The 72,089-nt window shown below is 43.0% G+C and overlaps 3 protein-coding genes across 3 annotated transcripts; all 3 read right to left on the bottom strand.

Moving 5' to 3' along the window:
• Positions 1–9,231: 9,231 nt before the first annotated feature.
• LOC141121740 (gamma-crystallin-3-like) lies at positions 9,232–11,503 on the bottom strand. The gene is made up of 3 exons (XM_073611450.1): positions 11,480–11,503; positions 10,890–11,132; positions 9,232–9,508 (listed from the first exon to the last, which is right to left on the bottom strand). The coding sequence occupies exons 1-3, from the start codon at positions 11,486–11,488 to the stop codon at positions 9,233–9,235; spliced, it is 528 nt and encodes a 175-aa protein (XP_073467551.1). The 5' UTR covers positions 11,489–11,503; the 3' UTR covers position 9,232.
• A 4,378-nt stretch (positions 11,504–15,881) lies between these two features.
• LOC141126398 (gamma-crystallin-3-like) lies at positions 15,882–23,010 on the bottom strand. Its single transcript, XM_073612348.1, has 3 exons — positions 23,002–23,010; positions 20,026–20,268; positions 15,882–16,157 (listed from the first exon to the last, which is right to left on the bottom strand). Exons 1-3 carry the CDS (start codon positions 23,008–23,010, stop codon positions 15,882–15,884), a joined length of 528 nt encoding a protein of 175 aa, XP_073468449.1.
• Positions 23,011–37,300: 14,290 nt separating this feature from the next.
• LOC141128299 (gamma-crystallin-3-like) lies at positions 37,301–62,698 on the bottom strand. The gene is made up of 4 exons (XM_073615510.1): positions 62,690–62,698; positions 61,898–62,140; positions 39,454–39,738; positions 37,301–37,614 (listed from the first exon to the last, which is right to left on the bottom strand). The coding sequence occupies exons 1-4, from the start codon at positions 62,696–62,698 to the stop codon at positions 37,339–37,341; spliced, it is 813 nt and encodes a 270-aa protein (XP_073471611.1). The 3' UTR covers positions 37,301–37,338.
• Positions 62,699–72,089: the final 9,391 nt, after the last annotated feature.

The raw sequence follows: 72,089 nt of genomic DNA, 5'->3' as shown, positions 1-72,089 counted from the left end.
CCAGGCTGTGATTGGGAGGAGGTGTGAGCCAGAGACAGGCTGTGATTGGGGGGGGGGTTCCAGAGGTAGGCTGTGATTGGGAGGGGGTGTGTGCCAGAGGCAGCCTGTGAATGGGAGGGGCTGTGTGCTAGAGGCAAGCTGTGATTGGGAGAGGGTGTGTGCCAGAGGCAGGCTGTGATTGGGAGGGGGTGTGTGCCAAAGGCAGGTTGTGATTGAGAGGGGGTGTGTGCCAGAGGCAGGCTGTGATTGGGAGGGGGTGTGTGCCAGAGGCAGGTTGTGATTGGGAGGGGGTGTGTGCCAGAGGCAGGCTGTGATTGGGATGGGGGTGTGTGCCAGAGGCAGGCTGTGAATAGGAGGGGGTGTGTCCCAGAGGCAGGCTGTGATTGGGAGGGGGTGTGTTCCAGAGGCAGGCTGTAATTGGGAGGAGGTGTGAGCCAGAGGCAAGCTGTGATTGGGAGGGGGTGTGTGCCAGAGGCAGGCTGTGATTGTGAGGGGGGTGTTCCAGAGGCAGGCTGTGATTGGGAGGGGGTGTGTGGCAGAGGCAGGATGTGATTTGGAGGGGTGTGTTCCAGAGGCAGGCTGTGATTGGGAGGAGGTGTGAGCCAGAGGCAGGCTGTGATTGGGAGGGGGTGTGTGGCAGAGGCAGACTGTGATTGGGAGGGGGTGTGTGGCAGAGGCAGGCTGTGATTTGGAGGGGTGTGTTCCAGAGGCAGGCTGTGATTGGGAGGGGTGTGTGCCAGAGGCAGGCTGTGATTGGGAGGGGGGGTGTTCCAGAGGTAGGCTGTGATTGGGAGGGGGTGTGTGCCAGAGGCAGGCTGTGATTGGGAGGGGGTGTGTGCCAGAGGCAGGCTGTGATTGGGAGGGGGTGTGTGCCAGAGGCAGGCTGTGATTGCGAGGGGGGTGTTCCAGAGGCAGGCTGGGATTGGGAGGGGGTGTGTGCCAGAGGCAGGTTGTGATTGGGAGGGGGTGTGTGCCAGAGGCAGGCTGTGATTGGGATGGGGGTGTGTGCCAGAGGCAGGCTGTGAATGGGAGGGGGTGTGTCCCAGAGGCAGGCTGTGATTGGGAGGGGGTGTGTTCCAGAGGCAGGCTGTAATTGGGAGGAGGTGTGAGCCAGAGGCAAGCTGTGATTGGGAGGGGGTGTGTGCCAGAAGCAGGCTGTGATTGTGAGGGGGGTGTTCCAGAGGCAGGCTGTGATTGGGAGGGGGTGTGTGGCAGAGGCAGGATGTGATTTGGAGGGGTGTGTTCCAGAGGCAGGCTGTGATTGGGAGGAGGTGTGAGCCAGAGGCAGGCTGTGATTGGGAGGGGGTGTGCCAGAGGCAGGCTGTGTTTGGGAGGGGGTGTGTGCCAGAGGCAGGCTGTGATTGGGAGGGGGTGTGCCAGAGGCAGGCTGTGATTGGGAGGGGGTGTGTGCCAGAGGCAGGTTGTGATTGGGAGGGGGTGTGTGCCAGAGGCAGGCTGTGATTGGGAGGGGGTGTGTGCCAGAGGCAGGTTGTGATTGGGAGGGGGTGTGTGCCAGAGGCAGGCTGTGATTGGGATGGGGGTGTGTGCCAGAGGCAGGCTGTGAATGGGAGGGGGTGTGTCCCAGAGGCAGGCTGTGATTGGGAGGGGGTGTGTTCCAGAGGCAGGCTGTAATTGGGAGGAGGTGTGAGCCAGAGGCAAGCTGTGATTGGGAGGGGGTGTGTGCCAGAGGCAGGCTGTGATTGTGAGGGGGGTGTTCCAGAGGCAGGCTGTGATTGGGAGGGGGTGTGTGGCAGAGGCAGGATGTGATTTGGAGGGGTGTGTTCCAGAGGCAGGCTGTGATTGGGAGGAGGTGTGAGCCAGAGGCAGGCTGTGATTGGGAGGGGGTGTGTGGCAGAGGCAGGCTGTGATTGGGAGGGGGTGTGTGGCAGAGGCAGGCTGTGATTTGGAGGGGTGTGTTCCAGAGGCAGGCTGTGATTGGGAGGGGTGTGTGCCAGAGGCAGGCTGTGATTGGGAGGGGGGGGTGTTCCAGAGGTAGGCTGTGATTGGGAGGGGGTGTGTGCCAGAGGCAGGCTGTGATTGGGAGGGGGTGTGTGCCAGAGGCAGGCTGTGATTGGGAGGGGGTGTGTGCCAGAGGCAGGCTGTGATTGCGAGGGGGGTGTTCCAGAGGCAGGCTGGGATTGGGATGGGGGTGTGTGGCAGAGGCAGGCTGTGATTGGGAGGGGGTGTGTGGCAGAGGCAGGCTGTGATTGGGAGGGGTGTGTTCCAGAGGCAGGCTGTGATTGGGAGGGGGTGTGTGGCAGAGGCAGGCTGTGATTGGGAGGGGGTGTGTGGCAGAGGCAGGCTGTGATTTGGAGGGGTGTGTTCCAGAGGCAGGCTGTGATTGGGAGGGGTGTGTGCCAGAGGCAGGCTGTGATTGGGAGGGGGGGTGTTCCAGAGGTAGGCTGTGATTTTGAGGGGGTGTGTGCCAGAGGCAGGCTGTGATTGGGAGGGGGTGTGTGCCAGAGGCAGGCTGTGAATGGGAGGGGGTGTGTGCCAGAGGCAGGCTGTGATTGGGAGGGGGTGTTCCAGAGGCAAGCTGTGATTGGGAGGGGGTGTGTGCCAGAGGCAGGCTGTGATTGGGAGGGGGTGTGTGGCAGAGGCAGGCTGTGATTGGGAGGGGTGTGTTCCAGAGGCAGGCTGTGATTGGGAGGGGGTGTGTGGCAGAGGCAGGCTGTGATTGGGAGGGGGTGTGTGGCAGAGGCAGGCTATGATTTGGAGGGGTGTGTTCCAGAGGCAGGCTGTGATTGGGAGGGGTGTGTGCCAGAGGCAGGCTGTGATTGGGAGGGGGGGTGTTCCAGAGGTAGGCTGTGATTGGGAGGGGGTGTGTGCCAGAGGCAGGCTGTGATTGGGAGGGGGTGTGTGCCAGAGGCAGGCTGTGATTGGGAGGGGGTGTGTGCCAGAGGCAGGCTGTGATTGGGAGGGGGTGTGTGCCAGAGGCAGGCTGTGATTGGGAGGGGGGGTGTTCCAGAGGTAGGCTGTGATTGGGAGGAGGTGTGAGCCAGAGACAGGCTGTGGTTGGGAGGGGGGTGTTCCAGAGGTAGGCTGTGATTGGGAGGGGGTGTGTGCCAGAGGCAGTGTCAGGTCACCTGGGACCAGGTGACAGATGCACTCTGTGGGAGTCGGAAGTGCACCGCTAAGGTAGTGGACCCTAGGACTGACTGCTGCGGATTGAACCCTGGAAGGTTCAGGAAGCAGGTCTACAGGATAACTAACATGGATCCCAGAGTATAGATTCCCCAGGTTGTGGAGTCTAAGAGCCAGCGGGTGTTCACCAGAGCCTCTAGTGGTGAGAATGGACTGCGCTGCAGTCTGGCTCCAGGTCGCGGCCCTCAGGCTCTCACAGCTCACGCCCTCCGTAGACTACAGGAGAAGAGGAAGGAGGCAGCAGGCTGGAATGACAGGGAAGTAAGGGGTAAGCCAAAGGTCAGGGCGACTAGCAGACAAGGATAAACATAACACACCAAAGGTCAGGGTAACAAGCAGACAGGGAGAGTCAAGAACAGGCCAATGTCGGTAACAGGAATCAGATGTAGGAAACACAGCAAGTACACACAGAGGCTAACACACAATGGTTGATCAGCACTGCTGGCTTGCAGTGCACAGGTTAATATAGGGTTCCCTGATAAGGCCTGGGGTGGGTCCATGCTTAGAGGAGAGGTTATAAAACCAGTCAGGTGAGAGGCGGCTTGTCTTTAGAGATGAATACATGGAGACAGGTAAGTTGACAGAGAAACTCTATTGCATAACCATGACAGGCAGGCTGTGATTGGGAGGGGGTGTGTGCCAGAGGCAAGCTGTGATTGGGAGGGAGTGTGTGCCAAAGGCAGGTTGTGTTTGGCAGGGGGTGTGTGCCAGAGGCAGGTTGTGATTGGGAGGGGGTGTGTGCCAGAGGCAGGCTGTGATTGGGAGTGGGTGTATGCCAGAGGCATACCGTGATTGGTCAGGGGGTGTGGTGTCTTAAGAAGCTACCCAATACAGGCATGCTGTGTTTATGCACAATGTCATATACCCCTGAATGGATAGCTAAAGGATGAACACAGATCAGCTCCACACCAACACAGATCAGCTCCTGTGCCTTCTGTGGCCAGTTTGGAATAAGGAAGTAAGGTGAATGGCAGGATCAACCAGGTACTTAAAATGGAAAAAGTACATGATACTGATAAAGATTATGAAGTTCTTTTGTTTTATATGACAGATGAGCTGGAAAAATGAGTGTCTTAATAACAAGGGAACTCTGTTGCAGCTGCATGTTTAACATAACACTATTGCAAGTGTCATAGAAAGCTAATGCTTTAATTTTGCTTTTGTATAATTTAGCTTTTAAAATTGGAACTCTGCCTCATCCATTCAGGGAGGCCCTGATTGTCCTGATCCCGAAACCAAGTAAGGAATCCAGTTACTATGAGTCTTACAGGCCTACATCCCTAATTTGTGTGGCTGTGAATATTCTTGCAAAAATTTTGGATCTTCGTTTAAATAAGGTTATTGCTAATTTCATTAATAGAGATCTTACCGGAGTCATTCCAGGCAAACCCACTGCCATTAATATTGCCAGTAATTCACCAATATTCAGGTTCAATCATGTAGACACCAGAGTGAATGGCCCTATTGACTTCCTGATCCTTGAGAAGTTTGGTTTTGGTAACTTCTTTTTAAAGTGGGTTAAATTGCTTTATCGTCAACCATTATTAATAATAACAAAATTATCAAACCTTTTATTATATATATGGGCACAAGATAGGGAAGCCTTTGTCACCTTTGTTATTTACCATTGCTATTTAGCCATTGGCTGAAAGAGAAGAAGTATCTGTGGTTTCCACTTTCAAAATCTGGATAAATAGGAATCGCTCTATGCTAATTACGCTGGTCTACAAGGAGAAAGCCTTGGAAATGAAAGTAGCTAAATTTTAACAGAATTAGGTCACTAATAAAGGAAAATTAAGTCCTGAGTACTAATTGGCTCCAGTTTCCAAGATATGTAAACTGTTGGCGCTATATAAATCCTGTATAATAATAATAATAATAATACAGCTTCAAGTCAATATTGCATCAAAATAATTCAAAATTACGAGGGGGATGTGCGATTATGCTCCATAACTTTTGTGCAAAATGTGATATAGCAATGAGACTGGTGCCACACCAATCACTATAAATTTACCTTTTTATTGATACCAATTACATAACTTTTCAATAATTTAATGGTTTTTCACGTAACATGTTCATGCTCCCTTCACACCATTGGGACTGAAAAGGGCATGGACTTTTTCTTCTTGTTTAGCCAATGACGCAGATAAGTTGCACATGTAATGCAACAATAATGAGGGTCCCAACTCTTGTCCTGATCCCCTATTTTGCATTCAAATTATAGGTGGTATGCCTTTTTTTACCACGGCTCTCATACTGTACTTTTGAAATGCAAATGTAACCTTGCCCCAAATGTAGCAGAGGTTATCTGCATTGTTTACACAGTTTCGAGGCGTCTTGGCTTCTGAGGGAAAATATCACGCAACTGTTCCTTGAAAATGTTAGGCAATGACACTTTCAGAAGCCACCAAATTTAACTGTATGACGTGTAGATTTGACCAAGACAAATGTACCTTACAATAAAAGAACAATAAATTACAGTTAGGTAATAATCTTTAGTCTCAAAGTGAAGATACATTTATACACTTCCATGTGGTACCATTTTCATTGTTCTACCGTACTTTGTCAAGAAGTTACGAGGCATCATGATCATCAGACACCTCTCTCCCTTGTAGGCTGATATACTTGCCTGTGTATAAATCTTTATTATGAAATATCTTGAAAACTTTAGCCAGCCAGCACTTTAATCACCTGTTTTCTAATTCATCTAACCAAAATATGGCACATTTTATCTCGGAGATCGATCATTTCCCAAAATTTGTAGTCCAGTGGCCGATACTACAGTGTCGCTGGGAGAGCAGCAGGGCATTCTCATATTCTGGAATGTTTTTCATTTGGCTGGTTTGTTTTTCCATATATAATATGTGATGTAATTTTGCTTCCTGCAAACACCAGCTGGCGCTGCCTGCTACACCGGCCCTCCTGTCACTCTGTGTCCTCACACCGCCTGTCATCACTACCAGAGAAGTTGGACAAGAGGTGCACAAGAAGCCCCCTCTCCAGATCGATCTCCACCACGTATGTGAGAGATGTGTTCAGTGACTACTGAAGCAGTACTAAAGCATTGATTTCTTTATAGAAAAGACCCTTACCTGAGTTCAAGCTCATCTATACTAAAGATATCTTTGAAGATATTTTACATCTGTAGGGACAAACTTGCTGATTCCTCATTATCCAAGTCTCCTTCTAATTCTTTATGGAACAACACATCTCTTCCAGAATTATTTAAATTACCAGATGTTGGCATCTTCTAATACTAAATAAGCACATCAGCTCTTAAAACCATTCAATATACTATGTATAGGATAGAAAAAGACAACAATGGCAAAGGGATATTCAGTCCATAGATCCTTATGCTGTGTACACACGAGTGGACTTTTCATCGGACTGAACTCCGAAGGACTTTTCGACGGAGTTCCGATGGAGTTCCAACAAAATGGACTTGCCTACACACGATCACGCCAAAGTCTGACTGATTTGAACGCGATGACGTACGACCGGACTAGAATAAGGAAGTTCATAGCCAGTAGCCAATAGCTGCCCTAGCATCCTTTTTGGTCCGTCGGACTAGCATACAGACGACTGGATTTTTAGATCGGACTCAAGTCCATCGGAAAGATTTGAAACATGTTCTATTTCGAAAGTCTGTCAGATTTTTCGACAGAAAAGGTCCGATGAAGCCCACACATGATCAAATTGTCCGACGGATTCGTTCCGTCGGACCTTTGCTGTCGAAGAGTCGGTCGTGTGTACACGGCATGAGATTGCCTTTTACAACCTTTTTGCTACGGAGGAACTCTTGACATAATTTTTGGTTCTCAAGTAACCCCTGCTTCACCAATTTATTGGGGGTCATCAGTGAGGATATTAGAACAAATAGGAGCTAATCAAAACTATAACTGTTTTTTAATGCCAAAAAAACTCTGATTTCACATTGGAAAGAATCCGAACCACCTAAGAAACAACTTTTTATTGGCTTGATTGATAAATCCTTCCCTTTATAGAAAATTATATACATGGTCAGGGCTGGACTTTGACATAAATTTGGCCCTGGACTTCATCCAGACTGGCCCACTTTAATTTTGCAAACACGCACAAAAACAGTATATAAACTATACGCAATTGCGCAAAAAAAAAAATAAGTAAAAACATTCCACTGTAAGTAAAAAACACAGGTCACTGCACTATGGGTTAGCAGGGACTTGTGTATCTGTGGTGTCATTGAAAGAAAAAAAAGTCCCTGCATTGGTGGTAGAAAACTGGCAGTGGGGATAAAGATGACAAGGGGTGGGGTGGTAGGAAGCTGGCAATGGGGATGAAGATGACAAGGGGTGGGGTGGTAGGAAGCTGACAGTGGGGATGAAAATGACAGGGGTGGGGTGGTAGGAAGCTGACGGGGGGGTGAAGATGACAGGAGTGAGGTGGTAGGAAGCTGACGGGGGGAGAAGATGACAGGGGTGGAGTGGTAGGAAGCTGGCAGTGGTGGGGATGAAGATGACAGGGGTGGGGTGGTAGTAAGCTGGCAGTGTGGGGGGGTGAAGTTGACAGGGGTGGGGTGGTAGGAAGCTGACAGGGGGGGGTGAAGATGACAGGGGTGGGGTAGTAGGAAGCTGGCAGTGGGGGGAATGAAGATGACAGGGGTGGGGTGGTAGGAAGCTGGCAGTGGGGGGAATGAAGATGACAGGGGTGGGGTGGTAGGAAGCTGGCAGTGGGGGGATATGAAGATGACAGGGGTGGGGTGTTAGGAAGCTGACAGGGGGGATGGAGATGTCAGGTGTGATGGAGATGACAGGGGTGGGGTGGTAGGAGACTGACAGACAAAATCTGCGGAGAATAGCTATTAGGACATCTTTAAAGGTAGCCTGGTGGGATTGAAATATGGGATTTGCCATCCTGGCTTGCTTTTAGGAACTCTGTTGTAAGTCACCCATCCTATAATTTGGCCAGAACAGTTCCCTTCAAAAGTAAAGGTTGTGTGCTTACTTCTCCAGAGCTCTGTGCTTCCTTCTTTCTCTCCTTTTTAAACGCTGCAGCCTCTTTTGGACTCTTCAGCAATGAACACTGTTAAAGACTGGAAAGATATGTATTCCACACACCGTGTAGGACAGTCCAGACAGCCAGGGACTGCGCAGGCTCCTCTGCTCTGTCGTGGGTGGGACTGGAGCCTGGAATAGGGGATGACATCATGTTGAGGCAGGCGGAGCACCGCGCCTGCACTCAGCACTTCATTGGCTGGCACGGCACCTGTCCTGGGCACACAGTGCCAGCGAGGCCGCAGCGATTGGCGGGGTCTGGTGGTCGGCGGCAACTCACCACCAATCCAAATGGTGCACACAGACGGTGCTGCACAGACGGGCTGTGGGGCCTGAACACTGAACAGCAGCACATTATACATAGGCGCACACACAGTGAGTGACATTCCAGGCCGTCAAAGTCTATCAGCACTATTCCAGCGGAGCTGCGCCGGCCGCCCAGCCTGGCAAACTGATTTATCTGGGCCGGCCTGAACCCTCCCGGCTAGGCTAGGCAGCAGTGCGCCCTAGGTGACAGGCTGTCACTGAAACCGGCCCACTGAGCCATCGGCCCACCAGGAAACTCCCAGTAGTCCCGATGGCCAGTACATGCCTGTACATGGTTAGGAGTTGTCCCCAAAAAATTGACAACATGGGATCTGCATGGGTGTTCTTACCATCAACTGTCACAATAGGCTGCACATCATTGCCCTGAAATGGCTTCCTGATAGTGACAATGGTGGACCATGCCCGAGAAATCTGTGTCAACAAGGCTGCTTGTATTCTCCACCCTGCTGATTCGAACAGGGTAACAATGCAGAAATACAATTTCAAAACTTTCATTGCTGTATGGACAAGCAAGGAGCCAGGCCTTCCTTCAACGACCCCCCGAAGAAAGTGTTAAACTTATAGTGGTTACATTTATTTTAACATGTTAAACAGGATATGAGGTTTAAAGATTGGATTAAGATCTACTTTAAGTACGACTAATTATATAAAAAATATTAACTGCAATTTCTTTTTAAGAATTTTATTAATTATTTATTGTGAAAAAAAATATATTAAATTCTGTCAATTTAGTAAGAGTGGTGGAGACGTCTAAAGGACCCAATTCTGGGGCTTGTGGCTCCCCAGTCACTGTATCTCCTGTACTCTCCAGGTCTCAGGTAATACTGACGTCCCTTGTAGTTGGGCTCCTCATAGAACATCCAGTAACCATCTTGGACATGGACAGAGTAGATGTCATGGAAGCGGAATCTCTCAAAGACATGAGAACAATCCTCAGTGAACTCCATCATCTGACCTCTGAAGTCTTCTCTCTCGTAGATCCTGATTCTGAAGGAATCTTGGTGCTGTTAAAATAAGTTACACCATAATAACACAAAAAGGAGTATTACCAACAAATGACAAGTGGACATAAATTTAACACTAAGCCAATCATTTTAGCAGAGTTTTGGATTGTTTTGGATTTTGTAGGAAGGAATTCAATGTCTTCCCATGCCCATGGATGGAACACAAACATTTCTTTCCATTTCTGGTCCTACCATAAGAGCCGAAATTCTGCTGTGACTTGATCATATCTCATGCACTCTCTAAAGTACATTATCCATGTGTTCTAAAGTAAAGTTTAATTGGAGTCAATATTGTGGTGGCACCACCCTTCAAGAGTCTCCATTGGAACAAAACAAGAATGCAGTGAGATAGGATCCATAAAGTTCATCTCACAGGAGAGACTGCCTTTGTTAGAGATAGACTTTAGGTGATTGGGACAACTTTGAGCTCAAAGGCACATCAGATAAAAGCCAATACCCTCCCTCACACCACATTTGGACAGGTTTTCATTGCTGTCTTTGCCCCCATCAGGGAGATTTACTTTATTTATCATGGTGGCCACTGTTACCAAGATTAAACATGAGGGAAAATACAAAAAACTTTGAGTTGTCACCACTGCAGGAACAAATCTTTTAATGGGGACACTTGTTCTGGTGACAATTATTTGAAGACAGAACTTTCTTAAACAACTGTTGAGATAAAATCAGCCACATGGAGAGTACATTGTTTGTTTGCCAACAAATAGACGGGCATTGTAAGAAAGAGCAGTAAACTACAACCATTGCATAGCACACCAAACCAAAAAGCAGATAATGCATATGTAATAAGCAAATGTGGCTCACTGCATGTACATATAAAACTATACATCAAAATAAGGATTTTAAAATCTTAAGACCCAACTCTAAGGATTGGACCCCTCCCTTACTTCTGCCTGTTCTCTGGTAGTGGGTAGATCCTTAATGTTGCAGGGGGCTCCTCTGCTGAAGACCCAACTCTAAGGATTGGACCCCTCCCTTACTTCTGCCTGTTCTCTGGTAGTGGGTAGATCCTTAATGTTGCAGGGGGCTCAGCTGCTGTCTACAAAATTCCCCTTTGAACCCAGGAAAGGGCTGAGCCCTTGGCAGCCTGAGTTTACAGGAAATGGATTGAATAAACTTGAGTGTCATTCAACCTAAAAGAGGTATGGTGTTGGATTGGTGAACAAGTGAATCTGCAGGGGACAGCTCTAGGGATAGGGTGAGTGTAGCGTCTTTTTTTTTTATATTAAACAAATGATGGCAACCAATTTTTTTATTTTTTGTGGGTATTTTTTAACCCACATTGATAATATTCTTTGCAGCAAAATAAAAAAAAAGGAAAAAACAAAATGATTTAATAAAGAGTACAAAAGTGTTGTGTTACCTGGGGGCTCAGACGCACAGATTTAATGGAGTCATTGTAGCCCATCCACTGCTGGAAGTCAGGATAGTCTCCTCTATGCAGGAAGTACTGATGTCCCCTGTAGTTGGGGAGCTCATACAGGATCCAGTTCCCACTTTCCACGCGGATGGAGTTGCAGCGTCTGAAGTATGAGGACAGGTCGGGACATTCAGAGCTACACTCGTAGGAGCGACCCTGGAAGTTCTTGTCCTCGTAGAAGATGATCTGCAGAGAAAATGGTAAATTCACAGTGGAAATCATTAGCAACTTACAGAATGTTTTACCATTTTTACTTTTTAGAATACTTAGCATTTGGATTAGTTTTTTTCCATTCCTTCTTTAAAATACTTACCTGCAACTGTTTCTTAGTAGGAGACCACAACGTTTTTTTTTAATTTTTTTTTTGTTTTGTTTTTTTACTACCAGCCTTGACTGAAATAAAAAAGCGAACAGTGGGTCTCAAGCAAACAAGAATAATGGGTGGGAGGTCGAGTAAAACAAAATCGATTTTGTAAAGGAAAAAATATTAGCGGGTAATTATATTTCTTATAGCAGTGTTAGTAGGTTCTTACCTTTCCCATGTTGCTGGATGTGTACTCCACTGCTGTAATGAGGCTAGCATCAAGAGCACAGGCTTATATACATCCACAGCTGCTTACACCCTCACCTGCTGACACCATGCACAGTATGCACAATGAGTGGATTTTCCCATTACTATGTCTTTTTTGTGTATGTGATTCTTTACACCTATTGTGTGTTAGCTTTTGCTTGTGTTAGAGTTATCTGTCATGAGAATGGGCCTCTTTGTATGTGTGAGTACTATCACTATACCATTGAACCCATGTCTACTGCAGACTTCAAGGCTTACAATGATCAAATCAGGGGAATCTGTGATTTACACATTTTCTGACCCTCTTATCTGTAGAGGATGAAATTCAGGATTCAAATCAATATACTATATACACTGTATTACCAAAAGTATTAGGAAGCCTGCCTTTACAGGCACATGAACTTTAATGGCATCCCAGTCTTAATTCTTGGGTTCAATATTGAGTTGGCCCACCCTTTGCAGCTTTAACAGCTTCAACTCTTCTGGGAAGGCTGTCCACAAGGTTTAAGAGTGTGTCTATGGGAATGTTTGACCATTCTTCCAGAAGCGCATTTGTGAGGTCAGGCACTGATGTGGACAAGAAGGCCTGGCTTGCAGTCTCCACTTAGTCATTCCAAATGTGTTCTATCGGGTCGAGGTCAGGACTCTGCAGGCCAGTCAAGTTCCTCCACCCCAAACTCGCTAATCCATGTCTTTATGGACCTTGTTTGTGCACTGGTGCACAGTCATGTTGAAACAAGAAAGGGCCATCCCCAAACTGTTCCCACCAAGTTGAGAGCATGAAATTGTCCAAAATGTCTTGATATGCTGACACCTTAAGTGTTCCCTTCACTGAAACTAAAGGGCCAAGCCCAACCACTAAAAAGCAACCCCACACCATAATCCCCCCTCCACCAAATGATTTGGACCAGTGCACAAAGCAAGGTCCATAAAGACATGGACTAGCGAGTTTAAAGTGGAGGAACTTAATTGGCCTGCACAGAGTCCTGACCTCAACCTGATAGAACACCTTTGGGATGAATTAGAGTGAAGACTGCGAACCAGGCCTTCTCGTCCACATCAGTGCTTGACTTCACAAATGCGCCTCTGGAAGAATGGTCAAACATTCCTATAGACACACTCCTAAACCTTGTGGACAGCCTTCCCAGAAGAGTTGAAGCTGTTATAGCAGCAAAGGGTGGGCCAACTCAATATTGAACCCTACGGACTAAGACTGGGATGCCATTAAAGTTCATGTGTGTGTAAAGGCAGGGGGGACAATACTTTTGGTAATATTGTGTATCTAATGGAACGTCCAGCACCCAGCTTGGGTGCTTCCGTCAAGACTCAGCTTCCTCCAGTCTGGACCCAGGAACCAGGTATTATAGCTGAACACCCAAGGACTAGACGACACTAGTTAGATGCAAAAGGGAACTCATTTTATTGAAAATTCACACAGAATATATAGCACAGAAGATCAGGTGATGCCTGATCACATTACCCTAACAATACAAACTGTAAACAGGAATATAATTAACATAGCTAAGAAGCAGCCAACATAAATAAAAACATTAAGCTAATTAAACAGTAAGCTATTTAACAAATAGTCACTTAAGCAAGCCTAGGTGCCCAGACCATCCGGCAACAAGCCCACAAACCTTGATACACAAAGTATATCACACATTATAAAAAGCATAAACACATAAACATCCCACAATGGTTCGGTAACAAGGTAAAGTGGACACAATAATAATCACATCTACAAGAAATGAGCAGGGGGTGCTGCACACAGAAGGCTTTTTATCTGAATGCATAGAATGCATTCAGATAAAAAAACCTTCTGCCTTTACAACCACTTTAAGTGCAAAAGGACAAAGAGTAATATCAAATGATATCCAAAACGAACACAGCAAAAATACATATCAACAATACCGGTCCGATGATAGGATTTAGGCTGGGTTCACACTTAAGACGGATCCTTCTCACAGCAGGGGCCCGGTGCAAGCTGGTTCACCGTTTCAGGTCCGATTTCAGCCCGAATTTTGGGCTGAATTCGCACCTGAAACAGACCAAAAGATGCACAGGTCTCCTGCGCAAATTCGCACCGGAGCCACATCGGAGATATGTGAACTGGCTCCATAGAGAGCCGTCAAAATCTCCTGCTATTGCGAATTAGATGTGGGGATTCGCAATGGTGTGAACCCAGCCACAGGTAAATATTTTGACCCTGCAAAGCACAAAGAACGGAGGCAATATTGGGGCTTGTGATGATCAGTTGTTGGGACAATCACTAAATAGACAGTCTGCGAGCAACAAAGAGTAGCTGTGGAAAATAAAGAAAGGAAAGAAAGAAAGCATATGAAAAGAGAATAAGGCTTAAAGTGCTTTATAATCAATCAAGCGCCCAATTCAGGGTTGATAACCATACTACTGAACATTTAAATATTTACGTATACGGGCACACGATGGGGGTGCATTTTTTTACCTCTGTTATGTGCCATTGCAATTGAACCATTGGCTGAATTACTTAGCAGGGACACGAATAGAATACTCATAGTTTCCAGATTCTCAATCTGGAAGAAAAAGTCTCTCTGTGCTGATAACATGTTATTATATGTGGCTGACTCTGCAGGATCACTAGCCAAAGCCCTCTTGATCATAATTGGTTTTGGAAAGTTTTTTCCAAGATTCAAAGTTAACTGGAACAAATCCAGTCTATTTCCACTGGACTCTAATGCCCCGTAAACACGATCGGACTTTCCAAGAACAAAACCGTGGAATTTCGTTCGAAGGTTGTTGGCTCCAACTTCTCTTGCATACACACGGTCACACAAATGTTGGGCAACAATTACGAATGTAGTGACGTACAAGACATGCGGCGAGCCCGCTAGTTTTACAAGACCGAGCACTTCCGACTCGGACTTGATTCCGAGCATGCATGAACTTTTGTGCGATGGATTTGTGTACACACGATCGGAAAGTCTGACATCAGAAATATGTTGGCGGAAAATTTGAGAACCTGCTAGCCAACATTTGTTGGTGGAAATTCGGACAACAAATGTTCGATGGAACGTACACACGGTCGGACTTTCCGCCAACAAGCTCACATCCAACATTTGTTGTCGGAAAACCCGATCGTGTGTACGGGGCTTTAGTCCATACCCAATATTGACCCTTCATTTCCTCTTAAAATTGTCCATAAATTCTGATACTTGGGAATTATCCAATCTCCTAGGTATACCTATATTAACAATATGTCCCCTCTTGTAATATTACTTTGGGACCAGATTTAAACATGGTACAAATGGCAATAAAATGGGGATAATGAATTTATTTGAAATGCTATTTCTACCTCCTGCTGAATGCACTTATCTATTTTTCTAAAAATAAATTCTTGTTGATTAATTATATTTGTCCTTTTATTCGATGTCTTAGCCACCCTAGTTTTTCTCTGGACACTCTTGATTTATCAGAACAGAGTGGCAGTTTAGCTCTCCCCAGTTTGGAGGCACAGTTAACTCATGTACACTGAGGGTTGTTCCCAGACTTGAAAAATACCGCAGTGACTACTGAAGCAGCACTTATGCATTCATTTTAGGGTTGCACTGATACTAGTATCGGTATCGGTGCCGATACAGAGTATTTTCAGGAGTACTTGTACTCGTGCAAATGCTCCCAATGCCTAGTCTGATACCTGGACACTCAGGGATGATCAGTGCAGCGGTGGGGGAAGTTATAATCACCGATCTCTCTTTGTGGCTTTCAATAAAGCAGCTGACAGCCACTTCTCCTCCTCTCCCCTCCGCGGCTTTCAGCTGCTTTATTGAAAGCCGCACAAGGAGATCGGTTATTATAACTTCCCCCACCACCGCACTGATCATCCCTGATCTTCCCCCGGCTCCCCTGTGTCCTCCTCTGTGCTCCTCCGTGGGCTCTTCCGGTCCCCCTCCTGTCCCCCCCTGTGTGTGCTCCTCTGGTGCTACAGCCAATGGCCTCCAAGCCTGATGCCAGACTGTGACATAAAGTCTGTGTGGGTGTTTTCACCATCAACTGTCGCACAGGCTACACATCATTACTCTGGACTGGCTTTCTGACAATGACAATGGTGGGCCATGCCCGAGAAATATGTGTCTCGGGCATGGTCTGACCATTGTCAGAAGTCTGACCTTACTGCAAAGAGATCCTGATAAATATTTAGATTTCAAATGGTGGAAAACCTTGAAAATAATTTATGATGTAAAAAGTATATGAGGTTTTAGTTATTGGATTAAGATTTACTTTAAGCATGATTAACTATTAAAAATATAAAAAAGATTGCATGTATGTTTTTTTTTATCAAGTTTATTGTGAAGAAAATGAAGAAATGAAGTTATGACTCTTATACTTTAGTAGAAATGATGGAGACGTCTGAGGGAACCAATTCTGGGGCTTGTGGCTCCCCAGTTGCTGTATCTCCTGTACTCTCCAGGTCTCAGGTAATACTGATGTCCCTTGTAGCTGGGCTCCTCATAGAACATCCAGTAGCCATCCTGGACAATGACAGAATGAATATCATGATAGTGGAATCTCTCGTTGACATCAGGACAATCCTCAGTGAACTCCATCATCTGACCTCTGAAGTCTTCTCTCTCATAGATCCTGATTCTGAAGGAACCTTGATGCTCCGGTAAAATAAGTTACACCATAATAAAATAATAAGGATTATTAAAAAATGGCAAGTGGTCATACATGTAACTCTAAACCGGTCATTCCAAGCAGAATCTTTTGATTATTTTGGATTAATTTGGGAGGAATTTAATGCCTTCCCATATCTGTATTGCTGTCCTTGAACACAACCCAAACATCTCCTTCCATCTCTGGTCCTACCATGACAGCCAAAGTTCTGCTGGAGCTTGAACACCTAGCTTGCACTCCCAAGGAAAATCCTCCATGTGTTCTAAAGCATCATGTAATTCAGTCAAGTGTCACCACCCTACACAAGTTTACATAGGGACAAAACAAGACTGCACTGTAGAGATCCAAAAAAGGTCATCTCACAGGAGAGTATCTACTGTTTGAGGCAGACGTTAGGTGGTGGAGACATCTTTCAGCTCAAGGATATACCAGATAAAAGGTCAAACATCCCCACACCACATGTTATTAGGATTGGCATATATGAATTAAATTCAAATCCCAACCAATGAAACCACCAATTTACAATTCATTCCCTTGTTATCTCTTGCCTCATCTATTGCAACTTCCTAATTGTTGGCCTACCTTAACATAGACTATCCCCAACATTAATGTTGCTGTCAAGACTCATCCGCATAAGAAATGTCCACTACCCCTCTCTGTACAATCCAACACAGGAACCGGAATAGGAATATAACTTCCAATGGGAACCCTTGTTCTGGTGACATCTGTCTACAAGGGGCTTTCCTTTCACTTCCTGTTGAGTTTACAGGACAGCAAGTGAAGGAAATTCTCCCTAACGGGACCAAAAAAAAAAAACTCAACTCCACCACAGCGGTTTTAATTAGGCTCAACTCCATTCATAATAAAAAATAAAATGTGATTTAGCTATACTTTAACTATAAATAATGGTGATTTTTATGAAACTTTTACATATTGAGTAGTTGCTCTTTCCTTTAGCGATATCCACGACGGGAAAAAAATTTTCAGATTTGTTTGTTAAGTTATTTTGTTTCAACATATTTGTTATGTTAGAATGATCGTTTTTTAAATTTTTGTATATTCGGATTTGTTTCGTATATTCGTTTGTTTTTTTCAAATCGATTTGAATTTCAAATTGGTTCGATATTTAAATTTCAAATTTCGAAAGTTGGCTATATTCATTCTATTCTATCCTACAGTATTTTATGTCATTCTATTTTTTTCTATTCTATTTTTTTTTTATTATATGCATTTTTTTCTATTTATTATATGCTATTTTTTTCTATTTTATTCTAGTCTGTTCTAATTTTTTTAAATTTTATTCTATTGAATTTTTTTACATAGTTTACATAGTTGGTCGGGTTGCAAAAGACACAAGTCAACCAATAAAAAGGGAGAAAAAAAAATCAAATAATCCCATATGCACAATTATATACCGACAGTTGATCCAGGAGGAAGGCAAAATATTGTTTTATTTTCTATTCTAACCTATTGTTTTATAATATATGCATTTTTTATATACACGCAGTATATTGTATACTTTCCTATTCAATTCTTTTCTATTCCTTAATTTTCTATTCTATTCTATTCTGTAAAGCAGCCTAAGTAGGACCCATCATCTTATTTCACTTTTAAACCTTACTGAATTGATTGCAATATGTTTTATTTTGAATTTGATGTCATTTTCAAATTAATTTTCGAATTTGAATTGATTTTCAAATTCAGTTTTACATTCAAATTAGAAAAAAAAATTTCGTTATAATTTATTTTGAATTCATTGAACTTCATTGCTATTGTGATTTGGAAATTTGGATAAATCCAAATCTCCAAATAATGAAAATTTTCTCTGAATTCTGATTTGTAACGGAACAAAATCGCACATGTCTACTTATATGAATTTATTTCTTTTTTTTTTTTAAATAAACAGAGAGTTATAGATTAGACACTATAGACAGGGCAAATTAGTCACTTCAATAACCCTTCTTCCCTTTAAAACAACTCCTGAGATGAAATCAGCCATATGGAGAGTTTTGTTTTGTAGCCTGGGGACTCATAGACTGGTATTGTAAAAAAAAATAGCAGTGAAGCAAACCATTGCATAGCACAGCAAAGCAGAAAGGAAAGATATGCAACTTTGGCTTATCCCATGTGCATATATAAATACAAACTCTATAGAATGTTACATAGTTATATATAGTTACATAGTAGGTGAGGTTGAAAAAAGACACAAGTCCATCAAGTCCAACCTATGTGTGTGATTATATGTCAGTATTACATTGTATATCCCTGTATGTTGCGGTCATTCAGGTGCTTATCTAATAGTTTCTTGAAGCTATCAATGCTCCCCGCTGAGACCACCGCCTGTGGAAGGGAATTCCACATCCTTGCCGCTCTTATAGTAAAGAACCCTCTACGTAGTTTAAGGTTAAACCTCTTTTCTTCTAATTTTAATGAGTGGCCACAAGTCTTGTTAAACTCACTTCTGCGAAAAAGTTTTATCCCTATTGTGGGGTCACCAGAACGGTATTTGTATATTGAAATCATATCCCCTCTCAAGCATCTCTTCTCCAGAGAGAATAAGTTCAGTGCTCGCAACCTTTCCTCATAACTAATGTCCTCCAGACCCTTTATTAGCTTTGTTGCCCTTCTTTGTACTCGCTCCATTTCCAGTACATCCTTCCTGAGGACTGGTGCCCAGAACTGGACAGCATACTCCAGGTGCGGCCGGACCAGAGTCTTGTAGGGCGGGAGAATTGTCGTTTTATCTCTGGAGTTAATCCCCTTTTTAATGCATGCCAATATTCTGTTTGCTTTGTTATCAGCAGCTTGGCATTGCATGCCATTGCTGAGCCTATCATCTACTAGGACCCCCAGGTCCTTTTCCATCCTAGATTTTCCCAGAGGTTCTCCCCCCAGTGTTCTCCCCCCAGTGCCCCATTCCCCCAGAATGAATGATTTTAAAATATTAAAGTGGTTGTAAACCCTACAAAAACAAAAACCAAAAAAAAACCCTTTAAGACAAAGGCATAATGAATTACTTACCTGAGAACGAAGCCCCCCGTTGCGGTGCCCGTGCACAGCACCGGCCGGCGACATTTCTCCCCGGAGTTACTTCCAGGTATCGCGGCTCCAGCGCTGTGATTGGCCGGAGCCACGATGACGTCACTGGTAATGGCACAGTCTGACTAAAGCAACGGCACGTACTGCCATTGCTCCAGTGCGCATGTGCCGATGACGTTGGCACATGCAAATACAGGGGATATCTCTTAAAACAAGCAGGTTTAGGAGATATCCAGTGTAGCTACAGGTAAGCCTAATTATAGGCTTGCCTGTAGTAAAAAGTGGCTGTAAAGGGTTTACAACCACTTTAATACACAGTTTCAGGCATTGACCCCCTCCACCCCAACGCTTTCTATGAACACAACTTTTTTCTATCTTGTCTATCTTCAGTCTAATGGTATCAAAGGTCCTTCTCATTCCCGGTTTCTTCTGGACCTGGGCAGGCCCGTAATGCTGTAGAGAGCACAGCTCCTTCACATATCTTTTTTCCTGTGAATCAAGGGATGGGGGTGGGGCCTTGACACCCTAAGTTTACAGGAAGTGGGTTGATTGACCTTGGATGTCATTAAACCTAAGATAGGAATGATGCTGGATTGGTAAACAAGTGAGTGGTACAGTAAGTACTGGGTAAGTGTAGGAGCTGGAGCTGCTTTTTTTTTTACTTTTCACAAATGATGAGGACTGATCTTTTTTATTTTTGGGGTTATTTTTTAAACCTTCACTAATATCTTTCTATTTAGCAATATGGCTTCTATTACATACAGTATATAGCTAAAGTAGAAAAAAAATGTAATAAAGAGTACACAGGTGTATTACCTGGGGGCTCAGAGGACAAGACTTAATGGAGTCATTGTAACCCATCCATTGCTGGAAGTCAGGATAGTCTCCTCTATGGAGGAAGTACTGGTGTCCTCTGTAGTTGGGGAGCTCATACAGGATCCAGTTCCCACTTTCCACACGGATGGAGTTGCAGCGTCTGAAGTATGAGGACAGGTCGGGACATTCAGAGTTACACTCGTAGGAGCGACCCTGGAAGTTCCTGTCCTCGTAGAAAGTGATCTGCAAAAAAAATGGTAAATTCGCTGTAGAAGTTTCGAGAAACTTACAGAATGTTTTGCCATTTTTACTTTTTAGAAAATTTAGCATTACAGATTTGTTTGTTTTTTGTATCCCTTTGTGAAAATACCTCTCTACAATTGTTGTTTAGCAAGACAACCCAATTTTTTTTAACCACTTCAATCCCCGCAAGATTTGGCTGCTGAATGACCCGGCCATTTTTATTTGCGATTTGGCACTGTGTCGCTTTAACTGACAATTGCGCAGTCGCGCAACATTGCACCCAAACAAAATTGACGTCCTTCTTTCCCCACAAATAGAGCTTTCTTTTGGTGGTATTTGATCATCTCTGCGGTTTTTATTATTTGCGCTATAAACAAAAAGAGCGACAATTTTGAAAAAAAAAAACACAATATTTTGTACTTTTTTATAATATAATAAATATCCCCATTTATTCATTAAAAAAAAATCGAATTTTTTTCTCAGTTTAGGCTGATATGTATTCCTCTATATATTTTTGGTAATAAAAACCACAATAGGTGTATATTGATTGGTTTGCGCAAAAGTTATAGCGTCTACAAAATAGGGGATAGATTTATAGCTTTTTTATAATTTTTTTTTTTTTACTGATAATGGCGGTGATCTGCGATTTTTATCGGGACTGCGACATTATGGCGGACACATCGGACACTTTTGACACATTTTTGGGGCCATTGGCATTTATACAGCGATCAGTGCTATAAAAATGCACTGATTACTGTAAAAATGTCACTGGCAGGGAAGGGGTTAACACTAGGGGGCGATCAAGGGACTAACTGTGTTCCCTAGTGTGTGTTCTAACTGAAGGGGGGAGGGGACTGACTAGGGGAGATGACAGATCGCTGTTCATACTTTGTATGAACACACGATCTGTTTCTTCTCCCCTCAGAGAACTGGGATCTCTGTGTTTACATACACAGATCCTGGTTCTCAGTGTGTCACGAGCGATCGCGGGAGCCCGGCACCCACATCGCCTCCGGCCCTAGTGGACACAGGGCGAAGCGACGTAACATAACGTTGTTTCGCTCAGCCGCGCCATTCTGCCGCAGTAAAACTGGTCGGCAAGTGGTTTAAGCCCAACTTTAAAATGGTTGTAAAGGTCCAAGGTTTTTTTTTTTATCTCCCTTTCCAATATGTTTATTGGTTTTACAAGAACACAGAGAATAATAACAAGTGCAATATATCGGCCTGCAATGCCCAACACAATGAATGGACAAGAACATAATAAGGATATTGAAACATGAGCTTAAGATACAGCTTTTACAATTCTCGCATAATAGCTGTCATTAGGCTTGCAGTAAGCAAAAGTCTTCTTCTTGTGAGATTAAAGCGGAACTTCAGTCATTTTTTTCATCTTTCCATCTATTAAATCTTCTGCCCTTGTTGTTGTTTTAACGTTGGATAGTAAAACATTTTTTTCTGCCAGTAAATCCCTTATACAGCCCACTTCCTGTTTCTTGTCTGGTAGAAAAAGCCTAGGCTTATGACATCATGCACAGTTCTCTCACTCTCATGAGAGTTTGCCAGGAAGGGAACGGGGATGAGTCATAAGAGCGCCAATGAGAGCCGCAGATCTGGAGGTGTCCCTCTGTGTGTCTGTGTAAATCCAGGAAGTGAACAGGCAGCAGCTTCAGCCGCCCACAGTTAAAATGGCTGCAGCCAGACTTAGTGGAGGGAGATTTCTGCAGCATATTTGGGAAGTACAGAATCACAGTATATATAAAATATGCAAAGTCGTTGGAGGGAAGCTTCAGAGTGGCAAAGATGTTTTTATTACAAATTATGTGAGCAGACTGCAGATCCTCTTTAATAATAGAGGTGGTTAATGACAAAACGAAAGCAAGTGAGGATAGAGTCAAGTCCCAACCATCCTGGCATGGGGCATGCATGCCCCCTCCCCCCCCCATAGGTTCCTGCTGTGGACTAGGAGACCCCACCAGGAATAGTTTTTTTATCTTCATTCATTCTATGCATGAAGGTGAAAAACCTTCTGTGTTCTGCTCCTCCAGCCCTCCCTAATACCTACCTGGGTGCCATCTCGATCCAGTGATGTGCACGAGAGCAGCGGCTCTCCGGGGTCCCTGCCTCCTCATTGGCTGAGACAGCAGATGGAGCCATTAGCTAGTGCTACTGTCAATCATAGCCAGTGAGCCAATGAGACGAGAGCAGGGGCAGAGCTGAGCTGGACTCTGAGTCTGAACGGACATAAAAAGCGGCAGCTCAGGAGTAACCCTCCTCGGGTGCCCCCATAGCAAGCTGCTTGCTCTGAGGGCACTCAGCAGGAAGGAGGGGCCAGGAGCACTGGCGTGGGATCCGGGAAGGGGAGGATCTGGGCTGCTCTGTGCAAAACCACTACACAGAGCAGGTGAGTATGGCATTTGACTTAAATCTGGAGTAGTACCTTTGTCATAAGGTGTCTTCAGTCTTCCATGAAGTTCAATAACTGGTCAATAATGGGCACGCACCCACAGTCATACTCAATACATATTCATACAGTTCATATAATAGTGTTAGTAGGGTTTAGATGCTCTTTCATCTCTTTGGGCTAATGTCCTCGAAGCAGTGAAAAAAAAAAAAAAAAGGATGATGTCTTCAGTCTTCCAGGTTTAATGATCCTTAATTACCGGTCAATGATGAACTCACACTCCTATCTTTAATAGATATTATTAAATTTCTTATAGTAGCATAGGTTCTTACCTTTCCCATGTTGCTGGATGTGTACTCCACCAATGCTGTACAAGTGACTGGTAGTAAGAGCACAGGCTTATATACACCCTCACCTGCTGACACTATGTACAATGAATGGATTTTCCCATTACCGTGGCAATTGCTTCAAGTGTTTTATGACTATTATGTTTATGACTATTGTTAATTTTTGCTTGCATTAGTGTTAAAATTGTTTACCTAAAAGAAAAAAAATTGTGTACTAATCTGTCAAGAGAATGGACCTCCTTATATGTGTGTGTGTTATCATAATACCATTGAACCCACGTCTACTGCAGACTTCAAAACTTATAATGATCAGTTCAGGGAAGTCTGTGATTTACCAATTTTCTAGCTATCATGAGTATTGTGTGGAGCCCCCTCTGATCTGCAAATGTTGCAATTCAAGATTAGAAGCAATAATGATTTGGTTATTATATTATTCACATTGAGCAAAACTATGTATACATGTCCGTGCAAATGTATTTTTTTTAATTTGCTGCTTCCTCTGATTTGGAAATGATTTATGTAATGTAATTATTATACATTATATATATATACATACACACACATATTTTTTTTGTATATTGACATTGAATAAAGAATAACAACAAGCAGTTGTGCCCCAATACATATACACTATATTACCAAAATTATTGGGACGCCTGCCTTTACACGCACATGAACTTTATTGTCATTCCAGTCTGGATTTTCCGACGGGAAATGTGCGATGACAGGCTGTTGGCGGAAAATCCGACCGTTTGCACGCTCCATCGGACAATTGTTGTCGGATTTTCCATCTTTAAAATTTTCCAGGGACAAATGTCTGTTGTCGGATTTTTCCGAGCGTGCGTACACAAGTCCGTCGGACAAAAGTCCAAAGTACAAACACGCATGCTCGGAAGCAAGGATGAGCCGGAAGCGGTCGGTGTTGTAAACTAGCGTTCGTAATGGAGAATTAACATTCGTGACACGGCAAATTATGAAATCTAGAAATGCAGCTCACAATTCTCTTCTTCTTTAATGGGATAATAATGAAGCTGCTTTGCTGGTGATACTGATGGAGTTATTGCAAACAAATTTTCAAAGGCTTTTTTTTTCTAGTGATATCAAGAATAATATTATTATGCTTTTTTTTTTTTTATTTGTGCAAATTACCAAAACACCATTATTATCCCGTAGTTTTTAAGATCAAAGATACAACTATGTTGGTGTCACTTGTTAATTTTACATTGTATTTTTTAAAATGTAACTTCCTACTCCCAAACTGTCATTTTAAGTAAAACACATAGCCAAGTATTATTCTACACAATTTTTTTATTGTGCATTAAAAAAAGAAAACAAATAAAATTAGTCATGCTATCCGCCAATAGAAATTAACCAAAAAGTGCATGCAAAAATATAGAAAATATACCAAATCAAATCATTATTCAACCAAAAAATAAAATAAAAGCCTCATGCATGTGTCCTGCTTCTTAATATAAGGGGTCACCAATGCCAAGAGTTGGTGAAAGCAGGGGTCCGCCATCCGGAGATAATTCCAAAAAACATCTGGATTATTCTCCTGGAGCTCCCGCACCAAAGGCATATAACATAATTGGTCACGATTAATAAAGCAACCATTTTTGGGGCCCAAGAAATCCTCCTCCTCCTGTTCCTGGACTTGACTTGGGTCAAAGCAGGTTGATGAACGGGCGTTCAGAAACGAACTGAATAGCACGAAATGGAAAGCGCGAATCAACACTCACCAAACTTCTACTAACACAAAATTAGCAGAAGGAGCCCAAAGGGTGGCGCTAAAGAGCTGAAAAACCATGTAGTACAACACTACATTTGTGTTTGTTGGCCGACAATTGTGTGCAGTTTGTATGCAAGAAAAGTTTGGGGCCAACGCCGTTTGTACAAAAGTCAGCGGTTTTGTCTGCGGAAAATCCGATCGTGTGTACGAGGCTTTAGTCTGTAGGATTCAATGTTGAGTTTGCCCACCCTTTGCAGCTTTAACAGCTTCAACTCTTCTGGGAAGGCTGTTCACAAGGTTTAGGAGTGTGTCTATAGGAATGTTTGACCATTCTTCCAGAAGCGCATTTGTGAGGTCAGGCACTGACGTTGGACTGGCTCGCAGTCTCCTCTCTAATTCATCCCAAAGGTGTTGAAGTCAGGACTCTGCACAGGCAAGTCAAGTTCCTCCACTGCAAACTCGCTCATCCATGTCTTTATGGACCTTGCTTTGTGCACTGGTCCCAATCATTTGGTGGAGGGGGGATTATGGTGTGGGGTTGTTTTTCAGGGGTTGGGCTTGGCCCCTTAGTTCCTGTGAAGGGAACTTTTAAGGCGTCAGCATACCAAGACATTTTGGACAATTTCATGCTCCCAACTTTGTGGGGACAGTTTTTGGGGATGGCCCCTTCCTGTTCCAACATGACTGCGCACAATGTGCGAAGCAGTTTATAAACTAAAGGAAGAGTTCCCTTAACGGAAGCCTCTCCTTAGTGCAAGATAACATGAAAGCCCGCATGGAGTTTGCTAAAAAACACCCGAAGGACTCCAAGAAGGTGAGAAATAAGATTCTCTGGTCTGATGAGACCAAGATAGAACTTTTTGGCCTTAATTCTAAGCGGTATGTGTGGAGAAAACCAGGCACTGCTCATCACCTGTCCAATACAGTCCCAACAGTGAAGCATGGTGGTGGCAGCATCATGCTGTGGGGGTGTTTTTCAGCTGCAGGGACAGGACGACTGGATGCAATTGAGGGAAAGATGAATGCGGCCAAGTACAGGAATATCCTGGACGAAAACCTTCTTCAGAGTGCTCAGGACCTCAGACTGGGCCGAAGGTTTACCTTCCAACAAGACAATGACCCTAAGCACACAGCTAAAATAACGAAGGAGGGGCTTCACAACAACTCCGTGACTGTTCTTGAATGGCCCAGCCAGAGCCCTGACTTAAACCCAATTGAGCATCTCTGGAGAGACCTAAAAATGGCCGTCCACCAACGTTTACCATCCAACCTGACAGAACTGGAGAGGATCTGCAAGGAGGAATGGCAGAGGATCCCCAAATCCAGGTGTGAAAAACTTGTTGCATCTTTCCCAAAAAGACTCATGGCTGTATTAGATCAAAAGGGGCTTCTACTAAATACTGAGCAAAGGGTCTGAATACTTGTGATATTTCAGTTTTTCTTTTTTAATAAATCTGCAAAAATGTCAACAATTCTGTGTTTTTCTGTCAATATGGGGTGCTGTGTGTACATTAATGAGGAAAAAAATGAACTTAAATGATTTTAGCAAATGGCTGCAATATAACAAAGAGTGAAAAATTTAAGGGGGTCTGAATATTTTCCGTCCCCACTGTATATATGTATATATATATATATTATTATTTATTTTTTTTCCTAATTATTGATCTATGTTTTTCCTAAGCATACTGAAATCCACTTACTGTTGACTGACTCAATCTCCTGGAAGTAAAGTATATTCCAAGGATCAACTATTCTTTCAGTAAAATAATACTTTCTAAGATTAGTATTGAACTTTGCTCATGCTAATTTGAGATCATATATTGGAGTAGGGAGTACCAAAGAATGGGAGAGGTTGTAGAGACAAGCATAGGAGGAAGTGACTAGGGAGCTCGAGAACAGGAGGTCTTGAGAAGAGTGATGAGGATGGTTTGGATGAGATTTTGAAATTGGTGATGTGACTCAGGACAGAGTTATGGGTGGCTTTGTAAGTTGTTGTCAATATTTTGAATTTTATACATTGGGCAATTAGAAGCTAGTGCAAGGTTTGGCAGAGAGGACTGTCAGTCACTGAGCAGTTGGTAGGGTGGATATGGCTGGCAGATCACTTTGGATAGACTGAAGGGGGGATGGTCTGTACAGAGGTAGGCCAATGTGGAGGAGATTACAATAGTCAAGGAGAAAGATAACCACCAGTGAGTGAATTATTAACTTAGTGGTATAATTGGCTAAGAAGGGGCTTAGATATGAAGGGGCTGCCAAGAAAACAAGTTTATTTTATGGAAGAAAAAAAAGGAAACAGGTATAGGGGTTACATTGATTGTACTTCTTTTTTATTAAGATTTCCTCCTGAGTTTATATTACATGGCAGCAGAGTTCATTTAGTCTTTGAAATTGACAAGGATGAAAAAAAAAAAACATTAAGCTAACAAAAAAAAGCTTTGACACTTTATGGAACATATGTCTGTCTGAAAGAAAACCAGCACACTACGAATACAATGTTGCCAGTGTGAGTGCACTGGGAACATTGTGCTGTTGTATTAATTAGAAGCACCAGAATGAATAAGGGTCATAGCTGAAAAGAAGCTTCATATATGCAAAAATTAACTTATTCTTCCTTGTAAAATATAATGTGAAAATGTTTTTTTTTTTAAAAACACATTTTATTAAACATTTTACTTCCAAATTTCTAACAAAGAGAGAAAGATTTCCTCCTCCCCGATCCCCTCCCCATGACTTTACCATTAAGATCAACGGCACAACCATTGATCCCTCCACACCTGCCAGGGTGCTGGGTGTAATCCTAGACCCTAGAATCTTCACAGGAAGTAAAGCAGACACCATTCTTTGAGAAGATACTCAGGAAGAAACACATGTATTTCTCAATCTATCGCCATCACCCCTTAGAGAACTTAAAAAGTAAGTTTTTACTATCACATCTTGAACTGTATATCGTTGTTTCTGTAATGTATGCTGTATTGTATGCAATATTGTACTTATTGAAGTCTATTTCTGTTATTTGTAGTTTCACCTGGCTTGTTCTAATAAAACTGAGATCAAAGAAATATGGTATCTGAAGTTATTGGGACAAGAAGGTTTAGCTATCTGCCCTAGAGACAGAAGACTCACAGTGGGGCATGGCAGAGACAAATTTCCAGAATCTAAGAGAGAATGATCTCCCTGCAAGGTGAGGCAGAGCTGCCTACACAGGGAGGTACTAGAGCCAAATACAGAGGAAGTAGAGCCGCCTACACGGGGGGGGGGGGTACCAGAGCCAAATACACAGGAAGTAGAGCCGCCTACACAGGGAGGTACTAGAGTCAGGCCAGGTAGGTGAAAGAGTTGCAAGAAATATTTGTGTGGGAGGTCGGGGTAGCAAACTGTGCATAGTGCACCCCTAAATCATGCACTCTGTACACAACACACCTCCTGCACCCAACACTCTGTACATAGCACACTTCTGAACTCTGAACTCTGTAAGTAATGCACTCCTGAACCCTGCACCCTGTACGCAGCTCACCCCAGATACAACCGGCCCTTTGAGGACAAACATACTGCTGATGCGGCCCGCAGTGAAATTTAGATAGACACCCCTGCCCTAACCCATTCAAAATACTAACCACAACATACAAGGCCATCCACAACATCGCCACCAGCTACAGCAACAACCTAAACTGCAGATATCACCCAAATCATCTCCCCATCCCTTTTGACTGCAAGCTCCATGAGCAAGGTCCTCCTATTCCTACTGTATAGAAGAAGAAGAATGGCTGGGCATCATCAAGGAGCAAGTGGCTGACGCTGTGATCAAATAACTCAGCTGGCTCCTCAATGGCTAATATCAGAGTAAATGGGGCTGAATGCAAGAAAACCATTTATCATTTTCCTTCCACTTCACAATTATGTGCCACTTTGTGTTGGTCTATCACATAAAATCCCAATAAAATACATTTACGTTTTTGGTTGAAACATGACAAAATGTGGACAATTTCAAGGGGTATGAATACTTTTTGAAGGCACTGTATTTGTCCAGGGATGTGTTAGCATTCTCTATCGCTCTCCTAACCAGGAGGACAAAAAATCTATATTATACTTTTATAATAAAATAAATGGAAATAGAGATTTTTTTTATTAGAATGTGTCTGTTCTGTGAGTAATAGAACAATTATAATTTTTTAAAATTCTTTATTTTTCAAATTTTTACACAGGAGTGAGGCAAATAGTCTAATCCTGCCTTTGTTTATTGTCCCTCTTGCTTGCTTACTGGACCCGACGTGTGACACAACTCCACTCATTTATTTTTATTTATTTATGAGTATGACAGGTACTTATTTAGCACTGTCCACTTATGCAGCGCTTTACATACATACATTATGCATTCACAGCAGTCCCTGCCCTCAAGAAGCTTACAAGCTAAGGTCCTTAACCACTTCAGCCCCAGAAGATTTTACCCCCTTCCTGGCCAAAGCACTTTTTTACAATTTGGCACTGCGTCACTTTTACTGACAATTGCACGGTCATGCAATGCTGTACCCAAACGAAATTTGCGTCCTTTTTTCCCCACAAATAGAGCTTTCTTTGGGTGGCATTTGATCACCTCTGTGGTTTTTATTTTTTGCGCTATAAACAAAAAAAAGAGCGACAATTTTGAAAAAAAAAAAACAATATTTTTTACTTTTTGCTATAATAAATATCCCCAAATCTTTTTTAAAAAACAAATTTCTTCATAAGTTTAGACCGATATGTATTCTTCTACATATTTTTGGTAAAAAAAAATGCAATAAGCGTGTATTGATTGGTTTGCGCAAAAATTATAGCGTCTACAAACTTTGGGAAAGATTTATGGCATTTTTATGGCATTTTTATTATTATTTATTTTTTAACTAGTAATGGCTGTGATCTGTGTTTTTTTTTTTAGCGGGACTGCGACATTGCGTCGGACAGATCGGACACTTTTTTGGGATGACTGTTATTTATACAGCGATCAGTGCTATAAATATGCACTGATTACTGTATATAAAGGTCACTGGCAGGGAAGGGGTTAACACTAGGGGGCGATCAAAGGGGTTAAATGTGTTTTTCCTGGGTGTGTTCTAACTGTATGGGGATAGGACTGACTAGGGGAGGAGACATATCGTTGTTCCTACTTAGTAGGAACAAACAATAGGTCTCCACTCTCCTGACAGCACAGGGATTTGTGTGTTTAAACACACAAATCCCTGTGCTAGCTCTCGTGCACGCGATCGAGCATGGCTGGCGGCGATCGCTGGCCACGTGCATTGGGTCCCTCGGCGTGCAGCCGGTGCGTGCCTCCGGCAGCGCGCGCGCACCCTCTGGCGGGTCTTAAAGTTAACCCCATAGGGGTTTCATGTAGCGGTGCCAATGTGCCACAGTAAATGTGCGTGAGCCGGTCGGGAACAGCTTAATTAACAATCATATATATACATACTAGGGCCAATTTAGACCAGAGACAATTAACGTACCAGCATGTCTTTGGAGTGTGGGAAGAAACCAGAGTACCTGGAGGAAACCCAAGCAGGCCAAGGGAGAATATGCAAACTCCAGGCAGGTTATGGTTGGGATGAACCCCATTACTCCACTTGGTGTATAGGTTAGATAGATAGAGGATAGATTAGAGGAACTTAATTTTTTTCTCTCTTGAGAAGAGGAGATTAAGGGGGGAAATGATCAACATATACACATACATAAGGGGTTCATATAGTGAAGTTGGTGTTGAGTTATACACTTTAAGGTCATCACAGAAGACAAGGGGCCACTCTTTACGTCTAGAGGAAAAAAGATTTCATCTCTACGGAAAGGTTTCTTCACAGTAAGAGCTGTGAAAATGTGGAATAGACTCCCTCCAGAGGTGGTTCTGGCCAGCTCAGTAGATTGCTTTAAGAAAGGATTCTTTCCTAAATGTACATATATAGTTACATAGTAGGTGAGGTCGAAAAAAGACACAAGTCCATCAAGCCCAACCTATGTGTGTGATTATATGTCAGTATTACCATGTATATCCCTGTATGTTGTGGTCATTCAGGTGCTTATCTAATAGTTTCTTGAAACTAATGATGCTCCCCGCTGAGACCACCGACTGTAGAAGGGAATTTGACATCCTTGCCGCTCTTACAGTAAAGAACCCTCTACGTAGTTTAAGGCTAAACCTCTTTTCTTCTAATTTTACTGAGTGGTCACGAGTCTTGTTAAACTCTCTTCTGCAAAAAAGTTTTATCCCTATTGTGGGGTCACCAGTACGGTATTTGTATATTGAAATCATATCCCCTCTCAAGCGTCTCTTCTCCAGAGAGAATAAGTTCAGTGCTCGCAACCTTTCCTCATAACTAATATCCTACAGACCCTTTGTTAGATTTGTTTCCCTTCTTTGTACTCGCTCCATTTCCAGTACATCCTTCCTGATGACTGGTTCCCAGAACTGGACAGTATACTCCAGGTGCGGCCGGACCAGAGTCTTGTAGAGCGGGAGAATTATCGTTTTATATCTGGAATTAATTCCCTTTTTAATGTATGCCAATATTCTGTTTGCTTTGTTAGCAGCAACTTGGCATTGCATGCCATTGCTAAGCCTATCATCTACTAGGACCCCCAAGTCCTTTTCCATCCTAGATTCCCCCAGAGGTTCTCCCCCCAGTGTATAGATTGCATTCATATTTTTGCCACCCAAATGCATTATTTTACATTTTTCTACATTGAACCTCATTTGCCATTTAGTTGCCCAGCCCATTAATTTGTTCAGATCTTTTTCCAAGGTTTCCACATCCTGCGGAGAAGTTATTGCCCTGCTTAGCTTAATATCGTCTGCAAATACAGATATTGAACTGTTTACCCCATCTTCCAGGTCGTTTATGAACAAATTAAATAGGATTGGTCCCAGCACAGAACCCTGGGGGACCCTACTACCCACCCCTGCCATTCTGAGTACTCCCCATTTATCACCACCCTCTGAACTCGCCCTTGTAGCCAGTTTTCAATCCATGTACTCACCCTATGGTCCATGCCAACCGACCTTATTTTGTACAGTAAACGTTTATGGGGAACTGTGTCAAATGCTTTTGCAAAATCCAGATACACCACGTCTACGGGCCTTCCTTTATCTAGATGGGAGCTCACCTCCTCATAGAAGGATAATAGATTGGTTTTGCAAGAACGATTCTTCATGAATACTTCTAATGATACCGTTCTCATTACTAAAATCTTGTATATAGTCCCTTATCATCCCCTCCAAGAGTTTACATACTATTGATGTTAGGCTAACTGGTCTGTAATTCCCAGGGAAGTATTTTGGGCCCTTTTTAAATATTGGTGCTACTTTGTTTTTTCTCCAATCATACATAATATAACTGGGTACTAACATTTATAGATAAAGTTGATCCAGGGAAAATCCGATTGCCTCTTGGGGGATCAGGAAGGATTTTTTCCCCTGCTGTAGCAAATTGGAGAATGCTTTGCTGGGGTTTTTTTCGCCTTCCTCTGGATCAACTGTGGGTGAAGGATTGTGTATATAGGATTGTATGATTGTGTTTTTTTTTTCATATTGGTTGAACTAGATTTGTGTCTTTTTTTCGACCTGACTAATTATGTAACTATGTAACTCTGTATCCCTGGTGTGCCACCAGCTGTGTACTAGCGGCATACCACCTACCGACTTCCAGGGGTGTACAGGCGGGAATTGGGCAAGAGGCAATTGTCATCTCTAGCTCCTCATACAGGTTACAGAGGCCCAACAGCCCCCCCCTATAAAATTAAATCTTCAAATCTGAAATTAGCAAAGCCCATGCTTCCTTTTGATTGAAGAACTGAAATGTAGTTTTTTTTAGTTCCACATCCACAGCAGCACTTTATATTTTAAATGGTTAGCTGTTTCTAAACCTGATGGCAATCGTATGCTTTGATTTCTTTTATTTGACATGGCAAGTTAATTGGCAAATAAGTGACTGATTGGAAAGCAAACTCAAAATCTTGTAACCGCATGATAAAGGGTCCTTTCACACGGCTTTCTGGTCAGTCTGTCAGTTTTTCAGGCAGACCTGATCGGACGCTCCATTCACCCCTATAGAGTGGTGGATGTCATTGGTGACATGTCCGCTGACACCTGCTGCTATCCGATCCTGTCCACCAAATCCAGATGAATGATGGTGACCCTATTTTCCATCCGTCTGGCGGATCGGCTTGGATCAGATGAAAACAGACAGGCGGTTCGTTTTCATCCGATCTCTCCATAGAGAGTAGGCATGTGTATTTGTTTTCGTCCAAATGCATTTTTGTCCGTTATTTCTGGGATTTCCGTGTTCGTTTTAACAAACGACAACGAACACGCAGAATCCGAAAATCCGAAAGATCCGAAATAAAAAAATGCTTTATTTTCGTATCCATGATTATATTTTCGTATTGTTGCGACAACAGTTCCATATAGATAGATATATAGAAGATTCGGCATGGCGGTGGCCATAGCGATCTGTGTCTATCAAACCTGCGGTTGAATGTGCATAACCTCTATTAGTCCAAGATTATTCGACAAAGAGAGAAAAGATTCCACATTATTTTTTTATTTGTTCATTTATTTATTTGTTTATTTATTTTTAGTACCATAGTGTGATACTGATTTCACATTTTGTCATTCCTTTTCCCATCTTAGTGCTATCGGTTTGGGGTTTCTATATTGCCTTCCTCTGCATCAAATGGAAGTGTCAGGTCACCTAGAGGCTGGGTGACAGATGTACACCGTTGGGAACAGGAGTGCACCACAAGGCAGTGGACCCTACCGCTGACTGCTGCGGATGGGAGTCCGGGTGGTAGGAAGGCAGAGCCGCTGGGACACCAACACTGATCCCACCGAGGCTAGAGCGTAGGATTCCCTGGGGCGCGGAGTCTAAGAGCCAGTAGGTGTTCACCAGAGCCTCTAGAGGTGAGGATGGACTGGGCTGCAACTGGCTCCAGGTTGCGGCCCCCAGGGTCCCCCAGCTCACACCCACAGTAGGCAACAGGAGGACAGGGATAGTAAAGGAATAAGCCAAGGTCAGGGCCACAAGCAGACAAGGACAACAGAGTTCACGCCAAGGTTCAGGGTCACAGGCAGACAGGGATAGTCGGGGACACGCCAGAGGTCAGGGTCACGAGCAGACAGGAATAGTAGAGAACACGCCAAAGTTGGTAACAGAAACAAATGTAGAGCACACGGCAGGCAGGAACAGGAAGCCAAACACACAGAGGTTGATCAGCAGGGCTGGCCTGCAGTGCAGAGGTTAATATAGAGTTCTCTGATAGGAGCTGGGGTGGAGCCGTGCTAGAGGAGAGTTAATAAAAGCAGTCAGGTGAGAGTCAGCTGGTCTTTAGAGAAGAACACATGGAAACAGGTAAGCTGATAGACAACACTATTGCATAACCATGACAGGAAGATTGTGTATATGGAGGGTTTTTTATCAATTCATGTAGTTATTTATTCATTTATCTATCTATTGGTTGAACTATATGGACTTGTGTCTTTTTTTTCAACCTAACTACTGTATATACTCGAGTATAGGTCAATCTGAGTATAAGTCGAGGCCCTAATTTACCACAAAAAAATGGGAAAAACTTATTGACCCGAGTATAAGACGAGGGTGAGAAATTCAGCAGCTACTGTAAGTGGAAAAAGAGGGTCAACAATGCCCATCTGCAGCTGTATACCTCCCTGTGTCCCTGTGCATGTGTCCTGTGCATGTGTCCTGTGTATATGTGCATGTGTCCTGTGCATGTGTCCTGTGTATGTGTCCTGTGTATGTGTGCATGTGTCTGTGTCCTGTGTATGTGTGCGTGTGTCTGTGTCCTGTGTATGTGTGCATCCTACCTGTGTCCTGTGCATGCCTCCATGTGCCGCTCTGCACCGATCAGCCTGTGCTATTACTATTCGGCGGCCATTCACTGTTCAAAAGCCGCGCCTCCTCCTCGTCCGTGACAGGCAGAACACTCCATTTCCCAGCAGTCAGCGGTCAGCCTATCTTGGAAATTCTCTCATCCTCATACCACGGACAAGGATGAGAGAATGTCCGTGATAGGCTGTACACTGACTGCTGGGAAATGGAGTTTTCTGCCTATCACAGACGAGGAGGAGGCACGGCTTTTAACAGTGAATGGCCGCCGAATAGTAATAGAACGCGCTGGCCGCTGTCTGCTTGCATGACACGCTGATCATGTAGGCAGATGGCGGTGACTCGAGTATAAGTCGAGGGGGGCACTTTCAGCCCCAAAAAAAGGGCTCAAAATCTCGACTTATACTCGAGTATATACGGTATGTTAGCCTTTTTTTACTATTTACACTTATGTCTGTCATTAACTGTTATGTAATTTTTGTAAAAGTTCAAAAAATTGCAACTGACTTGTGACTGACTCCTTTCAAGTCTCAAGCCTGGATGGCAAGTGGGACTGTGGGACCGGGGGCTGGATCTGTCTATGTTGCCTAAGTAGTCACATGGTGCCCTTGGCGGGTTTTTGTTTTTACCTTCCTACGGATCAAATGTGGGTATGGCATTGTGTTTATGGAGGGTTTCTATTTATTTATTTATTAATTAGTTGATTGGTTTTGTTTTCTATTGAATGAATTAGATGGACCTGTGTCTTTTTTTTTAACCTAACTATGTAATTATGCAACCATGATCTCCTGATGTCTCTTTCAAGTCTCTTTCAATAACTTTCTGTTTATATGTACTTGCTTCAGCATCAGCTGAACATCGTTGCCCTGGACTGGCCTCCTGAAAGTGACAATGGTGGACCATTTGGTGGAGGCAGTAGTCTTCTGAACAGCGGTGAGTTTTTCTTTTTGGGTATCCTGGCATATTGTCCACTGAATGCTGAGTTGACTCCTTGGTTCCTGTGAGAGTATACAATGTCTGGTTGGCTTCTTCCCGTATGGAGTAAGATCTGTCCATGAGCTGACATCAATGTTCCCCTCAGGATAAAGGCCTTGGCTGGGCAATAGCCACAAGCTTTTTAAGCTTGCCATCTGGCAAGCGTGTGTTCTATGTGGTGAAGGTGGACTTTTCTGTCGTGGTGTGACACCATTCCTTTACTTGTGTAGCGGGCACCTACTTTTTTGTAGGTGACCTTTTTGTTAGCTTACAATTTCAGGTAAATTTAGACAGGCTTGTACCATATAGCAGGCCTGTTTTGTTTATTTGGGATCTCAGTGGCAGGTAGTTTGTATGTGAGTTCTGGCCAATCATTAATTTGTTTGGCAGGAGGAATCAGCCTGGGCTTCTCTCGAGTTTGGAATGAAGCCCAGGCTGGTTCCCGGAGGGGAGAGGTTCCCCCTCCGGGGAGCCAACGGAGCACCCCCCTGCATGGAGGGTGGGGAACCGGCACCCATAGAGGAGTAGATGACAGCATGTAGTCGCTGGTGTTGTTGGCCGCCCCTGCGGGGAAGGGAGCGTGCTGGAAAGGGATGAAAGAATCAATGCAGAAGAAGTAGCAACTAAGCGGAAGGAAAATGGGCGATCGATCGTTTATGAGTGGCACATGGACTATTGATCACGTGAGTGAAAGCCCAATGGTACGCAAGTCAGTGAGACAGGTGGTGATGGTTTGTGACTTTGGGTTCAACAATGCCCCCAGATTCCAATCAGTCAAGCGGGAGGAGTTATTCAGAATGACTTTTCTTTAGCTCAACTTGGAAGTACCATGCAGATGGGAAGTAGTGGTAAAGAGGTGGCGGTAAAGCTACTAGTACACATAGAGAAACAGACTGTTCTTGAAAAGTTCTGCAGATGAAGAATTTATTCAGAGTGACTCTTTATCAATTATTCTCTATCAAATCTACTTCCATCTTCCCTGATGAAGAAATCACATAGAGCGATTTCCTATTATCCGCAATGATTCTAGTTCTTTGCATGAGAGGCAAAGAAAAAATTACAAAGCAACAAAAGAGCATCTCAAAAAAACCCTTCTCCTATCCCAGTTCATGTTAGTTAAATAAAAGCAAGAGAAAAATGCAATATGGGCTGTTTCTGGTTGTATGGGCTGCGATGGGTCAGGTGGTAAACGTGAATTACGGATATAATAATTAATCAGCCGCTCCTTCGAGGGTAAGTGCTACACTTGTCACGATGAACACTTAAAGGGACACTCATTTATATGATTTTTTGGCCAATGGATTTGATGATCTATATGGATTATTAATTCACTTATATTTATGCACATTTATTAACTGATTGTATTAGGGTTAGCGCAGCTCTCTTTGCTCTTGACCTGAGAAATATGTGCCAGCAAGGCTGCTTGTAGTACCCATCCTGATAATTCCGACAAGGTGACAGTGTAGGAGTACAATTTAAAAACTTTTTTTGTCGCATGGACTACTAAGGAGTTGGACCATTCTGAAAGCTTTAGATTTAAACTGGTTGAAAACCTTTGAAATTATTTTAAAATGTTAAAAAGTATATGGGATTTTAGAAATTGGATTAAGATCTACTTTTGGCATGAACTATCAAAAAAAAAAACAATATATGTAACTATATAAAAAAACATATAAAACTATATAAAAACCATAATAATTGAAGTTTCATTTGGCAAGTTTATTTTGAAGAAAATAAGTCATGACTGTCACTTTAGTAGGAGTGGTGGAGACGTCTGAAGGACCCAATTCTGGGGCTCGTGGCTCCCCAGTCGCTGTATCTCCTGTACTCTCCAGGTCTCAGGTAATACTGACGTCCCTTGTAATTGGGCTCCTCATAGAACATCCAGTAGCCTTCATGGACATGGACTGAGTGGATGTCATGGTGGTGGAATCTCTCATGGACATGAGGACAATCCTCAGTGAACTCCATCATCTGACCTCTGAAGTCTTCCCTCTCGTAGATCCTGATTCTGAAGGAACCTTGGTGCTGATAAAATAGGTTACACCATAATAAAACTAAAAGAAGTATTACCAAAAAATGGCAAGTGGTCATACATATATTTATTATAGAACTATTTTTAATAATAGACATGTGCAGAACAAAATAAATAGTTTTTTTTTTTCATTTCGTTTTGATTTGTTGTTTGCATAAATCTGTTTAGTTATATTAGTTTAATTGGTTTTCGGAATTTGTTTTGTTTATTTGTATTTGAATCGATACAAATTTTCGAAATTCGAATAGTTTTCAAATCCATTTCGAATAGTTTTCGAATTTGAACAGTTTTCAAATTCAAAAAGTTTTTGAATTTGGAAAGTTTTTGAATTTGAAAAGTTTTGAATTTAAAAAGTTTTCAAATTTCCAAAGAGAATAAAATAGAAAATAAGATTAAGGAATAGAATAGAAAAAAAATATAATAGAAGAGAAAAGAATATAATAGAAAATAATATAACACATAATAAAAGAATAGAATATAATAGAGTAAAACGGAACAAAATAAAATAGGAAATAAAATAACAGAATAGAATAGAAATTAATGGAATAGAATAGAATTTAAAAAATAGAATAAAATAGAAAAAATATAACCATATTCTGAAATTCGAATAGAAATGAATGAAGTACAAAAGAATATAAAAATAAAAAAAACAATAGAATAGAAAGAATGTAACCATTCCCAAAAATTCAAATAGAATCAATTTGAATTTGAATAGAATAGAAAAAAAAGATTAGAATAGAATAGAAAATAACAGAATAGTATAGAAACAATATAACCATCTTCCTGTTCTAATCTATTATGTTCTATTCTATTCAAATTTGAATTGATTATATTTGAATTTTGGGAAATTGTTATATTCTTTCTATTCTATTGTTTTTTAATTACTATTCTTTTTCTATTTGTTTATTCTATTCTATTCTATTATTTTCTATTCAAATTTCAGAAGATGGTTATATTCATTCTATTCTATTCTATTCTGTTGTTTTTGTTCTATACTATTCTGTTATTTTCTATTCTAATCTATTCGTTTTTATTCTATTCAAATTGAATCTATTTGAATTTTGGGAAATTATTATATTCTTTATATTCTATTCTTTTCTTTTTTGAATTCTATTTGAATTTTGGGAAATTGTTATATTCTTTCGATTCTATTGTTTTTTTAATTCTATTCTTTTTCTATTTGTTTATTCTATTCTATTATTTTCTATTCAAATTTTAGAAGATGGTTATATTCATTCTATTCTATTCTGTTGTTTTTGTTCTATACTATTCTGTTATTTTCTATTCTAATCTATTCTTTTTTATTCTATTCAAATTCAAATTGATTCTATTTGAATTTTGGGAAATTATTATATTCTTTTCTATTCTATTATAGTCTATTCTATTTTTTTTTGTTCTATTCTATTCTTTTCTATTGTATTCTTTTCTTATATATTCAAATTCTAATGTATTCTATTTGAAATATGAATTTCAGAAGATGGTTATATTCTTTCAATTTTATTCTATTCTTTTTTTATTCTATTCTATTTCTTTATTTTCTATTCTATTTTATTCTCTTTTTAAATTGGATAACAAATCGAAAACTATTCGAATTCGAAAACTTTTTCAAATTTAAAAACTTTTTCGAATTTGAATTTGAAAACTTTTCTAATTAGAAAACTATTTGAAATGGATTTGAAAACTATTTTAAATTTTAAATTCACTACTATTGTAATTTGAAAATTCGGATACATCCAAATCTCCAAAAAAAGGAAAATTTGTCTGAATTTCAATTTGGAAGGAAACTAACTGCACATGTCTATTTAATAAAGAGTACACAAGTGTTGTGTTACCTGGGGGCTCAGACGACAAGACTTAATGGAGTCATTGTAGCCCATCCATTGCTGGAAGTCAGGATAGTCTCCTCTATGGAGGAAGTACTGGTGTCCTCTGTAGTTGGGGAGCTCATACAGGATCCAGTTCCCACTCTCCACACGGATGGAGTTGCAGCGTCTGAAGTATGAGGACAGGTCGGGACATTCAGAGTGACACTCATAGGAGCGACCCTGGAAGTTCCTGTCCTCGTAAAAGATGATCTGCAGAGAAAATAGTAAATTCAGTGTGGAAATTGTCAGCAACTTGATGTTTTACCATTTTGACTTTTCAGAACAGTTAGAATTTTTCCATTCCTTCATTAAAATATCTACCGTAAATGTTTCTTAGTAAGAGACCACAAAATTTTTTTTTTTTTTAAATCAACCTTAAGTCACTAAAATAAAAATTCCAAACTCACTGGCTGCAATACTCACCTTCATTTTGTAGCTGTCCCCATGAAGTAGCTGTTTTTTGTCACAGTGTCTTCAGTCTTCCAAGTTCAATGATACCCAATAACTGGTCAATGATGGACACACACCCACACTCCTATCTTAATATACAGTACTGGACAAAAGTTTTAGGCAGGTGTGCAAAAAAGTCTGTAAACAATGAATGTTACCTGAAATAGAAGTGTTAATAGTTTGTCTTTAATAAATAACTAACTGGAAAGTAAATGAACTGAGGAGAAATCCAAATCAAATCAACATTTGGTGTGACCACCCTTTGGCCTTCAAACCCACATCAATTCTTCTAGGTAGACTTACACACAGCTTATGAAGGAACTCGGCAGGTAGGTTGTTCCAAACATCTTGGAGAACTAAGCTCAGATCTTTTGTGGATGTCAGCTGCCTCAAATTCTTTCTTTCACTTCATGTAATCCCAAAAAGACTCTGTGATTGTGAGATCAGGGCTCTGCGTAGGCCAAACCATCACTTCCAGGACTCCTTGTTCTCCTTTACACTGAAGATAGTTCTTAATAGACATGTGCAATTTGTTTAGTTCCGAATCCGTTTTTTAACAAATTTTTGACAAATTCGTTATTTTGGAATTATCCAAATTAATGAAAACACGTTTAACAAATTTTTCTGAATAGTCGTAAATAGTAATATCGGAAAATTCATAAATTTGTAAATTCGAAAAATTGTAAATTTGATAATTCGTAAATTTGAAAATTCGATAATTCGTAAATTTGGAAATTCGAAAGTCTGAAAACCCGAAAATTTGAAAATCAGAAATAATAACTAACTAATAATAACTTAACTAATACTAACTAATAAATTATAGGCAGTGGAATTTCCTTTCAAATTTGGCTGTTAGTGAACGTAACGAATACAAATTTATCCGAAGTTACAAATTATCCGAAATAATGAATGCCGCATCTAAACGAATAGAACGCAATGAATTTTCCAATTTTCGAATTTACGTATTTACTAATTTTCAAATTTACTAATTTTCTAATTTACGAATTTACAAATGTACAAATTTACGAATTTATGAATTTTTTAATTTATCAATTTTCTAATTTTCAAATTTATAAATTTAGGAATTTACAAATTGCGATCATAACAAATGACCCGAAAAAACAAAACAAAAAAGCGAATGAAACGAAAACCAACACATTTTTCGGCAATGCACATGTCTAGTTCTTAATGACATTGGCTGTATGTTTGGGGGTCGTTGTACTGCTGCAGAATAAATTTTGGGGCCAATCACACGCCTCCCTGGTGGTATGGGATGATGGATAAGTATCTGCCTGTATTTCTCAGCATTGAGGACACTATTGATCCTGACCAAATTTCCAACTCCATTTGCAGAAATGCAGCCCCAAACTTGCAAGGAACCTCCACCATACTTCAGTGTTTGGTGCAGAAAATCATTGTACCGCTCTCCAACCCTTCCCCCAACAAACTTCCTCCTGCTACAGTCAAATATTTCACATTTTGATTCAGCAGTCCAGAGCACCTGCTACCATTTTTCTTTTGCACTTGCAGTTCCTATGTTTTCCTGCATATTTGAGCCGCCTAGCCTTGTTTCCACGTTCTATGCACGAAAAGATGTGATTTTTTTTAACCTGCCTAAAACTTTTTGCATAGTACTGTATATTATTACGTTTGCTATAATAGTGTTCATAGGTTCTTACCTTTCCCATGTTGCTGGATGTGTACTCCATTGCTGTATAGTGACTGGCAGTGAGAGCACAGGCTTATATACATCCCCAACTGCTTACACCCTCACCTGCTGACACCATGCACAGTATGCACAATGAATGGATTTTCCCATTACTATGTTTTTTTTTGTATATGTGTTTTCTTTACAACTATTGTGTGTTTAGTTTTTGCTTGTGTTAGTGTTAAAATTGTTCACTTAACCTGAGCTAAAAGATTTGTGAATTAATCTGTCATGGGAATGGGCCTCTTTGTATGTGTATAAAGCACCAACAGTTTACTCAACACTTTACAAAGAAGGGAGATGGCACAGTTGCAATATCATTCAAAAGAGGGCTTTGCTCTTAAGAGTTTAAAGTCTACCAGAAAAAAGGAAGAAAACAAGAGGTACGAAGCGCATGGTTATAGGTTGTTTGAGAATTAAAATTCCAGTTGTTATTTAACCACTTGCTACTACAGGCCAATTCTGACACTTCGCTCCTACATGTAAAAATCATAGTTTTTTTTGCTAGAAAATTACTCAGAACCCCCAAATATTATATATGTTTTATTTTTGTTTTTTTTAGCAGAGAACCTAGGGAATAAAATAGCAGTCGTTGCAACTTTTTATCTCACACAGTATTTGTACAGTAATTTTTCAAAGGTTTCATGCATTAAAAAAAAAAAAACAGTAAAGTTAGCCTACTTTTTTGCATAATGTGGAATGGCGCCAACTTTCGATACTTAAAAATCTCCATAGGTGATGCGTTAAATTTTTTTTACATGTTACTTGTTTCGAATTACAAAGGTGGTCTAGCTTACATATGTGGGCGCGACCTACGTATTTTTCTATTTTGACACTTTATTTTTACTTTTTTTTTATTGCTTTTATTCCTATTACAAGGAATGTAAACATCCCTTGTAATAGAAATAGTGCGTGCCAGGTCCTCTTTACAGCAAGATCTGCAGTCAATAAGTTCCCAGATCTCGCCTCTAGGCTGGGAAGCCTGCAAAATAAAAATAAAAAACACGATCCTGGCTTCCCAGCCGATGCAGCAACATTTTTTCAAATGCAGAGGCTGGGCGGGACATCATAACATCGCACCCGGCCCCCCAAAGATCATAGAGATGTCGGGGGGGCCATCTGGCCTGACAGTTTCTCTATGGTACACTTCCAGCATGGACCGATTCCTTCTCCCTCTCACCAATCGTACGGGCGAGCCAGGAGAAGCACCGGAGGGCGGCGGGAGGGGGGGATGTCCCGCTGCCTGTAAGAACAATCAAGTGGCTGAACATCCGCTATGATTGCTCTTATGGTAAAGTGAATCATCAGCTCTAAAAGTAGATATCTGAATGATGCCTGTAGCTGCAGGCATCATTCAGATATCCCCACTTAAAGTCAACAATGTCATATGACGTCATTGGGCGGGAAGTGGTTAAAGGTGAGATAGGCTTCCCTGAAGAGATGAGTGTTAAGGGATCATCGAAATGTGCACAGAGTAGGAGATAGATGGACAAGTTGGGATAGCGATTTCCAGAGGATAGGAGAGGTTCTGGAGAAGAAAAGGTACACTTGGACTATGGGCCTCATCCAATAAAATCTAAGCAGAAATCAAGTACCGGGGTCAGACCCCGTGTGCCTTACAACCGAAGACTATAGCGGCCATAGAGAGGAGACATGTTAAAATGTTACATAATTTTATTGTATAACTTTAAAATCAGATAGAAGAGGAAAAATGCCCTCACCCAACACAGTTTTAAATGACATTTTTTCCTTTAGAAATCCCATTTTGCTCTGGCACTGTTATAAACATGGGAAAGATGCGCTACTTTACATGCATAATAAGGACACCCCCCAGGCACGATATTTAAAGGAATATTTCATTTTTTCATTTCACTATAGTGGTCATAAAGAGGAGACATGTTAAAATGTTACATAATTTTATTGTGTAACTTTAACCACTTTAGCCCCGGACCATTATTCTGCCTAAGGACCAGAGGACTTTTTCCAATTTGGCACTGCGTTGCTTTAACTGCTAATTACGCGGTCATTCAATGCTGTACTCAAACGAAATTTGCGACCTTTTCTTCCCACAAAAAGAGCTTTCTTTTGATGGTATTTGATCACCTCTGCGGTTTTTATTTTTTGCGCTATAAACGGAAAAAGACTGAAAATTTTGAAAAAAAATGATATTTTCTACTTTTTGTTATACAAAAAATCCAATAAACTCAATTTTAGTCATACATTTAGGCCAAAATGTATTAGGCCACATGTCTTTGGTAAAAAAAAATGTCAATAAGCGTATATTTATTGGTTTGCGCAAAAGTTATAGCGTCTACAAACTAGGGTACATTTATGACTGCCTATGTCATTTCTTGAGGTGCTAAAATGGCAGGGCAGTACAAACCCCCCCAAATGACCCCATTTTGGAAAGTAGACACCCCAAGGAAATTGCTGAGAGGCATGTTGAATCCATTGAATATTTATTTTTTTGTCCCAAGTGATTGAATAATGACAAAAAAAAAAAAAAATTACAAAAAGTTGTCACTAAATGATATATTGCTCACACAGGCCATGGGCCTATGTGGAATTGCACCCCAAAATACATTCAGCTGCTTCTCCTGAGTACGGGGATACCACATGTGTGGGACTTTTTGGGAGCCTAGCCGCGTACGGGCCCCGAAAACCAATCACCGCCTTCAGGATTTCTAAGGGCGTAAATTTTTGATTTCACTCCTCACTACCTATCACAGTTTTGAAGGCCATAAAATGGCCATATGGCACAAACCCCCCCCAAATGACCCATTTTGGAAAGTAGACACCCCAAGCTATTTGCTGAGAGGCATGTTGAGTCCATGGAATATTTAATATTTTTACACAAGTTGCAGGAAAGTGACACATTTTTTTTTTTTTTGCACAAAGTTGTCACACAGGCCATGGGCATATGTGGAATTGCACCCCAAAATACATTTAGCTGCTTCTCCTGAGTATGGGGATACCACATGTGTTGGACTTTTTGGGAGCCTAGCCGCCAATCACCATCTTCAGGATTTCTAAGGGTGTAAATTTTTGATTTCACTCTTCACTGCCTATCACAGTTTCGGAGGCCATGGAATGCCCGAGTGGCACAAACCCCCCCCCAAATGACCCCATTTTGGAAAGTAGACACCCCAAGCTATTTGCTGAGAGGCATGGTGAGTATTTTGCAGCTCTCATTTGTTTTTGAAAATGAAAAAAGACAAGAAAAAATATTTTTTTTTTCTTTTTTCAATTTTCAAAACTTTGTGACAAAAAGTGAGGTCTGCAAAATACTCACTATACATCTCAGCAAATAGCTTGGGGTGTCTACTTTCCAAAATGGGGTCATTTGGGGGGGTTTGTGCCACCTGGGCATTCCATGGCCTCCGAAACTGTGATAGGCAGTGAAGAGTGAAATCAAAAATTTACGCCCTTAGAAAGCCTGAAGGCGGTGCTTGGTTTTCGGGGACCTGTACGCGACTAGGCTCCCAAAAAGTCTGACACATGTGGTATCCCCATACTCAGGAGAAGCAGCAGAATGTATTTTGGGGTGTAATTTCACATATTCCCATGGCATGTTTGAGCAATATATCATTTAGTGACAACTTTGTGCAAAAAAAAAAAAAAAAAAAATTTGTCTCTTTCCCGCAACTTGTGTCACAATATAAAATATTCCATGGACTCGACATGACTCTCAGCAAATAGCTTGGGGTGTCTACTTTCCAAAATGGGGTCATGTGGGGGGTTTTGAACTGTCCTGGCATTTTATGCACAACATTTAGACACTTATGTCACACATCACCCACTCTTCTAACCACTTGAAGACAAAGCCCTTTCTGACACTTTTTGTTTATATGAAAAAATTATTTTTTTTTGTAAGAAAATTACTTTGAACCCCCAAACATTATATATTTTTTTAAAGCAAATGCCCTACAGATTAAAATGGTGGGTGTTTCATTTTTTTTTTTCACACAGTGTTTGCGCAGCGATTTTTCAAACGCATTCTTTGGGGAAAAAACACACTTTTTTAAATTTTAATGCACTAAAACACACTATATTGCCCAAATGTTTGATGAAATAAAAAAGATGATCTTAGGCCGAGTACATGGATACCAAACATGACATGCTTTACAATTGCGCACAAACGTGCAGTGGCAACAAAATAAATACATTTTTAAAAGCCTTTAAAAGCCTTTACAGGTTACCACTTTAGAATTACAGAGGAGGCCTACTGCTAAAATTACTGCCCTCAATCTGACCTTTGCGGTGATACTTCACATGCATGGTGCTATTGCTGTTTACGTTTGACGACAGACCGCCGCTTGCGTTCGCCTTAGCGCGAGAGCAGGTGGCGACAGGGGTGCTTTTTTTTTTTTTTTCTTTATTATTTTTTTGCTTTTTATCTTATTTTTAAACTGTTCCTTTCATTTTTTTTTTTTTTTTAATCATTTTTATTGTTATCTTAGGAAATGTAAATATCCCCTATGATAGCAATAGGTAGTGACAGGTACTCTTTTTTGAAAAAATTGGGGTCTATTAGACCCTAGATCTCTCCTCTGCCCTCAAAGCATCTGACCACACCAAGATCGGTGTGATAAAATGCTTTCCCAATTTCCCAATGGCGCTGTTTACATCCGGCGAAATCTAAGTCATGAAATGCTCGTAGCTTCCGGTTTCTTAGGCCATAGAGATGTTTGGAGCCACTCTGGCCTCTGATCAGCTCTATGGTCAGCTGGCTGAATCACCGGCTGCATTCTCAGGTTCCCTGTTGAGACAGGAGAGCCAGAGAAAAACACGGAAGATTGGGGGGGGGGGTGGGGCATTCCCTCCCACGGCTTGTAAAAGCAGTCTAGAGGCTAATTAGCTGCTAGGATTGCTTTTACATGAAAGTCGACCGCTGGCTGAAAAGAATGATACCAAGATGATACCTGAACCTGCAGGCATCATTCTGGTATAACCACTCAAAGTCATGAATGGCGTACCTGGAGACAAAAAAATGGTTAGCAATAAAACAGAGTAAATGGTAAAGTATAAAAAATTGCATACCTGAAAAGCAAACATGATAAAACATAATAACAATAAAACATTGCAGAATAGAATACAGTAAAAAAGAGCAGAACAATAGAGAGAGAGAGAATAGAGAGAGAGAGAACAATAAAACGACAACTATTTTTTTTTATTTTATATATTTTTTTTATTTTTTTTTTACACTTTTTTTGTAACTAACTTTTATAACTGTAACCGGTTCCAGGTTCGGGTCTCTCAAAATGCGATGGCATCTTGGGAGACCCTGTGAAAGTGTGCCTAGTCTGTGCAATGCTGTACCCTACACTAATACTCAACTAGTGAATGGTAGTGTTCAAAACATTCACCAATGCAAAAACCAGGATTGTCAGGACAGAAGGGACAATAATAGCGGATGTCACGCCTATATCCGCGCTTGCTGCAGACACAACATCTTTTTTGGGGGGGTTCGTTGGGTAGGGGTACTCGGGAGGACATAAAGAAAATGCCTCTCATGCAGCCGACTGCATTTGGTTGGGGATGTGAATGGGGGAAGTACGGGCGCTGCAGAAGTGGTGGGTTCCCAATTAGGATTGGCGAATGCAGCAGGAAGGGCATTATGGGCACGAAGGGCCTGTGTTTGTCTTCTTGGTGGCAGCGGGACACTACTTGTGCTTGCCACCTCACCAGCTTGAACTGCACTTATGGGACTCGCCACGTCACCAAGTGTTACTGCAGTGCTGGTTTGACTGCGACCGGGGTGTACTAGGCCGCTGGTGCTTGCCAGTTCACCAAAACGCTACCAAAAAAACTGTTAGCGATCGCAGGGATCAGGCCTGACTCTGCGAATGCTGCAGTTATGCGTTTAGTGTTTTGTAAGTGACAGTGATCGATCGATACTGCACTTGGGTGGGCTGGGCCGGGCGGAGGGGCAAAACGCAGGTGCTAGTAGGTATCTGGGCTGATCCCGCTAACACTGCGTTTTTGGGAACCCTAAACTGCTGGGGACGCTAGTATAAATCTGATCAGATCAGATATTGATCCGATCAGATACTATACCACTAAGGGAGGTGTACAGTGCGTGCGTGGGTGTTAGCAGTACTGGAGCTAACCTGACGCTGCCTGGGGCTGGTGCTTGCCAGTTCACCAAAATGCTACCAAAAAAACTGTTAGCGATCGCAGGGATCAGGCCTGACTCTGCGAAAGCTGCAGTTATGTGTTTAGTGTTTTGTAAGTGACAGTGATCGATCGATACTGCACTTGGGTGGACTGGGCCGGGCCGGGCGGAGGGGCAAAACGCAGGCGCTAGGAGGTATCTGGGCTGATCCCGCTAATGCTGCGTTTTTGGGAACCCTAAACTGCTGGGGACGCTAGTATAGAACTGATCGGATCAGATATTGATCCGTTCAGATACTATACCACTAAGGGAGGCGTATGCTGCATGCGTGGGTGTTAGCGGTACTGGCGCTAATCTGACGCTGCCTGGGGCGACGCATATCACCGCCGGGCGATCAGGGGGCTAAACCTTTATTCGGTAATAAACGGCGGGTGCCCTGACACTATAAAAAATAAACGAACTAACCAGCGTCACCCGTAACGGTTATACGGTGATCAGTGGTGAAAGGGTTAACTAGGGGGCAATCAAGGGGTTAAAACATTTATTAGATAGTATATGGGGGTCCCTGTCACTATAAAACGCTGACGGCGAACTTAAATATTTACGTCCCCAACTAGCGTCACCAGTGACACTAATACAGCGATCAGAAAAATGATCGCTTAGTGACACTGGCGACAGGGGGTGATCAAGGGGTTAAAACTTTATTAGGGGGGGTTAGGGGTACACTATACCCTAAAGGGGGCTAACCCTAACTGCCCTAACACACTAACTGTCACAAACTGACACCATGCAGTAATCAAAAAAAAAAACTGCTTGGTGTCAGTGTGACGGGGGGGGGTGATCGGGGGGGATCGGGGGGTAAAGGGGGGTGTAATGTGTGCCTGGCATGTTCTACTGTGTGTTTGGTGCACTCACATTACAGTCTTCTCTCCTTGGCGCCGGAACGGAAACTGCCGAGCTGAGGAGAGAGAGATGACATCACATCCTCCGCTTCTGTTTACATTACAGAAGCTGAGGATCTCTGTCATTGGCCAGGAGCAATCGCGAGGGGGGAGCCACGAATGAGTGGCCTCCCCCTCACCTTTGATCGCCCCTGACCTGAATCCGACCGCTGCTGGCACCGTGGGGGGTCCGATCGGACCCCCCACCCGCGGGCAGGCAAGGACGTACATGTAAGCCCTTTTGCCTGCCAGTGCCACTCTGCCGACGTACATCGTCGTGCGGCGGTCGTCAAGTGGTTAAAATCAGATAGAAGAGGAAAAATGCCCTCACTCAACATGGGGGGGGGGGGGGGGGCTAACACTACATACAGTATAAAAACATAATATATAATTGGTACAGTATACTGAGTATGAGAAAATTGATCTGGTGTTATCAAGCACCTGATGCTGATGTAAGTGATTGAATTTGCTATGGATGTTTGATCCCTTGAAAACTGTCTATGCTGACTATTCTATTTGTTCTCAATCTTGATGATGCTAGCTTAATATAGATGTCATCACACATTTCCCGTCGGAAAATCCAATCGTGTGTACACGGCTTTAGGCCCAATTTTCTGCAAAGTATATAGGGCAGGCCGTATAGTATATATACTGCTGTTCAGAGTATATAGTGCCTGGGGGCCTGGGGGACCCCCACGCCATTTTTTTTAAATTTTGGGTGCGGGGTTCCCCATAATATCCATACCAGACCTGAAGGTCCTGGTATGGATTTTGGGGGTGACATCCACGCCATTTGTTTTTGGTATTTTTGGTATTTTTATCTATATTGCCGGGATCCGACATTACAGCCACAAGCAGTTTTAAATTACATTTTTTTTTTTTTTAGAAATGCCATTTTGCTGTGGCACTGTTATAAACATGGGAAAGATGCACTACTTTACATGCATACTAAGGACACCCCCCCAGACACAATATTTAAAGGAATATTTCATTTCTATTGTTTCACTTTAAGCATTATTAAAATCACTGCTCCCGAAAAAACGTCAGTTTTTAAAACTTTTTTTTTGCATTGATCCATGTCCCCTGGGCAGGACCCGGGTCCCCAAACACTTTTTATGGCAATAACTTGCATATAAGCCTTTAAAATTCGCACTTTTGATTTTTCACGTTCGTGTCCCATAGACTTTGACAGTTTTTGTGCGTTCGAACAAACGTTTTTGCCTGTTTGCATGTTCTGCTGCAAAACGAACCGGGGGGGGGTGTTTGGCTCATCCCTATTCAGCAATACATTTGAAGAAGGCAGCCCCTAGTCTGTTTATTGAGCCAGAGGAGCGACCGTTGCTGTGTGCCTGGCTGCTGTTGCACTAATCTGGGAAAGGAACCTGAGGCAAACCACAGGCGGTTATAGGGGTGAGCGCACATACACATTCAGTGTTGACATCGAGGCATAGCCAAAGTGAATGAGGAGAGGATCATAGGAGGAGTCTAGGCCAGAACTTGGTTTAAAAGATAAGTTCACTTTAGAAAACAAAAAGGGTAAATGCACATTTTTTTGCAGGTGCATTTATTATTTTTTGCTGCAGAAGCCTGTAAAGCATTACATCAGCGATCAGGAGATCGCTGGTGCCATGCATGTCAACTGCAGAACAAATAAAGCCAATAAATTCTGACAGGTAGACTAAATGAACTACCACAGCACTTACAACACCGTGGCAGTTCATTGAAAGCTGCAAGCTGACAGCCACAAAGGCTGCTGGACCTTGTAGTTTTCCATTCACAGAGGATCGTGAATGAGTGATGAGTAGGATTGCCTCCTTTTCATCAAGCCAAACCCGAACATTATAGTGGTGGCATTTCTTTGAGGGGGGTTTACACTATAAGATTGTAAAAGACCTGGGACACTTTTGGTGGCCTGAAAGAGAGTAGTAATGTGGCGCATAGCTCACCGCAGCAAACAGTGCACGTGGCGGAATTGTGAGTGTTGAATGCATGCAGGGGTCAGATATGTTCTGGGGAGGGGGCCAGTGCTAGCAGGGGGGGGGGAGAGTTAGATATGTGCTGGGGGGCAGTGGCGGCTGGTGCTCAAAATTTTTTGGGGTCGCAAACAAACTGAAAAGTTCTGAAAAAAAACATCAATTGCAGCCTCACTGTGCCCCATAAAATGCAGCCACTGTGCCCATCATATTTAGCCACTGTGCCCAATAAAATGCAGCCTCTGTGCCCGTAAAATGCAGCCTCTGTGCCCATCATATGCAGCCATTGTGCCCATCATATGCAGCCTCTGTGCCCATCATATGCAGCATGTGCCCATCATACAGCCTCTGTGCCCATCATATGCAGCCTGTGCCCATCATATGCAGCCTCTGTGCCCATCATATGCAGCCTCTGTGCCAATCAGCCTCTGTGCCCATCAAATGCAGCCTCTGTGCCCATCATATGCAGCCACTGTGCCCATCATATGCAGCCTCTGTGCCAATCATACAGCCACTGTGCCCACCATATGCAGCCTCTATGCCAATCATTCAGCCTCTGTGCCCATCATATGCAACATCTGTGCCCATCATACAGCCACTGTGTCCATCATATGCAGCCTCTGTGGCAATCATACAGCCTCTGTGCCCATTATATGCAGCCTGTGCCCATATGTGCTGGGGGCATTTGGGGGAGACAGATTTGTGCTGGGGGGGGCGCTTTGTGAGAGAAGAGGGCCAGTGCAAGGGGGAGGGGTGGGGGGGTAGGATATGTGCTGGAGGGGTCCTTTGGGAAGGAAGAGAGATTTCAAAACCAATCTACACTTCTAGCATATCTTCCCCCTGCCAAAGCCCACCCAGCACATATCCTCCTAACCCCTCAATTACTCCACATATTTTCTACCTTGTCCTCCTTTCCAGCTGCTCTCTCTCCCTCCCTCCTCCATCTACAGAGCATAATAATTTCTACAGACCTAGTATCAGCGTGTCCCTGCTCCCCCCTCCTCCTCGTGTGTGTACAGAATGGAGAAGGAGGAGAGGAGCTTTGATACACTGACACTCTGCTCTTCTGAACTAAGCTTCTGTCAGGGAGAGGGGAGACTCATCACTCTCGGTGCAGTCCATGTGAATGATGTGTCCGGGTCTGGGGCAGAAGTAAATCCTGTTTTGGACCGAACCAGAATCGTTCGGTACTTTTGTTTATGTCCCCCTGGCCAAATTAACCTTCAATGTAAAAGTGTGCATACTCGACACAAATCACTGACACATACAACGTTCAGTAAATTGGTACTTCTGCTTTTATTACTTCCTGGACCCCGGCTAATATACCGTGAGCCGGATATTTTGTTATCAAATATCAAATAAGACAAGCGTATGCAGACCACAAGATATACATATTCATTATTGTGACAAAGTATAAGCTTTTAGCTGGGTTATATCTATATAAGGGAATAGCAGACTATCATAGCTAAATAGGGTGTCTTGTTTCCAGTTCTTGAAAACAGGCGCAATCTTCTTTTAACTTGTTCTTAACTCTTGCAATTCTGTTCCACAAAAAGAGGGAAGCTGGCAGACATCTAATTGAGCATGGTTAAGGCTAATAGCTGGTTATATGAGATAAGCACTTATCTATGCGATTATATTAGAAATAGGCATTTCATCATGGCACTCATAATCACATCCACTACTGGAGGTAAGTGAGAGGAGGGGGAGGGGCCGAGTGAGACCAGAGGGAGGGGCCAGCAGACACAGTAGCAGGAATGGCTTGGATCCTCAGAGGAAGATAGAGGTAAGGTGCTGTATCTTGTCGGACTGTACTGATTACACAGCCTCTTGCATGTACATAATAGGGACCCATCTAGAGATAGAGGAGGGATAGATGGGGCAGAGAAGAGGATATAAGGACAGAGCAAGGGAATAAGAGAGATGATGGCAGCTAGAGAGTACATGGGGACAGACAGAGCAAAGGTGATGGGACAAAACAAGACATCAATGAGGCCCCTTTCACTTGGGACAGACTCTGCTTTGGTCAGTGGGGAGTCTGTCTGCTGACTACCCTCTGAGCAGAGCAAGAGGTTAACAGGTCTGCGTCTGCACCACTTATGTCAAGTGGACACAGACACAGCCCACACTGCTCTATGGGCAGTCAGGTATAAACGGACCGCCTGTCTGTTTATACCCAACTGACATTCTTCCTGATCAGCCTAGACAGAGGATAATGGATCCCCCTTCAGTTTGTTTTTGTTGGGCCAGATTGAAGGTAGGCGGGTGTAAGTGGACAAAAGACCATTCACATCCACCGCTCCATAAAGGAGAATGGAGGGTCTGCCTGAAAAACTGACAGGTGGACCTGATTGAATCCTTCATGTGAAAGTTCCTAAAGTGCAATGTAATAGATATCAAGAATTATATATAGACACACACACACACACACACACACTCCAATTGTGCTGTGGTAATCTTGTGCATATCCACTGCAAGCTGTTTGCACAGACTTCGGTGTACATCACCAAAACAAAGCACATACCATTTGTTTACCAAAAAATTTGACTCCTTAAATTTATGAAGTTACATGCACTTGTCATCTGCGGGATATTTACAGCCACTTCACTCAAAAAGTGACAACGCAGTTATGGTAACTTTCTCCCAGGAGCAGCCTTTTACCACTCTGCCTGGTCAGGTACCAACCACAGCAACCCCGTGTATGCAAAGAATAAAACGTACTGTATGCATTACCATGACATACTGCGTTGCCTTCTTAAAGTAATGTACTTACAGCAAACTTTACTAGGATAAAGCAACAAATTGTTTACTTGTCCTGGTATTGATTTATTCTTTGCATTTACGGGGTTCCCTGTGGTTGGTACCGGACCAAGCTACTATGCCTGCAATGTTGTTTTTTGAGTGAAGTGGTTGTAAATATCCAGCAGATGACAAGTGCATGTGACCTCATAAGTTTAAGAAGTCTATTTTTTTTGGTAAGCAAATGGTATGTGCTTTGTTTTGGTGATGGGAATCTGACGTCCGAGCAAATAATTTGCAGTATATCTACACAAGTTTATCACAGCACAGTTTTGTTGGATTTTTTTGTGTTACATGTATGTTTTATGCTTATTATTTATTGTACCAGCACTTTGGAATGTACATATATTAATTATTCTTGGTATCTTCACACTATATAACATTTTACTGTGGTACACACTTATATGATGGATGTTCTTTTCTTTAATTTCCCCAGTGACAGCCTGCCAGAATAGCTAGGATCTGCGAGAGCAGCTCCGTATTATACATTACTGTCCCTATACTGTACCCTTCTGCCCCCTGTACTGTGTCCACTTGCCCTCCCCCTGTACTGTACCCTCCTGCCCCCTGTACTGTGCCCACTTACCCTCCCCCTGTACTGTACCCTCCTGCCCCATGTACTGTGTCCACTTACCCTCCCCCTGTACTGTGCCCTCCTGCTCCGCCCTGTACTGTACCCTCCTGCCCCCTGTACTGTGTCCACTTCCCCTCCCCCTGTACTGTACCCTTCTGCCCCATGTACTGTGTCCACTTACCCTCCCCCTGTACTGTACTCTCCTGCCCCTGTACTGTGTCCACTTCCCCTCCCCCTGTACTGTACTCTCCTGCCCCATGTACTGTGTCCACTTCCCCTCCCCCTGTACTGTACTCTCCTGCCCCCTGTACTGTGTCCACTTCCCCTCCCCCTGTACTGTACCCTTCTGCCCCCTGTACTGTGTCCACTTACCCTCGCCCTGTACTGTACCCTCCTGCCCCCTGTACTGTGTCCACTTCCCCTCCCCCTGTACTGTACCCTTCTGCCCCCTGTACTGTGTCCACTTACCCTCGCCCTGTACTGTACCCTCCTGCCCCCTGTACTGTGTCCACTTCCCCTCCCCCTGTACTGTACCCTTCTGCCCCCTGTACTGTGTCCACTTACCCTCCCCCTGTACTGTACTCTCCTGCCCCCTGTACTGTGTCCACTTCCCCTCCCCCTGTACTGTACTCTCCTGCCCCCTGTACTGTGTCCACTTCCCCTCCCCCTGTACTGTACCCTTCTGCCCCCTGTACTGTGTCCACTTCCCCTCCCCCTGTACTGTACCCTTCTGCCCCCTGTACTGTGTCCACTTCCCCTCCCCCTGTACTGTACTCTCCTGCCCCCTGTACTGTGTCCACTTCCCCTCCCCCTGTACTGTACCCTTCTGCCCCCTGTACTGTGTCCACTTACCCTCGCCCTGTACTGTACCCTTCTGCCCCCTGTACTGTGTCCACTTACCCTCCCCCTGTACTGTACTCTCCTGCCCCCTGTACTGTGTCCACTTACCCTCCCCCTGCACTGTACTCTCCTGCCCCCTGTACTGTACTCTCCTGCCCCTGTACTGTATCCACTTACTCTCCCCCTGTACTGTACCCTCCTGCCCCTGTACTGTGTCCACTTACCCTCCCCCTGTACTGTACTCTCCTGCCCCCTGTACTGTGTCCACTTCCCCTCCCCCTGTACTGTACCCTTCTGCCCCCTGTACTGTGTCCACTTACCCTCCCCCTGTACTGTACTCTCCTGCCCCCTGTACTGTGTTCACTTCCCCTCCCCCTGTACTGTACCCTTCTGCCCCCTGTACTGTGTCCACTTACCCTCGCCCTGTACTGTACTCTCCTGCCCCCTGTACTGTGTTCACTTCCCCTCCCCCTGTACTGTACCCTTCTGCCCCCTGTACTGTGTCCACTTACCCTCCCCCTGTACTGTACTCTCCTGCCCCCTGTACTATGTCCACTTACCCTCCCCCTGTACTGTACCCTTCTGCCCCTGTACTGTGTCCACTTCCCCTCCCCCTGCACTGTACTCTCCTGCCCCTGTACTGTATCCACTTACTCTCCCCCTGTACTGTACCCTCCTGCCCCTGTACTGTGTCCACTTACCCTCCCCCTGCACTGTACTCTCCTGCCCCTGTACTTTGTCCACTTACCCTCCCCCTGTACTTTGTCCACTTACCCTCCCCCTGTACTGTGTCCACTTACCCTCACCCTGTACCCTCCTTATACAGTTAATTTTTATATCGCTTGAATTATTTGTCCTATTATGGGCATGGGTGGGGCCTCATGTTTAAGTTTTGCCTAAGGCCTCACAAAGCCTAGAGCCACCTCTGCTTGAGTCCAAAAGATGTCTATGCTTGGACAATTCCAGAGGTGATGTGTTAACACAGAATGTTTTTGACTACAGTTCGAACATGTAGTGGAGGATCTCTGATGGACTGGTTCTTTCAATCTATCTGCAGAGGTCTGGCACAGCACCGGATGAGTCAAAGTTTAAACTCTTAAATCTGCAGGGAACATGAGCTATGTTGGTTGCAGAGCTGTAGCTCTGATTCTTTAGGGTGTGTGTCAGACATCTTCAGAGAGACCATTGCGCAGAGAAAGGGGTCCTTCTTGGCACGGACAGGCTTTGGCTGTTTTTTAAAGAAAACAAACTATAAGACTTTGCACACCTTTATGTTTTCTTGCACTCGGAATGGGTTTAAGTGATTTAAAGTGAACGTTCTATTGGCTTTAGCTTCCTGTTACCTGGAAGTAAATGTAGCGGTACCCCCATAGGGGCTGCTGAATGTTGTGGTCCACCTGTCACCCTGCCCAGCCTGGCATTTACTTCCAAATCACCTTGGAGACAATGAACAGTCCATGTGCTTGTTTTTTGTATTTTTATTGAGGGATTTGAACTTGGACAGGGATGGGAATATATGGGATGACCAGAAGAACGAACAATTGATTGATTGTATTTCAGTCAGTTGGGACAACTATATACACTTTACAGCTCCAGTCTCCAGTCTCCTCCAGCACAAAACTTGCTTGCAGACTGTTTCTCTCTCTCTCTCTCTCTCTCTCTGTCTCTCTCTCTCTCTCTCACAACACTTCACTTCCAGGCACAGCTAGCACATGGTTAGGCCCAACACTGACTCAGTCAGGCCCTAGAAATTACCATTTGCAGGCAGGGACTCCAGGTTCCCTTTTAGTGTAGCAAAAATAGAATAGGAAAATCCTTAATGCTAGCTGTCCTAAGGTGGACCACTGCTCCCAGCAATCCCTCTTCAGGCCCTGTCAGCCCTCTTGGCTGCAGCTGCCCGACACCACTGCCCATGACATTGCAATCCTCACTGGCTCCACACCCAGCTCTGACTGCTTCCTCTCAGTCCTCTCTGGCAATCTTCTCCAGTACTCCCGATAGCACATGTCACTCACCAGCCCTCCTGGCTGCAAACCGGTGGTTCCCTCCTGAAGACTTGCCCAGCAGTACTAGCTCCTGCTGTCCTCTCTGACTCCTCTCTGTGCCTCCTGTTCAGATCCTTCATGTGTTCTTGAAGGGATCCGTCCTGCAACCGAGAGCCTGGCCCAAGGTCACCCCCCCTTGGGGAACGCCCTGAAATGCCCCAACAGCCTAGCACTCCATCCTCAGTTCTTCCACCCGACAACTCCTCCCCAGCTGAGCTGACCCTGGGTATATCAAGGCGGCCTGCCCCCTGTCAATCCTAGTTGAGGATTGGTCAGGGCTCCCTGAGACAGCTCCACCTCTCTTCTAGAATCCTCTAGAAGCCAGAGGGAGGTAACCGAGAAGTGATGCTATCTGTGAGTCACCAGCCTACTCTGAGCCACTCCCAGCCCAAACAGATCAAAACAAACAGGCCTAGCTTCTAACTAAGTCTGCCTAAATTCACCTGTACTCACCAGAAATCTACCTCTAGCACCTACCTAGGTAGAGAGTGCTACATAAAGGTAAAAATGCACAGTATAATGCGGATAAAGACAGAGATACCACTCCAATGCTACAAGGCTACAAAGACATATATATCATTTGACATGAGCTTTAAATATTTTTCACATAAAATTCCTAGAGAAAAGAGGCTTGATTGTTGTGTGTATGAATTATGTACCTGTGAATAAGTGGATGTTCTTCAGCCCCTGGAAAAACTGCAACAAAACTATATGTCCCAAACAGGGGGGGGACCAAGAAAAGAATGGGGCTTACTGAAGAGCAAAACACGTGAAATTTATGATCAGTCAATAATTTTTTAGAGTGGTACAAAATTCAAAACACATTGATAAAAGAGTTAACCTTTACGTTAAACTGCCCTAATTGCAAGTTCATCTGGACATCCAGATGAATGTGAAACGTGTCAACGTCACTTCCGTTCGGACGTCACGGTGTGTTAAGCAATAGAAGAGGAGGAAGAAAACATTTATTATTCTTTATGATATACAATAAAATATTTAGAGAATGTATAAAATATTAAAGAAATAGAGTTTTTTTAATTAAAATTTACATGTCCTTTGAGAGCAGAATTGTGATCATTTTTAAACTCCAACTTAACTTTCAGTTTAAATAAACTAAATACATCTCAGAGGCATCAAAAGGCTCCAAAATATTACATTTTGTTCTCTTCAGAAAGCAGCCATAGCTTGTGTAGAAAAGCCTGTCCCCTGCCAGCATGTTGCATAGAGGGACTCTTGCTGTTAGGAACATTGTACCAGCAGTCAGAGTAATGCAGGCACAAGCACCACAGATACTTATGCCAAGCTGACTATTTCAGCCTGAGCTCTGCATATGATCATTGCTAAATGGTCTTTCAGTCTTCTCTCCTGTGATTCTTGTTTCTGAAACTTACGCTGACCTTGTTATTGACCCGGCTTCCCCCTGACCTGGTTATCCTTGTCTACTTGTGATTGCTGTTCATCTGCGTTAATGACTTCAGCCTGGGCTTCTGACCAAAATTCTGCTTATCCACCTGGTACCTCAATGCTTGCTCATTTCCAGCCTCTGCTTATTCTTGCCGCTGACCCTCCTTTCAATTTGTTGCCTTCTTGCTCAGCTGCCACTGGACCTGGCTTGTGACATGACTCCACTCAAGTGGACTTCATGTATCTATGTTATACCACTGTGCCCCTTCTCATCTGATACTAACACTCCCAAATTCCAGTCTTTATTGTCTGGATGCTAGAGCTTGTGCTCTTCCATCACCACGCAGAGCCTGATGCAGTTTCCAGGGCTGCTAGGATCAGAACTGTGCAAGAGGCCACTCTCGTCATCTCAAGCTTCTCATACATGTACTTGCTCTCTGTGTGTGAAAGCAGTGGTCTCTCTGCAGAGGTCCACCATCTCCCACCTAATTTGTAGGAAGGTGCAGCAAGGTCTCATATCTTCCCACTAGATAGCAACAATGGTGTCCCTAGGGGGGGCCAGAGGGGGCCCTGACCCCCCAACATTATGCTGTGCCCCACCATGTGCCTGCCCCCCCCCCCCCTAATTAAGAAAAACATTTTTTTTTTTTTTTTACAAAAAGGCAATGTCTAAAAGGGAGAGCGTCCCCAGTCAGCTCCTGCGGGTGATTCCTCCCCCCTCCCTCTGCTCGCTGACACTGCATAATGCGAGCGCTCACACAACCACAGCTGCCCGATCTGCTCCTTCCACTGCATCCTCATTGGCAGGGAGAAGAGCAAGTTGCAGGAAGGACTCCACCAGGACTCTCAGTTACTGAAAAAACAGACTGATTTCTCCCGTCCTTAGGACAGGAGAACCAGCCTGTAAATTCCAAGAGATGCCAGACCAGAGCTGTCAATAGCAGGAGCAGGACAGCAAGGGGAGGCTGGGGAACCCCACAGTGGCAGAACACCAGGGCCCGGTGGCAAAACAACCTTTGCAACCCTGATAGTTCTCCCATTGCTTTAGACCCTTATATTTTCTTGGTATGCTGGTGACATATATCTCTTGTTTTCTGCCACCCTGGGGGGGCCCCAAAACAGTAGGAAGGAAGCTCACTGCAGAACATGTGAAAGGGCCCGTTGTGGGATCGTAGTAAAGGGCCCCAGGATATATATATATATATATATATATATAATTGCATTTTATAGTTGCCCCCCTACTTTTGTCCCTGTCCCCCCATGTGCCCCCCCTAAATATGAAAGCTAGAGACGCCACTGGATAGCAATCCCTGCTAGTTATATACAAGGTAAAACAAGTAAGCTGGGGAATGGGAAGAATTGCGGGTGCAGTGGAAGAAATAGGTTCAGCCTCAGACTGTTTGGCCTCCATAGGATTTATGAGGTCTACTGTCTAGAAAGTGATGTGACCCTCCTGCATTAAGTATTCCCTGGAAATACCTGAAGATGTGGTACTGCCCCTGGGAGCAGTATGGGTAGTGGAGTAACACCTTGCTAATCACTAAAGAAGTGCTAAAGAACTATGATCTTATGTGTACTGAAGTTGTTGCCTATTTTACTATATTCACTTATATCTGCCATTAACTGTTCTAACTTCTAAGAAGTTTTTGTAAAAGTTCAAAATAACTACCAACTTGTGCCTGACTCCTTTCAAGTCTCAAGCCTGGATGGCAAGTGGGACTGTGGGACCGGGAGCTAGATCAGTCTATGTTGCCCAAGTAGTCACATGGCACACTTGGTGGATTTCATGTTTGTTTTACTAATACTGTGTTACTGTGTTTTACTATTTATTAATTGATTGATTTCTTTTCCTATTGGATGAACTAGATGGACTTTTTTTAACCTAACTATGTAATTATGCATCCATGTAACTTTAACCTCTTTTTCAGTCACTTCCTGTTTACTTGCGTCGGAATTTGCTGAGCATCATTGGTCTGGACTGGCTTCATGATAGTGACAATGGTAGACCATGCCTAAGAAATACACTATATTGTCAAAAGTATTGGGATGCCTGCCTTTACACGCACATGAACTTTAATGGCATCCCAGTCTTAGTCTGTAGGGTTCAATATTGAGTTGGCCCACCCTTTGCAGCTATAACAGCTTCAACTCTTCTGGGAAGGCTGTCCACGAGGTTTAGGAGTGTGTCTATGGAAATATTTGACCATTCTTCCAGAAGAACATTTGTGAGGTCAGGCACTAATGTTGGGCGAGAAGGCCTGGTTTGCAGTCTCCGCTCTAATACATCCAAAGGTGTCATATCGGGTTGAGGTTAGGACTCTGTGCAGGCCAGTCAAGTTCCTCCACCTCAAACTCGCTCATCCATGTCTTTATAGATCTTGCTTTGTGCACTGGTCCCAATCATTTGGTGGAGGGGGGATTATGGTGTGGGTTTGTTTTTCAGGGGTTGGGCTTGGCCCCTTAGTTCCAGTGAAGGGAACTCCTAAGGCATCAGCATACCAAGACATTTTGGACAATTTTATGCTCCCAACTTTGTGGGAACAGTTTGGTATGACACCTTCCTGTTCCAACATGACTGTGCACCAGTGCACAAAGCAAGGTCTATAAAGACATGGATGAGCTCATCCAACATCAGTGCCTGACCTCACAAATGCACTTCTGGAAGAATGGTCAAACATTCTCATGGACACACTCCTAAACCTTTTGGACAGCCTTCCCAGAAGAGTTGAAGTTGTTATAGCTGCAAAGGGTGGTCCAACTCAATATTGAACCCTACGGACTAAGACTGGGATGCCATTAAAGGTCATGTGTGTGTGTAAAGGCAGGTGTCCCAATACTTTTGACAATATATTGTATGTGTCAGCAAGGCTGCTTGTATTCTTCACCTTGCTAATTCTGAGGTTGACAATGCATGAGTACAATTAGAAACAAGAAAGGAGTTGGACCATTCTGCAAGAAACACTTAATGAAAGCTTTAGATTTAAAGAGGTTGAAAAGCTTTGAAATTACTTTAACATGTTAATAAGTATACAGGACTATAGAAATTGGATCAATATCTACTTTAAGCATGACTAACTATATAAAATGATATAAGTAACTATATAAAAACTATATAAACTGAAAATTATTTGTCAAGTTTATTGTGAAGAAAATAAGTTATGAAGCTGTCACTTTATTAGAAATGATGGAGACGTCTGAAGGACCCAATTCTTGGACTTGTGGCTCCCCAGTCACTGTATCTCCTGTACTCTCCAGGTATCAGGTAATACTGATGTTCCCTGTAGTTGGGTTTCTCATAAAACATCCAATAACCATCTTGGACATGGACAGAGTGGATGTCATGGTAGCGGTATCTCTCATAGACATGAGGACAATCTTCAGTGAACTCTATCATCTGACCTCTTCTCTCTCGTAGATCTTGATTCTGCAGGAACCTTGGTGCTATTAAAATAAGTTACACCATAATAAAGCAAAAAGGAGTATTACAAACAAATGGCAAGTGGTCATATATATTTTTATTATGGAAATATATTTAATAAAGAGTACACGGGTTTAGTGATACCTGGGGGCTCAGACGCACAGATCTAATGGAGTCATTGTAGCCCATCCATTGCTGGAAGTCACGATACTCTCCTCTATGGACTAAGTACTGGTGTCCTCTGTAATGGGGGTGCTCATACAGGATCCAGTTTCCACTTTCTACACGGATGGAGTTGCAGCCTCTGAAGTATAAAGACAGGTCAGAACTTTCAGAGCTACACTCATAGGAGCGACCCTGGAAGTTTCTGTCCTCGTAGAAGATGATCTACAAAGAAAATGGCAAATTCACTGTGAAAACTGTGTGCAACTTAGAGAATGTTTTACCATTTCTAGTCTTTAGAATAGTTAGCGTTTTGGATTTGTTTTTTTTGTGTCCCTTCATTAAAACACCTACTGCAACTCTTACTTAGTAAAGCCGGCCATAGATGGATCAAAATTCTACTGGTTTAGCAGGGACCAGCTAAATTTTGATCCACCTATGAGCAGGCTGGTTGCACAGAAGTCAATTTCTCTATCAACTTCAGCACTGATGAATGTATTCTGATGGGGGGGAAGTTCTGCTTTAAAGCTCAACTTCTTTTTAATGTCCCCCAGGCAGTGGTAGAAAAAATGAAAGAATTAGGATCCGGCTGCAATACTCACCTTCAGTTTGGAGTTGTCCCCATGCAGCAGTTCTTTTTTTTTTTGTCACAAGATGTCTTCAGTCTTTCGGGTTCAATGATACCCAATAACTGATCAATGATGGGCACACAACCGGACTGATATCTTAATATGTATTATTATATTTCCTATAACAATGTTGATAGGTGCTTACCTTTCCCATGTTGCTGGATGTGTACTCCAATGCTGTACTAGTGACTGGCAGTGAGAGCACAGGCTTATATACATCCCCACCTGCCCACACCCTCATCTGCTGACACCATTCACAGCATGCACAATGAATATATGTTTCCCTTTACTGTGTCAATTCTTTTCTTTTAGGTGTTTCTTTACAATTATTGTGTTTTTTTGCTTGCATTAGTGTTAAAATTGTTTACCCGAGCAAAAATAAAAAATGTGTACTAATCTGTCATGAGAATGGACCTCTTTGTATGTGTTTTGTATGTGTACGTGTGTGAATGTGTAGTATCACTATATATATATATATATATATATATATATATACACGGTATCTCACAAAAGTGAGTACACCCCTCACATTTTTGTAAATATTTTATTCTATCTTTTCATGTGACAACACTGAAGAAATGACACTTTGCTACAATGTAAAGTAGTGAGTGTACAGCTTGTATAACAGTGTAAATTTGCTGTCCCCTCAAAATAACTCAACACACAGCCATTAATGTCTAAACCGCTGGCAACAAAAGTGAGTACACTCCTAAGTTAAAATGTACAAACTGGGAACAATTAGCCATTTTCCCTCCCTGATGTCATGTGACTTGTGTCAGGTGTAAATGGGGAGCAGGTGTGTTAAATTTGGTGTTATCGCTCTCACTCTCTCATACTGGTCACTGGAAGTTCAACATGGCACTTTATGGCAAAGAACTCTCTGAGGATTTGAAAAAAAAGAATTGTTGCTCTCCATAAAGATGGCCTAGGCTATAAGAAGATTGCCAAGATCCTGAAACTAAGCTGTAGCACAGCTTAGACCATACAGTAGTTTAACAGGACAGGTTCCACTCAGAACAGGCCTCGCTATGGTTGACCAAAGAAGATGAGTACACATGCTCGGCGTGGTTGTCATTGGGAAATAGATGTACAGTATGAGTACTGCCAGCATTGCTGCAGAGGTTGAAGGGGTGGGAGGAGTCAGCCTGTCAGTGCTCAGACCATACGCCGCACACTGCATCAAATTGGTCTCCATGGCTAAGCGGAAGTGGGAGAAAGGAGAGACAATACAGTAAGTAGATCAACATGGTCAGGGACTTACAAGAACAAAGGCTGCCACCTGCAGCAGGTCTCTCTGGAAGACAGCGTTGTGCTTAAATCTTTCATTAACCTTGCCCTGGGAGATCTCTGGAGCAGTTGGGCAGGCTGGTGGAAAGGCAGCTGGGTAAATTGGTGAAGAGTGAGTCAGGTAGACTGGATAAAAGGCAGCCAGGTGGGCTGGTGAAGAAGCAGACAGGTGGGCTGGTGAAGAAGCAGACAGGTGGGCTGGCATTACCTGCAGTTGGTAGAGCTGGGACTAGTGTCTACAAGGGAGTTGAATGTACTCCGGGATGCAGTCTACAACACTTTGCGCTACTTTCTAAAGGACTGAGAGTTTTTAGTCCTTAAAGTGGTTGTAAAGGCAGAAGGTTTTTTCTCTTCATGGATTCTATCCATGAAGAGAAAAAGCCTTCTGTGTGCCGCAGCCCCCCATCAGTCCCCCTAACGATCACGTGAGGTCCATCTCTGTCCAGCGATGTCCACGAGTGTCTCAGCCATCCAAGATTCTCCCTCCTGATTAGCTGAGACACAGCAGCGGTACCATTGGCTCCTGCTGCTCTCAATCAAAGTCAGCTAGCTAATCAGGGAAGAGAGGGGGCAGGGACAGTTCGGGGATCCATGTCTGAATGGACACAGGGAGCTGTGACTCGACTTGGGTGCCCCCATAGCAAGCTGCTTGCAGTGGGGGCACTGAACAGGTGGGAGGTGCCAGGATCACAGAAGAGGGAAGAAGAGAAGGATCGGGGCTGCTCTGTGAAAACCATTACACAGAGCAGGTAAGTAAAACATGTTTGTTATTTTTATAGCAAAAAAAACAAGACTTTACAATCACTTTAAGGGGGCTTTTGCATCTTTTCAATCAGAGACTGTCAGCAGTTGGGAGTGAGATCAATCTGGAGTTGTACATAGGGAGGAAGTTGAACCCTGGTTTTGTTGCTATCAAGTTGGGCAATCCATAATTTCTATTCCCCAGCCATGTTAATACCCCTAATAAAACATTTAAAAAACAAGCTCAAAGACTGTTCCCTGTGTCTGGAGAAAGTGTGGAAAATACTTGTTGCCTGGCTGGGTAGGAGTGGAGGAACCAGTCACCTGCAACCCTTACGGTGGTAGTGCTACATATATTAATGCAAATCAAAAAACATACTATGATATAAAGAGGCTGCTAAGGAAACATGTTTAGGTATTACAATTTTTTTTTTCTTTTTTAATAAAGAGTTCCTCCTGAGCTTCTATTACAGAACAGTAGAGATCATTTAGTCTTTGAAATATACAAGTATGAAAAAGGAAATTAAACAGAAATGCTTTGATACCTTATGGAATGTATGTCTGCTTGCAACAAAACCAGCGCAGTACGAATATAATTTTGTCAGTGTGAGTGTACTGGGAACACTGGGCTGTCATTTGAATTAGATCACCACCATGACTATGAGTCCTAGTTGGATAAAAGCTTAATATATGAAAAAAAAATACTTGTTCCTCCTTGTAAAATGTAATGGCAAAATGTTTAGGATTTTATGTTCTTAACAATAACATGTGTTTAAAGGAACCCATAATTTCAAAGCAAAGCAATAGGTTCTAATATTAAAATAGCTAGCTGTTGCCCTTGGAAATACCTGGTGCAGCCATGGAGCAACATGTTTTCACATTTACTTCCAGAAAGTAATGTCACACAGGAAGGTACTGGGAGATTGCATGGAAAATATATCTCTGTGAGAGGATATCATAAATCTCTCTCAAAGCAGAATTAAACCCATCAACTTAACTCTCTTCCAAAACAGTTACATTCAAGGCATGACATGAATGATAACTGCCATGGTTGCTGGGGTGCATATGTCAGCTCTCACTCGAACTGTCAAGCCATCCAATAGCTGATACCATAGCTGATATCACGTACCTGGTGCTGGAGGCCAATGGAGAGAGGGCTTCCCTTGCAGGTAAGACTCCCTGTAGAGTGCACTGCTTTCACTAGACTCTGTAAGTTCCAGACTCCCCTGAAGGTGAAACAGGAGAAGTCAGGCCCAAAATAGCAAACGTCATCTGCTGGACTGTTTGCAGGGGAACTCAGGAGGACAGCTGATGTGCTGGAGTGGAGTCTGTAGACAGGTGGCGCCCATAAGATGTAGCAGGACTTTGGTAGCACAAAGATTGGAGAGAAGTCGGTTTGAAGCCAAGGTGGGTTTCAAAGCAGACGTGGTCAGGTGGATAGCTGGGGTCAAACACAGGAGAGCGAGAAGATGCATTATTCAAGCCGAGGTCAGTTAAGGAGCCGGGCAGGAGACAGGTTCCGGCCAAGCCAAGTCGGTAACAGGAAATCACAGGAATAACACACCGGAGGAGCTGAAGATCAAGCAGCAATTGCAGATAATGACAGGCTTCCTTATAAAGGGCGTTTGGCACCAAACTGAGCTGGGGGTGTGCATGATTGTGCACCAGTGGTCATGCGTCCACCTGTTCTCCAGTGTGCATTCGTTCACCAATATGCATGCATGTGCCAATGCCCATCGGTGGGCGCTCCTGTGCATTTGTTATGCACCAGTGTGAGTTCCTGTGGCCATGCAAAATACTGGCAGCGGTGCCAGGTCTTCAAGCACCTCTGTTGTGGATGGTGTCCTGACAGCTGATCACATGGGCAGAGTAATGTCAGGACCTGGATCACCTGCTGGTGGCACTGTGGTTTCCAGAGCGAAAGGTTGTGGCTTTGGTGTCCACCAGTAGGTGTCTCTCACCAGCCAGCAGGTCCTAATAATCAGTCTCAACCTGATGCTGACTGCTGGGAGAATATTTAGTCCCTTCTCTACCTGTACTCTTCACTTCAGTGTTTTGCCTGATAGCCTGATTTTGCTTGCTGACTTATCCTGAGCCTAGGTCCTGATCTTGCTCCTGCATTTGCCCTGCATTCTGTACCCTGCTGCCTGTTATCTGCTCCCCTTGTTCATAATCCCAGTTCTGGTTCCCCCTTCCTATGTGTTTGCTGCATCTCCAGTTTACCCTGTTGATACGTGCTCACCACTTTCTACATGTTGTATATAGTTAGTTTACTCCGTTAGTTTGCTAGTTAGATATTTTGTTTTTGGGTTATGGTTCACTTTTATCTTCCCATTTGCTGTGTTTTCTGTTTGCTGGTGTTTGGATTTGTTTTGTTTCACTGTCACATATAGTCTGGTCTCAGTTTCTTAAATGTAGCAATGCAGATCTGGTCATCCCTACTACTGATTCTTGACAAATCATGACAACTGCAGATCAACCAAAGCCTAAGATGGCAGCTTCCTTGCCTGTAAACAAGAGGAGGGTTTAGTTCTGCTTTAAGGAACTCTCTATGTTTCCTGCACTCTGTGGTTGGTGGATTTTTCTGGGTTAAGAGAGAGCCTGTTAGTCTGCTTTGTGGGCCAAAATTTTGTGGAGACCTGGAGGCCCAGAGGTCATGTCCTTGGTTTCTTTTAAGAATTTAGAGGATGAAAAAGATGCCATGGAATTTCAAATTCCCTAAGTCTGGCGGGCATAGTACTTTTGGCTATGATCCCCAACCATCAAGTCTGCCTCTTGTGCTTTTTAATGTAGAATCTTCCAACACATAAACATCATTGGTCAGTTCAATGAAGATTGGTGCATGGCAGTCAAGTGACAGTAGACACCATATTGGTAGAACACAACACACCAGACTAATGAAGGTGTTGTTTTGCATAAAAATAAACCATCAAAGCAAGTAACATTTCTGAGCTGCATAGGACAGCTTTTTATGGTTACTGAAAGATATCTTTAGAACTTGCCCTAGGCTGCTTTAAAACATCATTCTCTTTATTTAACCACTTGCCGACCGCCTAACGCAGATATACTGCGGCAGAATGGCACGGGCAGGCAAAATCACGTACCTTGTCTGATCGGACCCCCCCCCGGTGCCTGAGGCGGTCAGCTTCTGACTGGGAGCGTTCAGAGATGAGGGGGAGGCCATCCATTCGTGATCGCTCCCAGCCAATGAGATCATTCCCCTGCCTCTGTATAGTACACAGAGGCAGAGGAAATGATGTCATCTCTCCTCGGCTCTGTATTTTCCGTTCCGGCGCCGAGGAGAGAAGACATCCGAGTGAGTGCACAACACAGACACACACAGTAGAACACGCCAGGCATAGTTTACACCCCCCGATCATCCCCCGATCACACCCCGATCACACCCTAATCACCCCTCCCCCCCCCCCGTCACACTGACACCAAGCAGTTTTTTTTTTCTGATTACTGCATTGGTGTCAGTTTGTGACAGTTAGTGTGGTAGGGCAGTTAGTATTAGCCCCCTGTAGGTCTAGGATACCCCCCTAACCCCCCCTAATAAAGTTTTAACCCCTTGATCAACCCCCGTCGCCAGTGTCACTAAGCGATCATTTTTCTGATCGCTGTATTAGTGTCACTGGTGATGCTAGTTAGGGAGGTAAATATTTAGGTTCGCCGTCAGCGTTTTATAGCGTCAGGGACCCCCATATACTACTTAATAAAGGTTTTAACCCCTTGATTGCCCCCTAGTTAACCCTTTCACCACTGATCACCGTATAACCGTTACGGGTGACGCTGGTTAGTTCGTTTATTTTTTATAGTGTCAGGGCACCCGCTGTTTATTACCGAATAAAGGTTTAGCTCCCTGATTAAAATTTTAAAAAGTGTGTTTTTTTTCCCCAAAAAATGCGTTTGAAAAATCGCTGCGCAAATACTGTGTGAAAAAAAAAATGAAACACCCACCATTTTAATCTGTAGGGCATTTGCTTTAAAAAATATATAATGTTTGGGGGTTCAAAGTAATTTTTAAAAAATAATTTTTTCATGTAAACAAAAAGTGTCAGAAAGGGCTTTGTCTTCAAGTGGTTAGAAGAGTGGGTGATGTGTGACATAAGCTTCTAAATGTTGCGCATAAAATGTCAGGACAGTTCAAAACCCCCCCCAAATGACCCCATTTTGGAAAGTAGACACCCCAAGCTATTTGCTGAGAGTCATGTCGAGTCCATTGAATATTTTATATTGTGACACAAGTTACGGGAAAGAGACAAATTTTTATTTTTTTTTTTGCACAAAGTTGTCACTAAATGATATATTGCTCAAACATGCCATGGGAATATGTGAAATTACACCCCAAAATACATTCTGTTGCTTCTCCTGAGTATGGGGATACCACATGTGTGAGACTTTTTGGGAGCCTAGTCGCGTACGGGACCCCGAAAACCAAGCACCGCCTTCAGGCTTTCTAAGGGCGTAAATTTTTGATTTCACTCTTCACTGCCTATCACAGTTTCGGAGGCCATGGAATGCCCAGGTGGAAAAAACCCCCCCCCAAATGACCCCATTTTGGAAAGTAGACACCCCAAGCTATTTGCTGAGAGGTATAGTGAGTATTTTGCAGACCTCACTTTTTGTCACAAAGTTTTGAAAATTGAAAAAAGAAAAAAAAAATTTTTTTCTTGTCTTTCTTCATTTTCAAAAACAAATGAGAGCTGCAAAATACTCACCATGCCTCTCAGCAAATAGCTTGGGGTGTCTACTTTCCAAAATGGGGTCATTTTGGGGGGGGGGGCACTCCATGGCCTCCGAAACTGTGATAGGCAGTGAATAGTGAAATCAAAAATTTACACCCTTAGAAATCCTGAAGGTGGTGATTGGTTTTCGGGGCCCCGTACGCGGCTAGGCCCCAAAAAGTCCCACACATGTGGTATCCCCATACCCAGGAGAAGCAGCTAAATGTATTTTGGGGTGCAATTCCACATATGCCCACGGCCTGTGTGAGCAATATATCATTTAGTGACAACTTTTTGTAATTTTTTTTTTTTTTTTGTCATTATTCAATCACTTGGGACAAAAAAAATAATATTCAATGGGCTCAACATGCCTCTCAGCAATTTCCTTGGGGTGTCTACTTTCCAAAATGGGGTCATTTGGGGGGGTTTTGTACTGCCCTGCCATTTTAGCACCTCAAGAAATGACATAGGCAGTCATAAACTAAAAGCTCTGTAAATTCCAGAAAATGTACCCTAGCTTGTAGACGCTATAACTTTTGCACAAACCAATAAATATATGCTTATTGACATTTTTTTTTTACCAAAGACATGTGACCGAATAAATTTTGGCCTAAATGTATGACTAAAATTGAGTTTATTGAATTTGTTTTATAACAAAAAGTAAAAAATATCATTTTTTTTCAAAATTTTCGGTCTTTTTAAGTTTATAGCGCAAAAAATAAAAACCGCAGAGGTGATCAAATACCATAAAAAATCTCTATTTGTGGGAAGAAAAGGACGCAAATTTTGTTTGGGTACAGCATTGCATGATCGTGCAATTAGCAGTTAAAGCGACGCAGTGCCAAATTGTAAAAAGTGCTCTGGTCAGGAAGGGGGTAAATCCTTCCGGGGCTGAAGTGGTTAACCACTTGAAGACTAGGCTTTTTCTGGCACTTTTTGTTCACATGTAACAATCATTTTTTTTTTGCTAGAAAACTACTTAGAACCCCCAAACATTACGTTTTTTTTTTTTTTAAAGCAGAGGCCCCAGAGAATAAATTGGCGGGTTTTGCAAATTTTTATGTCACTCTTTATATGCGCAGTGGTTTTTTAAATGCAATTTTTGGGAAAAAATACACTTTTTAAAATTTTAATGCAAAAAAACACAGTACATAACCCAATTGTTTTCTAAAATATAAAAGATGATGTCAGGCCAAGTAAATAGATACCAAACATGTCACGCTTTAAAATTGCGCACACCTGCTCAGCAGCGACAAACAATGTAAATTTTACTATCCGTAGGCGACGCTTTAAATGCCTTTACATTTTACTACTTTATATCTACAGAGGAGGTCTGGTGCTAGAATTACTGCCCATGATCTGACGTTCGCTGGGATACCTCACATGTGTGGGACGATCGCTGTTTGCATGCATGCAGGACCGACGCACATTTTTGCCTTTGCGTGCTAGCACGGGGGGGGGGGGGGGGGACTTTAATTTTTTTGAATTATTAATTTATTTTATTTTATTTATTTTTACACTGTTGTTTTAATTTATTTATATTATTCACTTTTTGTTGTCACAAGGAATGTAAACATCCTTGTGACAGCAATAGGGACGTGACAGGTAATCTTTAAGGAGAGATCTGGGGTCAATAAGACTCCAAATCCCTCATTTGCGCTTGAAAGCATTTAAAACACCAACACACTTTTGAATACTTTTGATCTTCAAAAAATGGTGCCGTTGACAGCCAAGTAAACCAGAAGTGATGTCATGTCATCGCTACTAGTTGACCATAGCAGAGACCCGATCAAAGCTGATTCTGACCTAGTATGGGTCTCCGGCCTGCCGGCGGACATGTCGACTTGTAGCTTGGGTCTCCCAGTGGGATAGGAGAGTCCAAGAGAGCCACAGAAGGGGGCAGGAGGGTGGGCATCCCCTCCCTCTGTCTGTAATAACAATTGAGTGGCTGGTTAGCCACTCCGAGAGAGACAAACGTTGGTTGGAAAAAATAGTACCTGGGTGATGCCTGCAGGTATTATCCCGGTACAACCACTTAAGGTCAAATTACGTACCAGGTAAGTGATTTGGCGGCAAAGGGTTAATCTTTGCTTCTAAGCAAAAGAACACTCTCTTTACTTCCCCTATGATTCTCTGTGCAAATTAGTCAAGGAAGGAGACACACTGGTTTGCTGTTTGGAGTAAGTGTCCAAGGAAAAATGTGGTCTGAAGGTTTTAATAGGGAAAGGGGGGTGACATTGGCTACAGGGAGGTTAAGAGTGCAAAGATGGTTGGGACCACAAAAGGAGCAGCAGGGTCAGAAAACCCAGATACAGATGTAGCGGTGTAGTTGCCACTAGTAACAAACATCCACCAATTCACCCCGCTGACAGACTCCCATATATCACTTGCAGAGACAATGAACAGTCTTTTGCTGGTTTTGTTTTTGTTTATTGAGGGATACAACTTGGTTGGGGAAAGGGGTATATGGGATGCCCATAGAATAGTTAATTTCTGCCATCATATTTAAAGGTTTAAAAGTTAGTACATATTTGAGCCTGAAGAAATTATATGCATATATGGTAGCTATGATCTTCCTCCTGCATTTCCTCCTGCATCACCATGCAGACTATTGCTCCTCTCCTGCTTAACTCCCACAGACTATTGCTTCCAGGCATTCCCCACCCATGACCGTGTAAGGGTGAGGACATCACTCTTGACTGTGTAAGGGTGATGTTCCTAGAGATCCTCTCCTCCTGCACAAACTTATCATGAAATTGTTAGTGAAGTAATATGTCGCATCTTCTTCTG

The sequence above is a fragment of the Aquarana catesbeiana genome, linkage group LG01 (assembly GCF_042186555.1).
Source record: "Aquarana catesbeiana isolate 2022-GZ linkage group LG01, ASM4218655v1, whole genome shotgun sequence".
NCBI lineage: Eukaryota > Metazoa > Chordata > Amphibia > Anura > Ranidae > Aquarana > Aquarana catesbeiana.
This window is presented reverse-complemented; position numbering and strand designations above follow the sequence as displayed.

Excerpts from the sequence above, each read along its gene's own strand:
- LOC141128299 (XM_073615510.1), bottom strand. Across the intron at positions 39,739-61,897 it reads CTGTGCGTCTGAGCCCCCAG|TTGCTGACAATTTCCACACT; the intron begins GTATCACTAAAC and ends TAAAACATCAAG. Across the intron at positions 37,615-39,453 it reads CTTGTCGTCTGAGCCCCCAG|CACCAAGGTTCCTTCAGAAT; the intron begins GTAACACAACAC and ends CTATTTTATCAG.
- LOC141126398 (XM_073612348.1), bottom strand. Across the intron at positions 16,158-20,025 it reads CTTGTCCTCTGAGCCCCCAG|CATCAAGGTTCCTTCAGAAT; the intron begins GTAATACACCTG and ends ATTTTACCGGAG.
- LOC141121740 (XM_073611450.1), bottom strand. Across the intron at positions 9,509-10,889 it reads CTGTGCGTCTGAGCCCCCAG|CACCAAGATTCCTTCAGAAT; the intron begins GTAACACAACAC and ends TTATTTTAACAG.